The sequence below is a fragment of the Mustelus asterias genome, chromosome 26 (assembly GCF_964213995.1).
Source record: "Mustelus asterias chromosome 26, sMusAst1.hap1.1, whole genome shotgun sequence".
Classification (NCBI taxonomy): Eukaryota; Metazoa; Chordata; class Chondrichthyes; order Carcharhiniformes; family Triakidae; genus Mustelus; species Mustelus asterias.
The window spans coordinates 32,896,687-32,968,775 of NC_135826.1; the positions used below are offsets into that span (position 1 = coordinate 32,896,687).

Below are 72,089 nucleotides of genomic sequence, written 5' to 3' on the forward strand. Positions count from 1 at the left end.
AGGTTGATTGGCCATGCTAAATTGCTCCTTAGTGTTAGGGAAATGGCAGGATAAATATATGGGATTGCGGGAATAGGGCCTGGGTGAGACTGTTGTCGGTGCAGACTCGAAGGGTCGAATGGCCTCTTTCTGCTCTGTAGGGATTCAATGATAATCAAATTCACAAGCATGACATTACAAATAACATCATGAGTGAAATCCTGTTGTATGTTAGGCTATTGCTCAATGTGTTAAATCCATCAAAGAACAAGGGAAATTTCAGGTGGTGCCGACTGTTCCTATAGACAGAAGTTTGCGTTCTCTGACAGCTACTAACTCAAGCTAGTCTTCAATATCGATCTGCTTCCTCTGTGTTAATGTATTACAGACATTGTCTGTTAAGCCCCAACTTCAAAGGGATTAAAAATGACAGAAGTATAGCAACTCTTGGCCTGTTTCCAGAATGAGTAGCTTTGTTGGCATTTATATTTCATAGAAACATAAAACTTACAGCACAGAAGGAGGCCATTTAGCCCATTGTGTCTGCACCGGCTCCCAAAAGAACCACCCAGCTTGTCCCATTCTTGAGCTCTATCTCCGTAACCCTTTATATTCATCACTTTCAAATATGTATCCAGCTGTCTTTTGAAACCTCCGATGGAATCTGCCTCCCCCACTCTCCCAGGCAGCACGTTCCAAATCCCAACAACTCTCTGAGTAAAGAAGTTTCGCCCCATCCCAGTCCTGGCTGTCTTGCTGACCATCTTGAAATTGTGACCTCCAAGTCACTGACGTACCAACATTCTGGAAACAGAATATCCTTCTTTACCCTGTCAAAATTGTACATAATTTCAATAAGATCACCTCTTAATCTTCTCTGCTCCAAGGAGAATAAGCCCAATTTCTCTAATCTTTCCTTGTACCTAAAGTTCCTCATTCCTGGTATCATCCCAGTAAATCTCCTTTGTGCTCTCTCTAGGCAACACTCTGACTTGATTCTTCCCTTTGCACTTGTCTTTTTCGAGCGTGTACCTCAGAACCTTTGTCGTTCACAGCCAGCACGCTTCCAACCATTCAAAAAATAAGCTGCCAAAATGAGGTATGTTCATTTTGTCAAGTATTTCAATACCTCACTGACCCTAATTACATTGAATGAATGTTATAGCGGCAAATCATTTCTATCTATATGTCCGAGAGTTACTGTTACTCGTTCTGAGGATATGATTGCCACAGGCAGGGTTAGCATTTATTGCCACTAAAGCAGAAAATGCCAGAAAATCTCAGCAGGTCTGACAGCATCTATGGGGAGAGAATAGAGCCAACGTTCATCGAGTCTGGATGACCCTTCATCAGAGCTCTATTCTCTCTCCCACAGATGCTGTCAGACCTGCTGAGATTTTCCAGCGTTTTCTGATTTTGTTTCAGATTCCAGCATTTGCAACATTATGCTTTTACCTTAGCATTTATTGCTACTTGTTTAGTTCACGTTTTATTAATCACAAGTAGGCTTACATTAACACTGCAATGAGGTTATTGTGAAGATCCCCTAGTCGCCACACTCTGGCGCCTGTTCGGGTACACTGAGGGAGAATTTAGCACGGCCAATGTACCTATCCAGCACGTCTTTCAGACTGTGGGAGGAAACTGGAGCACCCGGAGGAAACCCACGCAGACATGGAGAAAATGTGCAAACTCCACACAGACAGTGACGCAAGCCGGGAATCGGACCCGGGACCCTGGCACTGTGGGACAGCAGTGCTAACCACTGTGCCGCTGTGCCGCCCCAGCAGTGGCGAGTAGCCTTCTTGGACTGCTGCAGTCCATGTGGTATTGGTGCACCCACAGTGCTGTTTTAGGAGGGGAGTTCAAGGATTTTGACCCAATCACAGTGAAGAAATAATAATATAGTTCCAAGGAAGGTCGGTGTGTGACTTGGAGGGAGATTCGCACACCATTGCATAGCACTTAAGAATTAAAGATCTATAACACTTGATATTTAATGATCTATGGTTCTCTCTCCAGTTAAAGAGGTAGAACATACACCTCAGAATCAAATGGTTGCGAGTTTAAGTCCTTTCCATAGCCTTGAACAAATAATCCAGGTTAATATATGAGCGTAGTATTGAGGGAGTGCTGCACCTTTGGAGATGCCATCACTTAGAGGTAAATATAAACTGAAGCCCGTCTGCCCTCTCAAGTGAGCACAAAAGATCAAAAGCAGCATGAGGAAGCTCTCTGATGTATATTGACCAGTATTTATTGCCCAACTATTGCCACTTAAAACAGGTGATCTCATTGCTATTTCTGGAATATTGGCGTATACTAATTGGTTGTTATATTTTTCTAAATTACAATGGAAACAAATATACAAATATAAACATATATTTAAGTGGTTGCATGATTGCTTTAAGAGCCAGTCACATGATTTGATGGTGATGACATTGAGGTTTTTCACAGGGCTTAGTTTCATTTTCTATTTCATATAGGCAACAGCTCCTATAATAAGCCTGTTGTTATTTTGAAGCTATGTATGCAAACTACATCTTTTTCTTCATGTTTAAAACTCACAATCCTTAACATAGTTTTTAAAAATTTGTTCATGGAGTGTGGGCGTTGCTGGCTGGACCAGCATTTCTAGCCCATCCTTGAGGGCATTTGAGAGTTAACCACATTGTTGTGGGCCAGACCAGGTAAGGAAGCAGATTTCCTTCCCTAAAGGACATTAGTGAACCAGATGGGCTTTTACAATAATTGACAATAATTGCATGGTCATTATTAGACATTTTTTTAAGTTCCAGATTTTTATTGAATTCAAATTTCATCATCTACTATGGTGGGATCCAAAACCAGGTCCCCAGAGCATTATCCTGGGTCTTTGGATTACTAGTCCAGTGACAATACCACTACGCCACTGCTTCCCCTGACATAACACAAAAATATAAGCAACCAGCAGGAGTGGGCCATTCAGCCCCTCGAGCCTCCTCCACCATCGAATAAGATCAACTTAATAAGTAACAAAACTTAATACGCTGTAAGTCTTTCTCAATGTCCTAAATATTATTATTGAATGCAAGTCCTTTCATTTTAAAACCATTGAGCAAACAAAAAGACCTTCTCAGTAAACCAGAATGCTTTATAAATAACCATGGACATAATGAAATAGGATGCATTCTGAACACCACCTGTTTGGGCTGATAGCAATTCATTCACACTGACATATCATCCCAATTTTAGTGTCACATGAAAGATTGCAAGTACTGGGTACAGAGTAAAATAAATGGTCTAGGTTTCCTTTTCCTTACTATCCAAATTACGTCCAATCTCATTACTTGGATGCATTGTTGCATCTATGCTGAAATGTAGATATAACAGAAGAGACAGAGTTGTTTTTCATTTCATCAGATAATCCCATTGAATCAGCAGTGAGTGTGACAGATTTGAGAATTGTGTTTGGCCATTCTCCTTTCAAAGGTTTTCTGGATCATTGTCCTCACCAGCTGGCAGAATACTGCTCCCATGACACAAAAATAGAATCATGGAATCCCTACGGTGCAGTAGCGATGTATTTACCCCGCTATTTACCCCGCTATTCCCCCCGACCCTATGGGGCAATTTACCATAGTCAATCAACCTAACCCGTACACTTTGGACTGTGGGAGGAAACCGGAGCACCCGGAGGAAATCCACACAGACATGAGGAGAACCTGCAAACTCCACACAGATAGTCACCCGAGCTCAGAATTGAACCAGGGTCCCTGGCGCTGTGAGGCAGCAGTTCTAACCACTGTGCTACAATGCCACCCCTAACCCTTCAACCTCACTAATTGCTCTGGGCATCACTCAGTGCCCTCCCCTCACACTCAGATACCCGACCTCTGCTCAGAATGGAAAAATATTGGTTGTCATATTGAACATAGTTGGTCATAAATATGGAAAATCTTTTTGAAGCTGGTTAAAGGAGCCAATTATGCTTTGTTGACAAAACCATTGTCAGTTTGTATGGAATCTTGAATCACGCCTAGTGTTCCATGTTATACGTCATTCAGTCTATGTCGTAGCTATGGTAACGACAATAGTGCTATACCATCAATGTTATAGCTATTAGCAATAATATAAACATTATGGACATTCCTCCCTCACAATTATTTCAACATTTGGCAGACACCTTTATCCAACGTATACCACATTTTTTCCTAACTTGTGCATTTGACAAATTCCAAAGTGAGAAATATAATTTTATTTTATTCATTCGTGGGACATGTCGTCACTGGCTGGCCAGCATTTATTGCCCTTGCAGGACAGTTGAGAGGCAACCACATTGCTGTTGCTCTGAAGTCACATGTAGGCCAGGCCAGGTAAGGACGTCAGATTTCCTTCCCTAAAGGGCATTAGTGAACCAGATGTGTTTTTCCTGACAACCATTTCATGGTCATCAGTAGTTTCTTAATTCCAGATCATTTTTATTGAATTCAAATTCCACCAGCTGTGGTGGGATTTGAACCCAGGTTCCTGGAACATTAGCAAAGTTTATGGATTAATAATCTAGCGATAATACCATTAGGCCATGGCCTCCCTCGATAGGATACTCTGGGATTTGTTTCATAAACCGGAGACTTTGGCATTGTTATTGTTTGCTTGGAGGCAGGGAACCTCACCTGGGTACTGCCCCTGGAAAACAGGGACTTAGGGTCACCTACTTCAAGATCAATTGGTTTGGATTCCTTCTGGTTGACAATTCTGCCGTGAGATTGTTTCTTCAGCTAGGAAGAGTGCACAGCTGGGGGAAGCCTGAAACTGTCGAGAGCCTTGTGCAGGGGAGAAGAGAAGCCAGACAGATAGTAATCAGAATATGAGTGGATAACGCTATGGATTTCAAGTGTGGAGCTAGGGCAGTAGTCTCATTCCTAACTTCCAGAACTGCAGGATTCAAATCGGGGAGGCCAGAGGAATAAGAAATAAGAAATGACTGACACTTTGGGGCAGTTTTGCAAATTGTAAACATATGTTGTCACTAAACACAGCCATAATTTTAGAGCAGTTGCCCTCCCCTCTATTTTTACAATATTGTTCTTTGCTAGTGGAACATGTGTTCACAGTTTCCAACAAATTGGTTTTAATTTAATTTTGCCAATAAGTCTGACATGCTCCAAAATATTCCAGGTCACGTTTTGTACTCAGTGACACTGCAGAGGTCACCTTCCATTTTTAATTTTTGTTTTTACAGAATTCCTATATGTTACAATTAGGTTACTTGACGCTAACTTCCTCTCCCACCCCGATTTTTGTGATATCTCCTTCAGCCGATGAGCACTTGGGTTACAGTTGAAGCAAATATGTATAGGTGATACTCGAAGATAGGAATGGTCCATTATGGAGAGGCACACACAAAGACAGGAAAAATATTGAGTAACTTGGAATTGGCCAAAAAGGGGTAAAAGCATTGATTTCAGTATATTGTAAGGCAAAGGCAAGGGCACCAGACTGGCATGGGTGGGCATGGAGAGGTGGGGGGGGGGGGGGGGTGTTGTGGCCGTAGGTGATGGGGGTGAAAAGGATGGGGGGATACATGACATGATAACATTCTTGTGGAGGGAGGAAAAGGAGAGAATGCATGCTGGAATATTATTTATCTGGATAATGGTTAACTTCCGTCTGTTCTTCTCCCTATATTTTAATTACTATAGGGCAGAAATTCTGTCCCTATACCTGCAAGTGGCAGGTAGCCAATTCATAGAATTCCTACAGTGCAGAAGAGGCCATTCAGCCCATCACGTCTACACCAACTCACAGATAGTATCTTACTCAGGCCCTCTGCCTCACCCCATCCCTATAACCCCACATATTTACCATGGCTAATATATATAACCTAGACATTTTTGGACACAAAGGGGCAATGTAGCACGGCCAATCCACCTAAACCTGCACATCTTTGGATTGTGGGAAGAAACTGGAGCACCCGGAAGAAACCCACGAAGAGGACATGCAAGCTCCACACAGTCAGCCAAGGCCAGAATCGAACCCAGATCCCTGACGCTGTGAGGCAGCAGTGCTAACCACTGTGTTACCGTGCCGCTGAATTGTGGTGTGCAAATGGCCTCTTAAAGCCTATTGTCAGTGGCTGAGTAGAAATTTCCAGTAGGTTTAAGGCTGCTCTGGAAATATGGGAGACTGGGCCATTTGCCAGGAGGAGACCTCCGAGTGACTGACTGGAAAGCCAGTGCCCCAGTGTTGAATGTTGAGGCCAGAGGCTGCCTATGGAGGGGTTTGCCCTCCTCTGATAGTGGCCTAGTTGCTGAGTTCATTAAAAAAAAAATTTAAGTTGCAGAAAGAATGCAGTAAGATGGAGGCACCTTTTCTCACTCTCTCTCTCTTTTCTGAACTGCAGGTTGTTGCTTCTGAGCTGGAGGGTCTCCTATTAAAGCCACCCTCTCGCCACTAATTGGACAATTCAGGGAAAATCAGCGTCAGGTGACTGTTTCTCACACAGGTTTGTGACCCCCATTTGACCTCCACTCAAAACCCCAAATCTTCCTCAGATTTGCTGCTCACTGAGTCATTTGGTCACTTTCTCCATGTTTAGGAGTGTAGTAGTGATGGTTACCATAAAGGTGAGACAGGGAGATCCTCCTGGGATTCATGGGGCGGCACGGTGGCACAGTGGTTAGCGCTGCTGCCTCACAGTGCCAGGGACCCAGGTTCAATTCCAACCTTGGGTCACTGTCTGTGTTGAATTTGCGCATTCTCCCCGTGTCTGCGTGGGTTTCCTTCGGGTGCTCCGGTTTCCTCACACCGTCTGAAAGGTTAGGTACATTGGCCATCCCTCAGTGTCAGGGAGATTAGCAGAGTAAATACATGGTGTTACGGTGATAGAACCTGGGTGGGATTGTTGTTGGTGCAGACTTGATGGGCTGAATGGCCTCTTTCTGCACTGTCAGGATTCTATGATTTTATAATTTGGAAATCATTTACTTAACCAGCATCTACATTTTATCAAGGTCTATTGTGTTAAAATGCATTTTAATACTGTTCTGCATCTGTTCTACACTTTGTCCTTTTCATGAATGTTGGTATAACTGTGTTCAGTATGGGAAGCTCCTTTATATTACATTCTGTGGGATTAATCATGGTTTCCCTGACATTTACTTTAACAAGGTCTTCACAATGATATACTGCCATTATTAATAAGCCATGAGCTGGTACTTTTTACTTTTCTTTGTCTTAATCACAGCTCATTTAAAACAATACAACAAATAACATCACAAATAGATTTATGGATTGAAGATAGAAAAAAAAACTGCAAAAAACATTCCTCTTTTTACTGTGCTTTGCAGTTTAATTTGCTAAATAACAACTCTGAGCAAAAAAATAGAGGTTGTGATTAGGGTTTTTCTGTCACTGTTGGAATTGAGAATTCTAATTGAGTTGGAGGGAAATTTTATGCTGTGTTTTTATGCTCTGGTTGGGCATTGTAGCATCTTCCAAACCTTGCCGAGAACATTATTTGTTTGAGCAACCATAATTAAAATCCTACTGTTGCGTGTGTGTCTGTGTGTGTGTATTTGTCTGAATGTACATGCATATGTATGTGTGTGTATGCATGTATGTGTGCCTCTGTTCATGCACATATGTGTGCATGTGCATGCATGTGTGTATATGTAGGTGTGTGTATATGTGTTTGTGTGCACATGAGTGTGTATGCGTGTCCACGTGCATCTATATCATCTTCTCACTGTTTTCTCTTGGTGGTTCATTAATCCAATACTATGGGCCTCTGTAACAACTGTGTGAGTATTCAAGGAGGAAGCATAGACTGCCCTCCGAGACTCCAACAGGACAGCATCTGCTGTAGATTTTGAGTTGTAGAATGTTCCAGAGGGGCATTCATCACAATAGCACATGTATGAGAAGTGGACTCATCCAACCTATCTACCATCTGCAGTCAGGGCCCACGCAGATGGTGATGATCACTAGGGCCCATGATCAAGACATACCCGAGCTGATTGGCTGAGTAGCCTGTCATTCTGGATGGTCAGTGCCCAATGCAGTCAATCTAGCACAAAGACCTTCCCCCTGTTGACAGGTTACTCAGACAATGGTTGCTGTTGTCCTAAACAGCAGCAACCATTTGGCCTAGCAGGCGCATTTTCTTGCCTGCCTCCTCGTGGATTTCTGTTTGGGTGTTGTTAGGTCCGTGTGCTGCTTTCTTCCCTGGCTGCAGCCTTGGGGGCTGCTGGAGCACAAGCTAAGTGCCTCTATGTTTACCTTACCTCCAGATGTCTTGTCTGAGTCCTGGAGTCCTCCCCAGTCCAATCTCTCGATGGTGTCAATGATGGTGTCTGTGGCCCCGTGCCCTTCTCTTCCCAGAGGACCTTGTGCCACAGGCACCATTGTTGGGGGACTGGACAGGGGGAGGACCTCAGGCCTTAAGAGCTCGGGAGGGAAAGAACTCTTGGCCAGCCAGGCCCCTACCCTTCCTCCAGGGAGTTGGCCACCATTCTGCACAGGACACAATCCAGCTCACAGGATGGACAACCTGGAAAGTCACAGGAGGGAAATCACAGCTGCTATAGAGTGAGTGTGAGCAAATTGGTGTGTGTGAAAGCGAGTGTGTGTGATAGTGAGTGCGTGTGTGTGAGCGCGTGTAAATGTGAGAGCAAGTGAGTATATATGTGAGCGTAAGTGTGTGTGAGAAAGTGAATGAGTGTGATAGTGAGTTTGTGTAATAGTGAGTGAGTGTATGTGAGAGTAAGTGTGTGTGTGAGAAAGTGAATGAGTGTGATAGTGAGTAAGTGTGTGTGAGTGCAAGTGAGTGTGAGAGCAAGTGAGTGTATGTGAGAACAAGTGAGTGTGTGAGAGAGTGAGTGAGTGTGACACAGAGTGTGTGTGAGAGCGAGGGTACTGTGATAGTAAGTGTGTGTAAGCATAAGTGAATGTGATTGTGAGTTCGTGTGAGTGAGTGTGTATGTGATCGTGAATGAATGTGAGTGTGAGAGTGAGTCTGAGTGTGAGAGCGAGTGAGTGTGAGAGTGAGTGAGTGTGTGAGCGAGTGAGTGTGAGAGCGAGTGAGTGTGTGTGAGTGTGTGTGTGTGTGTGAGAGCGAGTGAGTGTGAGAGCAAGTGTGTGTGAGAGCGAGTGAGTGTGAGAGTGAGTGAGTGTGTGTGAGAGCGAGTGAGTGTGTGTGTGTGTGTGTGAGAGCGAGTGAGTGTGTGAGAGTGAGTGAGTGTGAGAGCGAGTGAGTGTGTGAGTGTGTGTGTGAGTGTGTGTGTGAGAGCGAGTGAGTGTGAGAGCGAGTGAGTGTGAGAGTGAGTGTGTGTGAGTGTGTGTGAGAGCGAGTGAGTGTGTGTGTGTGAGTGTGTGTGAGTGTGAGAGCGAGTGAGTGTGAGAGTGAGTGAGTGTGAGAGCGGGTGAGTGAGTGAGTGAGTGTGTGTGAGTGTGTGTGAGAGCGAGTGAGTATGAGTGTGCGTGAGTGTGAGAGCGAGTGAGTGTGAGAGCGGGTGAGTGTGAGAGCAAGTGAGTGTGAGAGCGAGTGACTGTGAGAGCGGGTGAGTGTGAGAGCAAGTGAGTGTGAGAGTGAGTGAGTGTGAGAGCGGGTGAGTGTGAGAGCGAGTGAGTGTGAGTGAGTGTGAGAGCGAGTGAGTGTGAGAGCGGGTGAGTGTGAGAGCAAGTGAGTGTGAGAGTGAGTGAGTGTGAGAGCGGGTGAGTGTGAGAGCGAGTGAGTGTGAGAGCGAGTGAGTGTGAGAGCAGGTGAGTGTGAGAGCGAGTGAGTGTGAGAGCGAGTGAGTGTGAGAGCAGGTGAGTGTGAGAGCGAGTGAGTGTGAGAGCGGGTGAGTGTGTGTGACAGCAAGAATGAGCACATTTGGGCCTAGCCAGCGACACTCACATGAACAAATACATTAAAGAAGTCCGGATGTTACATGACTAGGTGGGAACCTGCAGGCAATGCTGCCTCCATTTGCTCGCTCCATTGCCTTTCAAGGCCGCAGAGATTGTGGATCTGAGAGTTAGTATCAAAGAAGCCTTGGTGAGTTGCTGCAATCCAACCTCAGGATAAGTTTGATATTAATGTCACTGATTACAGTATTTTGATTTTTAAAAAATTCTTCTGACTTGGCATGATTTTCTCACACATAACCAAGCAATCTTTCATCTCTGGAGTGTTATTGAATAATTTGCTACCAAATAAACCTGTTGGACTTTAACCTGGTGTTGTGAGACTTCTTACTGTGTTCACCCCAGTCTAACGCCGGCATCTCCACATCGTGTTATTGAATGCCCAGGAAGAAATTGTGTGTTTGGCTCCAAATGAACACTAGGGGGCAGTGATGTTCATTTCCTTACACTCAGGATCGAGTTAGTGTTAAAACTAAATTAATATCACTTCAAATTTCAGATGTATATAAATGGGTAGGAATTCATTTTGCTTTTTTTTTCAGTTTTCTACCATTATATCTGGTGCACAGGACAATGTTTGCCCTAAAATAGGATGTTGTGACAAAGGACTGAATTTTACTCTGCTATGCTAGTCAAGGGTTCACGACAGATGCAAAGGTGCGACAGCTCAGAATCATCAGAAAAAAAACGATTTTGCATTTATATAGCACCTGTCATGAAACCAGGATGTTCCAAAGTGCTTTACAGCCAAAGTTAAAGCATAGTCAGTGTTTTGTTGTGGGAAACCTGAGAGTCAATTTACACACAGCAAGGTCCCACACACAGAAACAGAGAAACTAGAAGTAAAAGTAGGCCATTTGGCCCTTTGAGCCTGCTCCACCATTCACTTTGATCATGGCTGATCATCAAATTCAATATCCTGATCTCCCCTTCCCCCCAATATCCCTTGATCCCCTTAGCCCCTCGAGTTATATCTAATTTCTTCTTGAAATTAGACAAAGTTTTGGCCTCAACTACATTCTGTGGTCATGAGTTCCACACATTCACCACCCTCTGGATAAAGAAATTTCTCCTCACTTCAGTTCTAAAAGGTTTACCCCTTACCCTCAAACTATGACCCTTGGTTCTGGACTCCCCCACCATTGGGAACACTCTTTCTGAATCTACCCTGTCTAATCCTGTTAGAATTTTATAAGTTTCTATGAGATTCCCTCTCACTCTTCTAAACTCCAGTAAATATAATTCCTAACCGACTTAGACTGTCCTCACATGTCACACCTGCCATCCCAGGAATTAGCCTGGTATTGCTGTACTCCCTCTATAGCAAGGACATCCTTCCTCAGATAAGGACACCAAAATTGCACACAATATTCCAGGTGTGGCCTCACCAACACCCTATACAATTGCAGTAAAATATCCCTATCCCTGTACTCAAATCCTCTTGCTAGGAAGACCATTTGTCTTCTTTACTGCCTGCTGTACCTATGCGCTTACTTTCAGTGACTGATGCACAAAGACACTAAGGTTTCACTGAGTATCCACCTCTCTCAATTTCCACCCATTCAAGTAATAATCTGTCTTCCTATTATTGCTATCAAAGTGGATAACCTCATATTTATTCATATTATACTGCATCTGCCATCCACGTACCCACACACTCAGCCTATCCAAATCAGGCTGAAACATCTCTGCATCCTCCTCACAACTCACCCTCCCACGAAACTTTGTATCATCTGAAAATTTGGAGATAATACATTCAGTTCCCTCTTCCAAATCATTAATATATAATGTGAACAGTTGGGGTCCTAGAACAGATCCCTGCGGAACCCCACTAGTCACTGACTGCCAAACAGAAAAAGATCCATTTATGCCAACTCTTTGCTTCCTATCTGCTAACCAGCTTTTTATCCATCTCAAACCATTACCTGCGATCCCATGTGCTTTAAATTTACACAGTAGCCTGTTACGTGAGACCTTGGTGAAAGCCTTCTGAAAGTCTAAATAAACCACATCCACTGGTTCTCCTCGATCAACTCATTTAGTTACATCCTCAAAGAATTCCAGTAGATTTGTCAAGCATTATTTCCTTTTTGTAAATCCCTGCTGACTTTGTCTGATTATGCCGCTGCCTTCCAAATGCTGAGTTATGAAATCCTTGATAATGGACTCTAGCAACTTCCCCAGTACCGACGTTAGGCTCACTGGTCTACAGTTCCCTGTTTTCTCTCTACCTCCCTTTCTGAATTACATTACATTAGCTACCCTCCAATCTGTAGGAACCAGTCCAGAGTCGAATTAATTTTGGAAAATAACCACCAATGGGTCCACTATTTCTAGGATCACTTCCTTAAGTATTCTGGAATGAAGATTATCAGGACCTGGCGATGTATCCACCTTCAATCCCATCAATTTCCCTAAAACCATTTCTCTACTAATGCTGATTTCCTTCAGCTCCTCACTAAAACATGTTTCTCTCAAAACTTCGGGTACATTATTCATGTCTTCCTTTGTGAAGACTGAAGCAAAGTATGAACTTAATTGCTCGGCCATTTCTTTATTCCCCGTTTCTGACTGTCAGGGGCCTATGTTTGTTTATGTTAATCTTTTTCTCTTTACATGCCTATAGAAACTTTTACAATCAGTTTTTATGTTCCTGCTACTTTATTTTCATACTCTATTTTTCCCTTCTTAATCAATCCCTTGGTCCTCCTTTGCTGAATTTTGAACTGCTCCCAATCCTCAATCCCGTTGCTTTTTCTTGCCAATTTGTATGTTTCTTCCTTGAATCTGATACTATCTCTAATTCCCCTTGTAACCCATGGTTTGGCCACAATTCCCTTACACACTCTTGCGCCAAACAGGAATAAACAACCTCTGGAGTTCACCTATTCATTCTTTAAATGCCTGCCATTGCCTTTCCACTGTCTTTCCTTTCAATAATGTTTCCCAGTCCATCATGACCAATTTATGCCCCATACAATCATAGTTACCTTTACTGAGATTCAGGACCCTGGTCTCAGAATAAACTACATTACCATCCACCTTGACAAAAAATTCTACCATATTATGGTCACTCGTCCCCAAGGGTTCTCTCACAACTAGATTGCCAACTAATCCTTTCTCATTCCACAACATCCAGTCCAAGATAGCTTGTTCCCGTGTTGGATATTAAGTAGATAACCTTTCTGAATGATGTTGGCCAAGACACCTGGGATAACTCACCTATTCTTCATCAAAATAACGTCATGGGAATTTTCACAGCATCTGATCCAGCAGACAGAGCCTCAGTCTCTTCTGAATGTAGAGCGGCACGGTGGCACAGTGGTTAATACTGCCGTCTCACAGCACCAGGGAGTCAGTTTCGTTATTGGAGTGAACTCGGGGTTGGGAAAATGATGATTTTGAAATCCACCCATTTTCCATGTCCCCCTCACCCTCCTACACCAATAATAAACCAGTCGGACAAGTAAAGCCTAGCCCTTACTCTTAGTGATGGTGACCATCAAACCAATGTCGATTACTGTAAAATCCCATCTGGTTCACTAATGTCTGTAAGAGTTTTAACAACACCAGGTTAAAGTCCAACAGGTTTATTTGGTGGCAAATGCCATTTGGTATTTGCTACCAAATAAACCTGTTGGACTTTAACCTGGTGTTGTTAAAACTCTTACTGTGTTTACCCCAGTCCAACGCCGGCATCTCCACATCATCACTAATGTCCTTTAGGGAAGGAAATCTGCCATCCTCACCTGGTCTGACCTATGTATGACTCCAGACCCATCTCCACATCATGACTCCAGACCCACAGCACTTAACTGCCCTCTTAAATGATGTGGCATGCCACTCAGTTCAAGGGCAAGTAGGGAATGGCAACAAATGCTGGCCTCGCCAGTGATTCCCAGGTCCCAAAAAAGAAATTTTAAAAAAGAAATTTCAAAACTTATAAATTATGCCTTAAACTCCATCTGTTAACTCCCTGGCAAAATTATACCATTAACCCTTTAAATGCTAAAAGGGCAATTTGAACATCCTTTTTCCTGCACAGACAGCAGATCATCGGAGTTAAAGTGGAAGTGATGAACTTATAGGGTGGGATATTCCGGCCGCGCTCACCCCAAGACTGGAAAATCCTGCCCAAAGTCAACGGATCTTTGCATGGTCCTGTCCCGCCTGCTACGATTCCCGTAGTGGGCGGGACGGGAAAATTCTGCCCAGTCTCATTCCTGTTCTGCCACTATTTCTCCTTGGGATCCCTGAGGGCCCACCAAAATCTGGCAGGAGCCTCATCAACCTATTTTAACTGCTTGTGCACCTGATGTACACAGGACCTTGATGCAATTTTTATTTCAAGCCTATTGGGTGGAGAGTGAACCATGGATACCATGCACAGTGAAACCCAATGTCACAGCAGAAGCGGCAGGGGAAATCTAGAGTTAAAATTAGTTTGTGGAGCTGGAAGAAACAGGAATGCTCTTGCGAGCTCCACAAATATGGATCACTCTGGGCTCCCCATCCAGTGGTTTCACCCATTCTACTCAATCCCCCCCACCAGGCCTTCCTTTTGGTTGAGCTATTGCCTGGGCTCCTTGATATTGCGTAGCAAGGCATGAGGGCACCCATTGGTGGCATGCAGCTTAAAAGAAACATGTCAAACCCTTGAAATCAGCTTGGTTCTCCCTCCTGAGGAATCAAACAACCAGTCATCTGATAGTTAAAATCCGCTTGTAAGCATCCCCTGCCATTTTCCAAATATTCTTGTTCCTTTATGCTCCTTTATACAAAGTGTTTCTTTTTCCTGACATACCAGTGGATTATAATGACATCCTTGGGTTTTTTATTGATAAACCAGAGGGTTGTAATTATATATCAGAGTTTGATTTTTAGGAGAGGTGATGACCTTGTGGTATTGTCATTGGACTATTAATCCAGAAACTCAGCTATTGTTCTGGGGACACGGGTTTGAATCCCGCCACGGCAGATGGTGGAATTTGAATTCAATAAAAAATAGATTGAATTAAGAATCTACTGATGACCATGAAACCATTGTCGATTGTCGGAAAAACCCATCTGGTTCACTAATGTCCTTTAGGGAAGGAAATCTGCCTTCCTTACCTGGCCTGGCCTACATGTGACTCCGGAGCTACAGCAATGTAGTTGACTCTGAACTGTCCTCAGGCAACTAGGGATGGGCAATAAATGCTGACCAGCCAGCGATGCCCATGTCCCATAAAAAACCCCAGAATATTGTAATAATATATGGAGGGAAATAAAACGAGTGAAGCCTTGGAGACCATGTTGAACTTCAAGAAAAGCTTTTATTCCACATGCATGAGGGAGAGATGAACTTGGGCCTGAAATCCCAGGTTGCCTGCGAGATTTCTGTGCCCATCGTTGATCCGTAGAGGCTATTATACTTTTCCGAGTCGCAAAGTTTTACATCATCATATTAATTCCTCGAGCTGGATAGAAGATGGTTCTTTTAATCTCATCATGCAACTGCATTGTTCAGTATATCCCTACTAATCATCTCTCTGGGCATTTCCCGTTTACCCGATTATAATGTAATGTCAAAGCGTTGTGTTTGCCCAACTGATCTACAATGATGTGTTAATCATTCTCTGCCCCCCTCCGCATCCCCCCCCCCCCAACCCCCCACCCCCCACCACCCCCAGCTAGGTGATTATGTTTTCAAGAAGACTATGATCTCCCAAGACTGTATGGAGCCCAGCTGTTTTAATGTTGGTTCTCCCATTGTCGTGATAACTTGGAACAATCTCCTGCGCATTACTATTGTTAGAAGTTGATAGCATGTGTTAATTGGCAGAGCAGACCTATAGCTGTCTGCGTTAACCCTTTCCTTCCCTCTGGTGAGGCCTACCTCTCTAGGCTTGCCCTATGTAACTCTGCATGTATTACACTGAAATGAAACAAAATATGAACGGACACATAAACTAAAATATAAAAGACATGATCCCTGATGTTGCCCTGCAACAATATACTGGGACATTTGACTGATTTTGGACTGACTGAATAAATTAAATTGTTTTTTGATTGCATGGTATCCCTTTGATGACTGAATTTCATGGTTGTAAGCCTATGGAAATGATAAATAAATAATTGTTAAAAACTTGCACATTTAACGTTTCTCCTCTGCTATGTTAAAAGCTGAGAAAATGCCAGCTGGAGGAAGGTATTGGAGATCAGATTTTCCTTTGGACTTACATCAACTCCCCTGTACAACTCCAACAGATGGGGAGGAAATTAGGGCACGGAGCCATTCTCTGACTTAATATGCTCTCTGATATTGAGGTAATATCAAACCAAAGCTGTTACAATGTTTGCTATCGGAGCTTTCTCATACAAAAAAGCGTTTTTTCAACAACAAAAAAAGAATCGTACATAAACTTGAATTGCGACTCTGAAATGTGCTCGCTGACTTTGCATTAAGCAATTTTGACTGGACACTGACTGCCAGAAGCAGAAGAAAGATGTCCCCATCAGTACAGTTGGCATAACGATTTTTAGGCAGGCTGGAAAATTGAATACACTTGAACAATCTGAATTCACCCAGCCGTGTCTGAGCAGGTTTGAGACCTTTGAGGGAACATTTGAATAAAGGCATCAAAAAGACATAAATGGCAGTGGTTAAATTGTGAAAAATAAAATCTTTACACTTTATTTGGGACGTCAAAATTTTAATTCCTTTTTTGGAAAGCAATTAGTGAGGAGAATGTAATAAAGGGACACCTAGTGGCCAGATCTTATAATTACAGTGGCAGAGGGCAATCAGGTTAGACCGCACTCTTCAATTCTAAATGGAATTTACAATAAAAATGTGACAGTTCAAAATCAGAGTTTTATAAGTAATAAGTTTGGATAGCCACAAGATTTTAATAATTTTTCATTCCTATTAAGGGACAAGTTTTTATCCTCCCATTGTTTACCATAAGTTTGAACAATTTAGCAGTAAAATGATAACATGCAATGGCTTAAAATTTTCAAAATTACTTCAATTTTCACTCTGCATCAAGTACCGCCTGAGCTCAAATTGGAACAAAATATCATAGATTCCCTACAGTGCAGAAAGAGGCCATTTGGCCCATCGAGCCTACAGTGACTATCTGGTAAAGTGGCGCAGTGGTTAGCACTGCTGTCTCACAGCGCCAGGGAGCCGGGTTCAATTACTGGCTTGGGTCACTGTGCGGAGTCTGCACATTATCCCCGTTCTGCGTGTGTTTCCTCTGGGTGCTCCAGTCTCCTCCCACAGTCTGAAAGACATGCTGGTTAGGTGCATTGGCCGTGCTAAATTCTCCTTCGGTGTACCCGAACCGACGCCGGAGTTTGGAGACTAGTGGATTTTCACAGTAACTTCATTGCAGTGTTAATGTAAGACTTCTAACACGAATAAATAAACTTAATTTAAACTTATCTGACAGAGCATCTTACCCAGGCCCTATCCCTGTAACCTAATGTATTTACCCCGCTAATCCACCTAAGCTACATATCTTTGGACACTAAGGGACAGTTTAGCATGGCCAATCCACCTAACCTGCACATCCTTGAGTGCGGGAGGAAACCGGAGCACCTGAAGAAAACCCATACAGAAACAGGGAGAACATGCAAACTCCACACAGACAGCCACCTGAGGTCGGAATCGAACTCGGGTCTCTGGTGCTGTGAGGCAGCAGTGCTAACCACTGTGCCACCGTGCTGCCCCAGTGGGCATCCAAGTTGGAAGAAACAATTTGGAGGTTGGGTTGATGAACCACTGACTGGACAAATTAAATAGTTGAAGTGTGATGTGTTTAAACAAGGAGTTTCCACTATAAATGTGAACATAGGAATTTAGAATGGAAACGTCTGACCCAAAACATGGTTAAAAATGTCCAACAGCAAGTAGTGTTCAATTGATAGACAGAAGATACAGGAGAAAGATTGACAATAACATAGATAATTAGACTAGCCTTGATCTTGTAAATTCGTTATATCTGCCAACTTAAAATGTTAACATTACAACTACACCTGAGATCAGGTGTAATGCCTGTTCTTGTCAGCTTGAATCAAGAAACTTGACACCATCCAGGATAAAGCAGCCCACTTGATTGGCACCACACCACATTTACAAACATCCACTCCCTCCACCACCGACGCTCAGTAGCAGCAGTGTGTCCTACCTACAAGACGAACTGCAGCAATTCATCAAAGATCCTTAGACAGCACCTTCCAAACCCACGACCACTTCCATTTAGAAGGACAAGGGCAGCAGATACATGGAAACACCGCCACCTGCAAGTTCTCCTCCAAGCCACTCACCATCCTGACTTGGAAATATATCGCCATTCCTTCACAGTCGCTGGGTCAAAATCCTGGAATTCCCTCCCTAACGGCATTGTGGATCAACCCACAGCACATGGACTGCAGCAATTGAAGAAGGCAGCTCGCCACCACCTTCTCACGGGCAACTAGGGATGGGCAATAAATGCTGGCCAGCCAGCAATGCCCATATCCCACAAAGTGAATAGAAAAAAACAAACTGAGATCAGGATCTCGGTCTTTTGGCCAATATTAAACATGAGATCTGGTGTAATGCTTGTTCTTGTCAGCTTGAATCTAAGGGGCCCGATTTTACCATCAAGTTGTGCCCATTTTTGAGCGTGAAAACTTGGTCAAGTTCGGTGTGAGGCGACTAGTGTGATCCACACCTGCCTCCGCGCCAGTTCCCCCTTTACCAAGGCCCGAAAATGGCTGCGATCAGGACTGCGCCCGACACGATGGCCATTTAAATGCATTTCATGTTCGCCTCTCCAGATTCGGCACGAAACAGACATGTTCTACAAAAGTCCGAGTCAGGCGCTTCAGTTAGTGAGGAGGTAAGTGCCGAGCGTCCGCTGCCACTCTGCCTCAGATCAGTGAGGGGGGAAAGGGGAGTCCGCTGCCATTCTGCCTGAGATCAGTGAGGGGGAAAAGGGGAGTCCGCTGCCACTCTGCCTCAGATCAGTGAGGGGGAAAAGGGGAGTCCGCTGCCATTCTGCCTGAGATCAGTGAGGGGGAAGGGGGGGTCTGCTGCCACTCTGCCTGAGATCGGTTGGGGGAAAGGGTGAAGGGGCTGCAATGGGGTGGGGGAACTAAGGGGGTCAGTAATGTTGTGGGGGTGGGGCAATGTCTGTGGGAGCCAGGGGAAGGCATTATCCTGACCGGGAGGGATGTGGCAGAGGAGCCGCATTCTATCTTTTTTTTCTGCGCACACGCAGTTGGAGACGCCGATCGGAGCTGCAGGGTTTCAGGTGCATTAAGCCCCGCCCACAGGCTTGCGCAGCGCGATTCAGGATCGCTGATATTTTTTCAGGCAGAGTGCGTATGGGGGCGCCTGAAAACGGGCCTAAAAGTCTGATCTGAAACACTCCCAGTTTCAAGTCCGCCCAGCACTTAGAATCAAAGTGGTAAAATAGGGCCCAAGATGTCTGTTTTGAGGGGATCATGAATTGGATTCAATATGAATTTGAATTGGTTTTTGGAGCAAGCAAGGAAATGGAGTAAGGGCTTGTCCTGTCCACTCTGTGCATTGGCTTTGTAACTCTGAGATAGGAATAACTTTATGAAAAAAAGGACACACACAGCAGAAGAGACAGGATAGAAATATTTCAAGATCTTGTAAGATTTTAAATGGTTTCCCAACATTTTTGCATACGTTGGGCAGGATTCTCTCAACTCATCCGTGGCTGGATCCTGTTGTAAGTAGAATGTAGAGTTTGGCGTTCCAGCCAAAACACCTTTCACCGTCAGCGAAATCGGAAAATCCCAGCCATGGGCGAGGATGGAAAATTTCGGCCTGTACACAGCCACCAGAAATAATGCGATGAAGCAGCTGTGTAATTACTTATTTTTCCAATAAATATGAGAAAAGCAGTTTTGAACACAACCAAGGCAGCAAACTATAAAAGCTGAACTGGAGAAATGCCATTAATTAGAAGGCATTTCTTCAACTCAATGGACTGCTGCTGGATGGCCCACTTGGCCATCTCAACTTCCTTAAGTTTTGCATATTAAAAACAGACAAAAGGCAAGACATTTCGGCTGGAATTTTACTGCCACGCCTGCCCTGGAACCCGGGCACGGCTCACAGAACGGAATTCTCTGTTGGCCTCGGGCGGGATTTTACGAGCCTCGTCTGAGCGAGGCTTTAAATACCAGCCTTCATTATTTATTTAGTTTCAAACAAATACTGAGTTAAGGCAAATGTTGGTCGGAATTTTACCAGCACGCCCGCCCCGGAAACGAGGTGGGCAAGGCTCGCAGCGTAGAATTCTCCATTGGTGTCGGGCAGGATTTTATGAGCCTCGCCCGAATGGAAATGACAAAGCTCAGAGAAGCTGAATGCAATGAAAGGTATGTAGCAGCACCACCTCTTGCTGATGGTCAAATCAGTTCAAGCAGTGGAAAGAAGATGTGATCCATTAAACGGGGTCTCATAGCCCTATTAGAGTGTAGTCTTCTGACCTGAACCAATCCTGTGTCCATTGCATTTACTGTCTCCATTCTAACCAGATCACGAGATCATAGGCTGGATACTGGGCAATAAAGGCCCTTCAGACTTGAGCTGTGACTGTCTGTCTGAAGGCAGTCAGAAGGCCTCGGGAGGCAATGGCCTAGTGGTATTATAGCTAGCTTATTAATCCAGAAACTCAGCTAATGTTTTGGGGATTTGGGTTTGAATCCCGCCACACCAGGTGGAATTTGAATTCAATAAAAATATCTGGAATTAAGAATCTACTGATGACCATTGTCGATCGTCGGAAAAACCCATCTGGTTCACTCATGTCCTTTAGGGAAGGAAATCTGCCATCCTTACCTGGTCTGGCCTACATGCGACTCCAGAGCCACAGCAATGTGGTTGACTCTCAACTGCCCTCAGGCAACTAGGGATGGGCAATAGATGCTGGCCAGCCAGCGACGCCGATGTCCAATGAATTAAAACAAAGAGAATGGTGGGCTCAACTGGGTGCAGCTGGTCTGCGCTGAAAGTCATGCCACCCCAGAAACATCACTGAACAGATGGATTGGATGTTCAGGCAACTGCCTTCAATTTCTCCAGGGCAGCATGGTAGCACAATGGTTAGCACCGCCGCTTCACAGCGCCAGGGACCCAGGTTCGATTCCCGGCTTGGGTCACTGTCTGTGTGGAGTTTGCACATTCTCCCCATGTCTGCGTGGGTTTCCTCCGGGTGCTTCAGTGTCCTCCCACATTCTTAAAGACTTGCCGGTTAGGTGCATTGACCAGAACAGGCGCCGGACTGTGACGACGAGGGGAATTTCACAGTAACTTCATTGCAGTGTTAATGTAAGCCTTACTTGTGACAAATAAATAAACTTTAATTAATGATCATCCAGATTTGTGGTTGTCTGGTGCATGTGTAATTCCACCATCTTAACACTTTATGGGCAGGAAGAGGTGTAGCTGGAGAAAGAGCAAGAGGTGGGAAGAGTATGAGTAACATTGAGCCTTCCTCTCCTGCCTCCCATTCCCAACATGAACAAACAGGTCGTGAATGTAGCTCAGTCCATCACTCTATCCAGCCTCCCACCCACTCTATCTACACTTCCTGTTGTCTCAGAAAAGCAGCCAGCATAAGCAAGGACCCCAGGCACCCCGGACATTCTCTCTTCCACCTTCTTCCATCGGGAAAAAGGTACAAAAGTCTGAGGACAGATACCAGCCCGTTCAAGAACAGCTTCTTCCCTGCTGCCATCAGACTTTTGAATGGACCTACCTCGTATTAAGTTGCCCTTTCTCTACAGCTATGACTGTTACACTACATTCTGCACTCTCTCCTTTCCTTCTCTATGTACGGTGTGCTTTGTCTGTCTGGCATGCAAAAAACAATAGTTTTCATTGTATACTAATACATGTGACAATAATAAATCAAATCAAATCAAAGTCAACAACAGTAGAAGCCTCCTTTCTTCTTCTAGCTTTTAATTACTTTTTTTTTAAAGCCTGATGAGAGGGTGATTCCGTGTCACTTTTTTGCACTTTACAACAGCCATAGAATCACACAACCGCAGAAAAGGCCCTTTGGCCCATTGAGTCTGCACCGACAATAACCATCACTAAAGGAGTGCTAATTCTATTTTACTGCACTTGTCCCATATCCTTGAGTGTTATAATGTTTCGCATGCTCATCCAAACATTTTTTAAAGGTTGTAAAGTTTCCAGCTTCCACTACCTTCTCAGGCAGTGCATTCCAGATTCTTTTCCAAGATCCTCTCTGAATTTCAAGCTTATGATTATCCATCCAGCTTTAAAATCCTGCCTAATGTCCTTAATTGGGGCTCCATGCCATTAATGGGAGTGCCCCCATAAAATTTCCAACTCAGTGACGACTTCTCCACTGTTTCAGACCTGGAACCTTTCCTGGCCTCAGAGTAAAATGTTGTCCTTTATTGCCTCTGAGTTATTTACTGATCCTGGTGCTTTAATGAATTCAAGTCCCAGCTGCTGAAGCTTGGGCAATGGAATATGGCTGAGCTTCCATTGAGGGCACTCCATGGCTGTGCTTGGTGACCTTGAGCAGAACAAGTCTTTGAGAGGCCAACTGAAGATGGCAGCATCTGGGGCAATTTGGTCTGGCTGGTTGTGTATCAATGGCAAGCAAGGCAATTGGCAGAGCAAGGGCACATACATGCTGTAGCCCTGAGATAGGACAATAGGTGTCTCGTCTACGGAGTCAATATCACAATCACCTCTGGCAACTCTGTAGGAGATGTTACACACAGTTTCTTCAAATGTGTGTCATGGTGGCACAGTGGTTAGCACTGCTGCCTCATAGCTCCGGGGACCCGGGTTTGATTCCTGGCTTGGTCACTCTCTATGCGGAGTCTGCCCGTTCTCCCCGTATCTGCATGAGTTTCCTCTGGGTGCTCCGAAAGACGTGCTGGTTAGGTGCATTGGCTATGCTAAATTCTCCCTCCGTGTACCCGAACAGGCGCCGGAGTGTGGTGACTAGTGGATTTTCACAGTAACTTCATTGCAGTGTTAATGTAAGCCTACTTGTGACACTAATAAATAAACTTTAAACTTTTAAAACACATGTTAGTCTCTTTTTCCCTTTCTTTATTTCACCCCACACACTCTGTGTGATGAACCACAATACTACTCTGCTGGGACTGCACCTCAGTTGTACTTTGGCATGGCATAATGAATAGAGTGCTGATGTGATTTGAAACTCTAGAAGCCTCTCTTAACATTGTCGCACAGAGCCAAAATGGAAACTCTCTGACATGTGGGCTCCTGGATCTTACCAAACATCTATGTGGAGTTCAATTCCTCTGCTCCACGTGCTACACATTAATGCCTGTGGATAACACCCAGGACTTGCCTGGGGAATCACTGATTGACTTCCCTGTAGGACTTGTAGAATACGAGCTCCCTGGGAATTGGTAATTAGCTCACCAGGTGGAGCTCATTTACCAAGCCCTGTACAAAGCAGGCCCCTGAGTGGGTCATTATTGTGTTGTCCCGGTTGGGACCTGTTTATGTTCACCACAGGCTTGTGGTTTTGCTTTACTTTATTTTGTGGCAATAAAGCACTGTTCCTTTAGAACTGACTCCTGGAGTTATTATAGTGCCCAGTGTCATGTCCAGTTAGACCTGTCTAATTTTGAACTTTCAGTGAATACTTTTTAAAAATTGGACACTCATAAGCTGTTAAATGGCTGCGTGTGACTTTTGGTGTCTGTATACTGATGGTATCAAGCCTCAGGTGAATGACTAATTAAATAAGGTGTCCAGCCTATTGCAGATACAAAGATATTACAATTTATAAAGCTGTATTTTCAAATGGACACAACAGCTTTAAAGATGGCTGGTAACATATCACATGGCCTTGGCAATATCAACTTCAGACAGATCTGAAAAGCAAGCAAGTACCTAATTGCAATGTGGAAAATCACAACCACTTGTGAAATTCAAAATCCCTTCATTAAGGAATGAATCGTCAACAGAACAAGATTATAACATATCAGATCAACCCCAAGATGGCTAACTGAAAAGAGAGAATGTGCAAGGTTATGGGGATCAGGCAGGGGAATGGGATAAGATAGAAGGTTCCTTCAGAGAGCCAGTGTAACCGAACAGGTGCCAGAGTGTGGCGACGAGGGGATTTTCACAATAACTTCATTACAGTGTTAATGTAACCCTACATTAATAAACTTTAAACTTAAAAACTTTAGTGGAGATGGAAAACATCACAATCTTTAAAAAGCACTTGGGTGAGCACTTGAAATGCCAGAACATTGATTATCATAGATTTAGTGTAGTTTTGTCTGTGCGGACTCGATGGGCTGAAGGGTGCCTTCTGTACTGTATGACTTTATGGCTGGGATTTTCCAGCCGCGGTCACCCCAAAACCGGAAACTCCCGCTCGAGGTCAACGGACCTTTGCATGGTCCTCCCCCTTGCCCGCTATGATTCCTGTGGCGTGTGGGACGGGTAAAATCACCCCTCTGACTCTCTATGACACCCCTTAAAGGGGAAGCACATTATGGTTGCAGACAAAGCTGAGATTGGTGTAAAATGGCTGCAAGAGTTCCAGAGAGAACAGGCAGACAGATTTTCTGATCCAGCTTTAGAGGTCCTGATGTAGTCAATGGATGAGAAACATGATCATATTCCCTCACAGGTCAGAAATCCCTCTTGGCAACACTTTGGTGCCAGTGTGAAGAGGCCACTGAAGAAGCCAATTCTGAAAGATGACCAATGGCCTCACCAGAGTTGTAAAGGAAAGAATCCTTCTTGTCACTTCAACTACTCTCTCTTCATACCTGCACCTCCTGTAAGCTAACTACGCACAATGCTCTCTTCTCCCTCTTCCTTTTACTTTCCTACTATTACCAAGAACCCCATTTCACTCGCTGCCCACACATGTGCACTGTAGGAATGGAAACATGCACGATGAATGAATCATAGCAGTGATCATAGAATCATAGAATCCCTACAGTGCAGAAGAAGGCCATCCAGCCCACCGTGTCTGCACTAACTCTCTGAAAGAGCATCTGAACCCCTTGCCCTATCTTTGTAACCCTGTGCATATATCATAGCAATCCACCTAACCTGCACATCTTTGGACTATGGGAAGAAACCAGAGCACCTGGAAGAAACCCATGCAGACACAGGGAGAATGTGCAAACTCCACACAGGCAGTCAGGATCGAATCTGGGTCTCTGGCGCTGTAAGGCAGCAGTGCTGACCATTGTGCCACTGTGCTACCCAAACAAACATGATAAGCGGTAACTCTGTGGAAATGTTAGGCAGGGTATCTCCACAGTTGAGCCTCTTTTTATCCCACCCTACTTGTTCTGTGGAATCCTGGATACAAACTTATTGCCCCAGCTACAAGCTGTAATTGTTTTTAGCAGCAATCTCCTTCTCTTGCTCTCCCATCACAATGAAAGGCAATCCTTTTTTTTCAGTTCAGGCTCTGAAAGTATTGGGACCTCTATGACCCTTGAGGAAGACCCTTCCTGGAGATGCAGCCTCACTCAAACTGATCATCGCTAGCACCAGCGCTGAGATTGACACCAGATGCACTTTAGAAAGTAAATTAGAGAGGTCTCCATATAATGACTGTGAGGTGTAATGGAGAGAATGCATGTATTTAAAGTTTTTAAAAAAGTTTAATTATTAGTGTCACAGGTAGGCTAACATTAACACTGCAGCAAAGCTACTGTGAAAATCCCCTAGTCCAGTGCCTGTTTGGGTACACTGAGGGAGAATTTAGCATGGCCAATGCACTTAACCAGCACGTCTTTCAGACTGTGGGAGGAAACCGGAGCACCCCGAGGAAACCCATGCAGACTTGGGGAGAATGTGCAGACTCCGCAGAGATAGTCACCCAAGCCGGGAATCGAACCCGGGTCCCTGAGGCTGTGAGGCGGCAGTGCTAACCACTGCGCCATTGTTCTGCCCACTACCCTCCAAGACAGTGCATTCCAGACTCCCACCCCCGCTGGGTGAAAATATTTTTCCAAAAATCCACTGTAAATTTCCTACCCCTCACCTTAAAATTATGCCCCTTCATTACTGACCCTTCAATGAAGGTGAAAAGCTGCTTCCTATCCACCCTGTCCATACTCACTGTACATCTCAATCAGGTGCCCTCTCAGCATTCTCTGCTCTAAAGAAAACATCCTGAGCCTATCCAACTTCTTTTATAGCTCAAAAATGCTCCATCCCAGGTAACAACCTGGTGAATCTCCTCTGCACCCTATCCAGTGCAATCATATCCTTCCTACAGTGAGGTGACCCGAACTGCACACAGTACTCCAGCTGAGGCCTAACTAAAGTTTTGTACAGCTCCTGCTCTTCTAATACACATCTTTTTAGCCTGTCTTGATGCTCTCTCCACTCATGTTGTTTTGTTTCTTAAAGACTTGATTAGTTGTAAGTATTCGCATTCCAACCATTATTCATGTAAATTGAGTTTGTGTCTTTATATGCTCTGTTTGTGAACAGAATTCCCACTCACCTGAAGAAGGGGCTTGCAGCTCCGAAAGCTTGTGTGGCTTTTGCTACCAAATAAACCTGTTGGACTTTAACCTGGTGTTGTTAAACTTCTTACTGTGTTTACCCCAGTCCAACGCCGGCATCTCCACATCATGACTTCTAATCCATGCCATGACTGATAACGGGTAAGTATCCCATATGCCTTTTTAACTACCCTATTAATCTGTCCTGCTGTCTTCAGGGATCTATGGACAAGCACTCCCAGGTACTGACTGTCTATAAGTACCATCAAAGAAGGATAATTTCCCACCTATGCCACGGTGAACAGAAGAGTAAGTAGTATGGGCAGTTCTGGCTCCATGCTGGACCAATGGCAATTAGATCCTAGCATACTTGACATGTGAGGTGGGATTTTCCTATCCCACCAGCCACTGGAATCATAGCAGACAGGACACAGACCATGCGAAGGTCCGTTTACCTAGGGAAGCATTTTCCAGGCTTGGGGTGAGCATGGCTGGAAGATCCTGTCCGTGGTCTCTCAGTGCCTGATTTCAACGTAATTGGATTTCTGGATCGAAATATGTTGGCAGCACTCTCAATGCTAATGTGAAAATGCTCATTGTCACGAAACAGAAACAATAATCACTGGATCAGATTCCTGCTTCTTGCGGTTCGAAAACTGGAATCGCAATGCTTCCTCCTCAATGCTCGTGCTGACCTCATGTATCCATACAATGGAGAAGAGCAAAGTCACCAAGAAACTTGCTGCTTGACACCAACAAAATGCATGAAAGGGCCTCAAACTTTATCTGTCTAAGTTTAGAATAATAAATATTTATGTTTAACTCTCAGCTGTTGTATAATCAAAGAACAAAGAGAACAAAGTAAAGTACAGCACAGGAACAGACCCTTTGGCCCTCCAAGCCTGCGCCGATCATGATGCCTGCCTAAATTAAAACCATATGCACTTACGGAGTCCGTATCCTTCCATTCCTATTCTATTCATGTATTCATCTAGTTGCCCCTTAAATGCTGTGATTGTACCTGCTCCCACCTTTCCCCCTGGGCAGCGCATTCCAAACATTCACCACCCTCTGTGTAAAAAGCTTGCCTCGCACATCTCCTCTAAACTTTGCCCCATGCACCTTAAACCTATGTCCCCTCGTACTTGACCTTTCTACCCTAGGAAAGAGGATCTGACTATCCACTCTGTCCATGCCACTCATAATCTTGTAAACTTCTATCAGGTCACCTCTCAACCTCCGTCGTTCCAGTGAGAACAAACCGAGTTTATTCAACCTCTCCTCATAGCTAATACCCTCCAGACCAGGCAACATCCTGGTAAACCTCTTCTGTACCCTCTCCAGGGCAGCCACATCCTTCTGGTAGTGTGGCAACCAGAATTGTACACAATATTCTAAATGAGGCCTAACTAAGGTTCTGTACAGCTGCAGCATGACCTGCCAATTTTTATACTCAATGCCCCGACCGATGTAGGCAAGCATGCTGTATGCCTTCTTGACTACCTTATCCACCTGTGTTGCCACTTTCAGTGATTGGTGGACCTGTACGCCCAGATCTCTCTGCCTGTCAATACTCCTAAGGGTTCTACTATTTACTGTATAATTCCTACATGCATTGGACCTTCCAAAATGCATTACCTAACTTGTCCGGATTAAACTCCATCTGTCATTTCCCTGCCCAGGTCTCCAACTGGTCTATATCTTGCTGTATCCTCTGACAATCCTCTTCACTATCTGCACCTCCACCAATTTTTGTGTCATCTGCGAACTTACTAATCAGACCAGCTACATTTTCCTCCAAATCATTTATATATACTATGAAAGGTCCCAGAACTAACCCCTGTGGAACACCACTAGTCATAGCCTTCGATTTAGAAAAGCAACCCTCTACTGCTGCCCTCTGTCTTCTATGGCCAAACCAGTTCTGTATCGAACTTGCCAGCTCTCCTCTGATCCTGTGTGACTTCACCTTTCGGACCAGTCTACCACAAGGTATCTTGTCAAAGACTTTACTGAAGTCCATGTATACAACATCCACTGCCTTTCCCTCATCTATCATCTTCGTCACTTCCTCGAAAAACTCGATCAAGTTATTGAGGCTAGACCTCCCCTTCACAAAACCATGCTGCCTATCACTAACAAGTCCATTTATTTCCAAATGTGAGTTACTTCTGTGCCTAAGAATGTTTTCCAATAATTTCCCTACCTCTGACGTAAGGCTCACTGGCCAATAATTTCCTGGATTATCCCTGCTATCCTTCTTAAACAATGGAACAACATTGGCTATCTTCCAGTCCTCTGGAACCTCACCTTAGCCAAACAGGATACAAAGATTTCTGTCAAGGCCCCAGCAATTTCTGTCCTTGCCTCCCTCAGTATTCTGGGTTAGGCCTTGGGACTTATCGACTTTAATGTTTTTTAAGACGCCCAATACCTCCTCCTTTTTGATATCGACATGACCCAGAATATCTACACACCCTACCCTAGGCTCCTCATCCATCAAGTCCCTCTCTTTGGTGAATACTGAGGCAAAGTATTCGTTTAGTATCTTGCCCATTTCCTCTGGTTCCATGCACAGATTCCTCCCACTATCCTTCAGTGGACCAACCCTTCCCCTGGCTACCCTCTTGCTCTTTACATACATATAAAATGCGGTAGGATTTTCCTTAATCCTATTTGCCAAAACCTTTTCATGAATCATGTCACTGTTCTGTATTCACGACAAATATTTCCACTAAATGTTGGGATGTATTCAGGAAAGGCAAAAGTTGCAATGAGCACTTTGTTTCGTATCAAAGATACTGATGATTTAAAAATGATAATATTTTATTAAGCGAGCCTAATTAATTTTTGGACATGGATGTTAATAGATCCGAAGAAATAATTTTGCAACAAGGTAAGTTTGTTATAAATGTTGGAAAGCACGCAATATTGTTGTAAGTAAAGTAGAAATGAACAGGTGAAAGTGCAACACTTCAGGGAATTCTGCAATTAACAAATAGATGTATATTCAGTGATCAATCCTCCGGGTTACCAATGCAAGTTGCAATAAAAACACACAGCAGGTCAGTCAGTATCCGTGGTGAGAAAAGTCACGTTAATGTTCTAGGGGTGGATTATTCTTATGCAATGAAACATAAGTGGGTGGCACGGTGGCATGATGGTTACAGCACTAGGGACCCAGGTTTGATTCCCGGCTTGGGTCACTGTCTGTGCGGAGTCTGCACGTTCTCCCCGTGTCTGCGTGGGTTCCTTCCAGGTGATCCGGTTTCCTCCCACAGTCCAAAGATGTGCGGGTTAGGTGGATTGGCCATGCTAAGTTGCCCCTTAGTGTCAGGGGGACTAACTAGGATAAATGTATGGGGTTATGGGGATAGGGCGCGGGTGGGATTATGGTCAGTGCAGACTCGATGGGCTGAATGGCCTCCTTCTGCACTGTAGAATCCTATGATTCTATGATTCTAAGTGGACAGACATATTTATTCAATCAGTAAAACAGTGAAATAAAACACCTAAGAACAGACAAACAGGAGGAATCCTAACTGGAATTGAGTAGCAGACCATCTCTGTCATGTCACACATGGAAGAAACCAATGATGTTTTCTGCTTTTTCCACTATTGGCGACAGGAACGGAAAATCTCATGAGAAATCCAAATCGCTTTTCACGCCGACATAAACGTGTGAAGCAATTGTCCCCTCCCCTCACCAGTGACGTAGCGCGTTTTCCAATGTTCAATGTCGGGAATATCATTTCCAATCATTAGCATATCATCAACAGGCTTCTGTGCCTGAATCATCCACCCTCCCATAAGAAGCCCATTCATTGTGGTGTGAAGGCAGACAAGCGTGAAACCTTACTGGTCTCCCAAGGTGAACACCTGGCGACCAGATCTCCCAGAGAAGCTAAGGTGAGGGCATCACTCGGGGGGGGGCGAGAGTCATACCCAAGCATTGCCTCCTGGTACTGTGGGGGCAATGCCTGGGCTGTGCTGGGGAAGTGCATGGTAGGGGGGGGTAGGGTTTCTGGTGAACCATTGTGTGCTGGGAGAAGGTGCCCAACGTGCATGATAAAGTGCAGTTATGGGATTGCCCAGTTTGTAGCTGGGACAATACGTTTGCATCCAGGATTCCACAGAAGGTATGGAACAAAGAACAACAAAGAACATCACAGCACAGGAACAGACCCGTCAGCCCACCAAGTCTGCGCCGATCACGTTGTCCTATCTCAACCAACCACCTGTATCCCTCTATTCCCCGCCTGTTCATGTGTCTATCCAGATAAGTCTTAAATGTCGCTAATGTGTCTGCCTCAACCACCTCATCTAGCAGTGCATTCCAGGCCCCCACCACCCTCTGTAAAAACCTTTCCCCGCACATCTCTACTGAACCTTTCCCTCCTTACCTTGAACTTGTTCCCCCTTGTTATGTGGCAACCAGTTGAGGTGACAAGGACTTGTTTGCAACCAAGGTCCTATAAAGTCATTTGACACAAAGGCACAATGGTGAGGTGTACAGTCGACAAATCAGATCCAAAGGTACAGTAGAGATGTGTGGGGAAAGTTTTTTACCAGAGGGTGGTGGGGGCCTGGAATGCACTGCCAAGTGAGGTGGTTGAGGCAGACACATTAGTGACATTTAAGACTTATCTGGATAGACACGTGAACAGGGGGGGAATAGAGGAATACAGGTGGTTGGTTGAGATAGGACAACATGCAGTCCAATTGCATTTAGGACAAGATCTCAAATGCAATCACAGGAAACATTCAAGAATGACAAACCCACAGATCACTGTAAGCAATTGAAGAGACCTTCAGACAAGGTTGCCATTACATTAACTGGGTATAGCAGCAGACCACCTTTATCTATCAGAAACTTTTAAATGCATCTCTTTTATATACCCCTGTGATGCTAACTAAACATGAACATATGTTGTAAATAGTTATACTTCTTTGGAAAGGAAAATCTCTTTAAAAAGAAAGGAGGATGTTGGAATATGCCTTTAATGGATTGCAGCATGACATCACTGGAAAGGAAGTGTGTCAGGTAATCCAGTTTTAGTTACACTTTTGCTTTTAGCAAAGCACACACACACAGCTCTGCACCTCTGATGTCTTCAAGATTCATACCTCTGTATAATATTCCCATGTGCCTAAATCTCAATAAATGAGCCCAGAACGTGTTTGCACAATTCTTTGTGAGTGATTGGTGCCTTTACATCATTGTGAAAACACAACACCTATCGCTTAAACAATGTGATTTCTGCTTTGGCCAGGAAAATATCCAGCTCTTGTTTGAAGGAGTTCAGCAAATTGGGTTAATAGTTAGCATCCTCTTCCATAAGCCTAGTATTTTCAGGGAAAGGAACCATTTCCTAATGGCTAACCTAGTTCTGACCTCTAGGGTGGCATGGTGGCACAGTGGTTAGCACTGCTGCCTAATAGCATCAGGCACCCAGGTTCCATCCGGCCTTGGGTCGCTGTCTGTGGGGAGTCTGCATGTACTCCCCGTGTCTGTGTGGGTTTTCTCCGGGTGTTCTGGTTTCCTCTCAGAGTCTGAAAGATGTGCTGGTTGGGTGCGTTGGCCATGCTAAATTCTGCCTCAGTGTACCTGAACAGACGCCGGAGTGTGACGACTAGGGAATTTTCACAGTATCTTCATTGCAGTGTTAATGTAAGCCTATTTGTGACACTAATAAAGAATAATAATAAAAATAAAGCTTGAGTCTTGAATGTTTGAGCTCATCTTAACAACTAAGGTCCTTTAAAATGGGGATTCATTTAGTCTAAGCATTATGGAATTAAAGGTTTATTAACCCACACAGAGGATCACAGCATATCATGGAAACTCATGCAGAAAAGAATAATCAGGTTGTGTGACAAGTTGTTTATTTTTCAAAAAAATGCTTTCCTGTTACATTTTATACATATATATATTCTTTTTTGAACAAGGTGTGAAATAAAACAAATTATTGCCATTCTAGTTGGAAGCACTATCTGTGTTTGAATAATGTTTGGTTCGAGTGATGCTCCGGGCTCCTTGTTACAACACTTATTCATACTACAAACAATTGACAGTCACATATATGTTATATAAAACTGGTTAATTAATTTTGGATATGTGTGTAACTCATCCAGTTGATACTCATATATTTCACAATGGCATTGTGGAAAACTGTCTTAATGGATTGCAATTTTAAATTGTTCTTCAGTGTTACCTGAAAGTAACTTTGAAGCTAATATAGCTGTTTCTTAAAATATATTTCACATATGTACAAGCTCACCTTAACATTTCTGTTATCTTAAGGGAAAAAATATAATTGTTCTTCTGATTCCTCATTTTTGGATCTTATTGTTTCTCTTTTGAATAAAAAATGTTGCTACCTTCTTTTCATTTTGTCATTATTTATCTTAGGCATCATCTGGCTACAGTACACCATGATAGTTGGCTGGTTTGCAGAGTTGGTGAGGTATCATGTGCACTGTAGCCAACTACACAAAATCCCAGGGGGGGAATTTTCTATCTGTCTATCAGAATTTACGCTTCCACAGACAACTTCACCAAGACAGTAAGATTTTTTCTCTCTACTTTAAACATGCTCCACCTTTGTACATTCCAAACAATAGTATTTGCCTTAAATGAATTAACTCCTTTGAAATATCTCTTATTTCCGATGGTAAATTATAACATTGCCAGAAGACAAGGCGATCGAGCTTTGAATTTATTTGCTTAGTAAAGCATATCATACTTTGTGTAAGTTGTTCATTACGATTATTATAAAAAGATCAGAAATACACATAGTTGCTGCAGTAATAGATTTTTTTGATGAATTGGGATTCGTTTTTGTTTAGCTTGAGTGGAATAATGCAGAAAACTACAGTAACATTTAACAGGTCATTACAAATGGCATAATATCTTTGCAAGGACATCTTCTATAAAGCACAATAAAAAACGTTCAGCAAAACAAAATTTTACAACAATCGCAGCAGGCATTTATTTTCCATGTTACATGTAAGCAAAAATGATTCTGATGTAAAAGATCAAGTCCAAACAGCACGTTTTTCATATGTATATATACATATATATAAAACATAAAGGTTCATAAATCAGTTCCTTTTGAAATTAAGATACAAAGCTGCTTCAACAAACTTGTATAAAGAAATAATGCACAGTCAACTCAGTTTTTGATAACTGTAAAATAATACAACATGGGCAAACCTGAGTAATTGTCTGTTTGACTGTCGACTGCAAATTTAGATGACAATCCAGGCAGCATCTGATTATATACTACTGCATGTGGAATGATTCATCCAACATAATCCCCTGAAACTTCTGAGATATGTTTCCAAACAACGCTTCCAATAATAAATAATGATTTAAATGGTCCACTTCTCACAGAAAACAATTATAGATTTTCATAGTCACATACAACTGATTGGCTGAGTTGTTTGGAACGGAGGTTAAATACTTGCTTGACACAACTTCATTAGATAATTGTGTCTTGGTAAATTGCAAAGTCGGCATGTTTGAAGTTTAAATACCATGTTAGCCATGGGGTCACAGATATAAAAAAAGTCATGGCAGGACAATTATGTTATGTAACAAAAAGAAAAAAATCTTCTTATTTGTCCATGTCAATGATGAAACACCTGAATGAAATGTATCGTGAAAAACTGGATTTTACTTCGCATGTTTTCTGGGCTTGAAATGGGCCCAGAATCCCCCAATTTTATTGACAGTCACACAGGAGGTTTGCGATGGTTGCCATATTGGTTAGGGGCCCCTTCATTTTTTTGGGGCTGAAAACAAATGTCATATTTGACGGCACGGTGGCACAATGGTTAGCACTGCTGCCTCACAGCACCAGGGACCTGGGTTCAATTCCAGCCTTGAATCACTGTCTGTGTGGAGTTTGGAAGTTCTCTCCAATGACTGCGTGGGTTTCCTCCGGGTGCTCCATTTTCCCCTTACACTCCAAAGATGAGTGGGTTAGGTTGGTTGGCCATGCTAAATTGCCCCTTAGTGTCAGAGGGATTAGTGGGGTAAATATGTGGGGTTACGGGGATAGGGCTCGGGTGGGATTGTTGTCAGTGCAGGCTCAATGGGTGGCACGGTGGCACAGTGGTTAGCACTGCTGCCTCACAGCACCAGGGACCCAGGTTCAATTCCTGGCTTGGGTCAGTGTCTGTGTGGAGTCTGCACGTTCTCCCCGTGAGTTTCCTCCGGGTGCTCCTGCTTCTTCCACAGTCCAAAAGACGTGCTGGTTAAGCGCATTGGCCATGCTAAATTCTCCCTCCGTGTACCCGAACAGGTGCCGGAGTGTGGCAACTGGGGGATTTTCACAGTAACTTCATTGCAATATTAATGTAAGCCTACTTGTGACACTAATAAATAAACTTAAATGGCCTCCTGTGCTGTAGGGATTCTATGATTTACTGTTTGTGCAAATATAGGGCCTAAGACAATTGTCAGACCTCTTTTCTAAATTGGGGTGAGCCTGACTGGAGCAGATGAACTGGAGACAGTTCTTACATGTCTTGAAGTGGCCAAGTGGTCAAAGGGACTGTGGAGGTGCTGCCACAAAGCTAGGTACGTACCTGAATGTAAAGCTGGAGGATCCCGAGTGAGTTTCTCTGGTCCTGTTGTGCATCTGTTTCAGTGCAGTGAGCCTCTTTGCCACTGTGTTCACACACGAACTTGGATATGAACCAATTTGTACCCCAATGTATCAAAAAGTTTTAGCAAGTAGGTAATGGTGCATTGCAATGAGCCGTACCAGTCAAAGGACTGGGTGACTATTTACAGCATGTGACTTTTAACACTTACCTGAACCATCAGTGAGGATTCATTCATACAGTATTGGTGATGCTTATTATTATAACATGATAAGCAGAAGTTTGTATGATTTCAATGATCAATCAGCTTATTGACTATGAAAATTTGTAATTAATGAACCCCTCAGTTTATACAGTGGATCCACAACATTGAGTCTTGACTCAAATCATTTTCATATTGAACTTCCTTGCACCCCCTTGCCCACCACTGACTGTTGGGCCATCCACCTTCCGAAATGAGTATTCAACTGAGAAATTGTTTTTGTGGTGTCCCCTTCCTCTGCTCCACACAAAAAGAAGCAGAAAACAGAACAGCACCACCCCTAGAAAGGTGATACATCCCATTGCTGTGGACACCAGGATGGTTTTCACATCAAGCGTGAACTTTAGGAACACCTGGGTGTCGTTGAACACGGTATCGTTGAACTCTGTTAAGTATGCTGTCCTGTTTGCATATAAGGCTCCATCTGAAGGGTGACCCTTTACGGTCAACACTGCAAAAGATGTGTCATTTCCTCCAGCGTTGCTAGCTATGCAGATGTGGGTTCCGCTGTCATGGACTTGCACGAATCGGATCTCCAAAGTGCCCCCAGGCAGGATAGTTATTCTGCCGTTACTTTTAGTTGTGATCATCCTCCTTTGAGGAGAGACCCACATGATGACCGGAGCTGGCTCACCATCAGCCCGGCAAGTGAAATAGACAGTCTGTCCTTCGCCGGCCGTCACCCGCTGCGGTTTCCTGTCCCGGATTTTGGGTTTCTGGCAGGTGAAATAGTTATGGAGGGCCGAGTCCTCAAAGTCTTTCAGCTCGCTGCCCTGGATGTCTGCGGGGGTGGCGCAGGCTGGCTGGTTGTCATCGAAACTGAGCGTCGTTCTCCTCTGCAACAGCCAGAGAAGGCGGCAGTCGCAGGACAGAGGGTTGTTATCCAAGCGCAGGACTGCCAGGTTGCTCACGGATTGCAACGTATTTTCTTCCAGCGTAACCAGGAAATTGTTGGAAATGTTTAACACTTTTAACTGCCTCAGTCCAAGGAAGGCATGCGGCTCTATCGTGGCTAGCATGGTGCTAACCATGTACAACTGCTGAAGTCGGATTAGATCACGAAATGAGCCAGATTCAATGGTGGTGATGGGATTATAGGACAGATTCAGCATTCTGAGATAGACCAAATTTCTGAAGGCTCCAGACGGTACGGAAGAAAGGTTTGTGCTAGTTATGGAAAGATATGTGAGGTTCAGGCCGTACAGTGTCATTGGGGCGATGGTCTCAAGGAGTGGCCAGTAGTCAATCTCCAGCTCCTTCAAGTTATACAGCTTACGAAAGTTCTGCTCCTCCAGAAAGCTGATGCCGAGATATCGCAGTCGAAGTGTGATCAGGTTTTGGAGGTAGGAGAGGGACTCTGCAGAAATCGAGGTCAGGTTGCATTTCTCGATGGTGAGCTGCTCGAGGCCTAGTAAGCCGCTGAAAGCCCGCTGGGAGATGTAAACAAGGTCGTTATCGCCAACTTCTAAGTGTTTCAAATTCCTCAGATCCTGGAACATATAATCGAGTAGGATCACGATTTTGTTTTCACTAAGATCCAGACGGGTTAAGTTGGTAAGCCTGGTGAACACGCCGGTTGGCACCAGTTTCAGCTGGTTACTGCGCAGCTGCAAGGTTCGCAGGTTGAACAAATTGCTGAAAGCTCCAGGTTCGACGTTCGTGATTACGTTCTCGCTGAGGTCGATTTCTTCCAAAAGGGGAAAAGTTGCCAGATCCCCCGAACTGATGCATCTCAGTCTATTTTTGCTCAGGTCGAGTATTTTTGTTTCGATGGGAATGCCTTCTGGAATCGCTGTCAGACGCTTCCTGTGGCACACCACTGATTTAATTTGAGCAGCGCATTCACATCGAGCAGGGCAGCTGATTGTTGATCTTGTAATTAAAACCATCAGGGTCAGACCCAGCAACGGCTGCCAGCATGATGACATTGTGTAAAACATGATGTTACAGATGCAGTCTATCATTCTCCCATGCACCTGCATTAGAAAACACACAGATATTAGAAAGATTCACACTGCATCTTAAACTTAGCTTGGTTACCATGGGCGAACCACTAAAGTTAATTTAGTACATACATGTTACATCTTACCCATTCAAGTTACGAGCTTCTTTCAATTGAAAGTTTTATCATATATCCAGAATGTGGGCCCCTTGCAGTCAGAAACAGAAGAATTCATGATGGGGAACAAAGAAATGGCCGACAAACTAAATTTGTACTTCGCTTCTGCCTTCACAAAGGAAGACATGAATAATGTACCGGAAGTTCTACCAAATGGATGTGGGTGGGATTGTAATTGGTGCAGGCTCAATAGGCCAAATGGCCTCCTGCACTGTAGGGAATCTATGGTTCTATGATCTATTTGCTATATTGTGGCTGATATTATCCTCCCAGGAGTATCATAGAAACAGAATCATAGAATCCCCTACAGTGCAGAGAAGTACACTTGGCCCAACAAGTCTGCAGCAACTCGCTGACAGAGTATCTTACGCAGACCCTCTCCCCTGCCCTATCCCCATAACCCGACATATTTCCCAAGGCTAATCCATCTAACCTACACATCTTCGGACACTAATTGGCAATTTAGCATGGCTAATTCACCTAACCTATACATCTTCGGACACTAATTGGCAATTTAGCACAGCCAATTCACCTAACCTACATATCTTCAGACACTAATTGGCAATTTAGCATGGCTAATTCACCTAACCTACACATCTTCGGACACTAATTGGCAATTTAGCATGGCCAATTCACCTAACCTACACATCTTTGGAGTGTGAGAGGAAACCAAAGCACCTGGAGACACGGGGAGAATGTGCAAACTCCACACAGACAGCGACCCAAGCCGGGAATCAAACTTGGGTCCCTGGAGCTATGAGGCAGCAGTGTTAACCACTGTGCCACCGTGTAGGGCAGAACTTTGGCCCAGCACAGTTTCCAGAGTCAGGGCTGCTAAGATTCGTATGGTGGGATGCTGGACATTGCCTAATTTTGTAATCCCAGCAGTTCTGCAGCAGAATGAGTACTGCAGAAACATAAAAACTTGACTGAGTGGTTAAAAACACAGGCAGGCCCTGAGAAAGGAGCAGTCAGCAATCTTAAGACTACATAAAAATATAAGTGGGAAGTGGCATGAGGCAGAAACGAACCTTGAGGGGATAGTTTTAAGCTGTAAAGTATATGCTTAACATTATACCCACCTTTCAGCTCTTTCAATGGCAGGGCCTGGATTGTTGGTCCCAGGTTGAGAGCATAGAGTCAGGACATTTCTTGGCTCTGCAAACCTGACTTGGGTCAAAATTTTCATTCTGGGGTGGGGGGGTTCCAGGTTCCTTCAAGTCGGGCTGGGCAACCCCAGAAGGAGTGTGGAGGATGCTGGATGTGGAGGCAGGCTGTGCAGAAGGCCTGCCTCAGTGCACCGGCACTAGAAAGATCTGAGAAACACAAAACAGCCCTCCAACCCTCACCCCTTACGGCCCCACACTCTCCCCATGCCTTCTCCATGTCAACTCATACCCCCCACCCCCACCCCCACACATCCTCATTGACCCTCACCCCTCCATGCCAATATACATCCCCTCATCAGCCCATTGCCCTTTACAGCCCCCATGTCAATTTTGTGGCAACTCATGCCAACTGATGTCCCCCACACACCACCCTTTGCCCTTACACCTACCATGCCATCTCATCCAGACTTCAGGACCTATGTTGATTAAATAAATTATAGTTCAGAGTGTCTATTGCAGACTTTATTTTTTAAAAACACTCTTATTCATCAAAACTCATTTACATAACTTCAACGACATTATTCCTTGTAACAACAAGTATTTTATTCACTGGCATAATCCTTTATGAAATTAAGCCCCGGAATTCATAGTCCAATTGTAAAGAGTCTCTAACCACTTGGAGCTGTCAATCAAATTTTGTAATGGCAGGCACCCGGCTGTGATGATGGATTATCATGGAATTGATGGATTATTGTGCATGCAGCAGTAACCCAGAAGTGGAAATCCTCAGGATTATGTCACGAGATAGAGTAAAAAAGCAAGCAAACATTTTGTTTTATCATTCCAGACTTTTTTTCCAAAGAGTTAAAGGTCAGCAGTTTTAAGTGCTTGACGGATTGACAGCTCCTTTTGACAGTTGATTTTCAAACTTTTGGAGTTGTTTTTGACAGATCCAATGAGTTTCACAATTCCGATCGTTGGAATTCTACTGCCCCGCCTGCCATGGAATCGGAGTGGGCGAGAGGCGGACAACGGAAATGTCTGTTGACCTCGGGCAGGAATTTCCGGTCTCACTTGAGCAAGGTTGTAAAATCCTGCCCAGTGAGTTTACCCACTCTTTACATACATTTCTGCCCACTTTTCACAATCCTAAAGGGAACCTGACCTCCCAGGACTATATCCAAAAGTCTACCTTAACTCCTCCAGAAATGTATCCTGGCTATCCGAATAAATCCATGAATTTCAAACCTATACCTCCTACTCCTACTGGTCAGATCTGCACACATCAGCTTCCAAACACTTCCCACACCAACATCACACGTAAGTAGAGCAGCTGCTGATTACTACAGGCAACTGCTTCCGCAAAATGCACACACACAAATCCTGACCCAAGACGATTCCCACCTTATTCAGCAATAACCTGCTCACTGAGGCTCAGTTTGGGTTCCGCCAGGGCCACTCAGCTCCAGACTTCATTCGAGCCATAGTAAAAGCATGGACAAAAGAGTTGAACTCCAGAGGTGAGGTGAATGTGACTGCCCTTGACATCAAGGCAGATTTGGACTGAGTATGGCACCAATGAGCCCTGGCAAAAATAGAGTCAATAGGAATTAGGGTGGAAACCCTCCACTTGTTGGAGTCATACTAATACAAAGGAAGATGGTTGTGGTGATTGGAGGTCAACCATCTCAGTTCCAGGGTGTCACTGCAGGAGTCCCTTAGGGTATGTCCTTGACTCAACCATCTTCAGCTGCTTCATCAATGATCTCCCTTCCATTATAAGGTCAGAAGTGGAGATGTTCAATGTTCAGCACCATTCCTCAGATACTGAAGCAGTTCATTTTCAAAATGCAGCAAGACCTGGACAATGTCCAGGCTTGGACTGACAAGTAACATTCGTACCACACAAATGCTAGGCAATGATCATCACCAACAAATGTGGATCTGACCATTGGCCCTTGAAATCCAAATGCATTACCATCGCTGAATCCCCCACTATCTGCATCCTTGAGGTTACCATTGACGAGAAACTTAGATACCACAGAATCCCTACAGTGTAGAAGAAGGCCCTTCAGCCCATCGAGTCTGCACTGACAACAATCCCACCTGGGCTCTATCCCCATAACCCCACATATTTACCCAGTTAATCCCTCTAACCTACGCATCCTGGGACACGAAGGGGCAATTTGGCATGGCCAATGCACCTAACCTGCACATCTTTGGACTGTGGGAGGAAACTGGAGCACCCAGAGGAAACCCACGCAGACATGGGAAGAACGTGTAAACTCCACACAGACAGTGACCCAAGCCAGGAATTGAAGCCAGGTACCTGGAGCTGTGAGGCAGCAGCACTAACTACTGTGTCACCATGCCGCCCCACTTAATTGGACTAGCCACATAAACACTGGGATTTTCTGGGCCCATTCGCTGTAGGTGTAAATGCTGGCACGGCTGGAAACTCTTGCGAGAGGGCTATAAAGGAATTTGCACTGGAATGAGATCCCCCCCAACCCCGCCGCAGTGTAATCAAGTTCATGCCCAGCGTGGGGGTGAACCTGAATACCATCAATTAAAATAGATTCAAATATGCCCAGACAGCATAACGCCTGACCTTCCAGATTATCTGTATGTTCCCCCCACCTGCGTGACATCATGCGGCAGGAATCATTACCGCCCTCCGACAGTTGAGATGACTATGCCAGGAGTGTGGAGGCTAGTGCAGCCCCTGGGTGGTCAGGAACAAGGCAGGACAGTGCCCTGACACTGCCAGGTTTGCACTGCCAGGGGGTGGGCCCTGGAGGTGCGGCCAGGGGGTGGTGCCTGGGGGCAGGGTGACGAATGGTATGGGGAGACTGCCAGCGAACATTGATGGTGGGTGTTGTGGCAGGGGGATGGGTGGGTGGGGGGCGGGGGGGGAGAAAATGCCGGTGATCATTGATGGGGGGGTCCTGTTGTTAGTTGGGGTGGGGTTTGGGGGGGGTGGGCGGGGTGCTGTAGATGCGGGGGGTTGGTGGGTGAATGGGCCCGTCTGTTAAAATTGAGATTGAGGTGCTCTGATCTCTGTAGGCCCCGTCCCTTAGGAATGATGGTGCCCCCGCTCCCCCACCACCCCCCCCCCCGCCCCGCCTGCTTTCTTTTGATAAAGTATCAGAAGATCTGGAGAGAAAACCAGTTTTCACTCAGAATCTGACACTGCCATTTTTTGGGGGAAAATTATGCCCGCTGTCTCTACAAGAGCAGGTCAAAGGCTAGAAAACCTGTGATGATAAACTCACCTCTTGACTCCCCAAAGCCTGTCCACCATCTACAAGGCACAAGTCAGGAGTGTGATGGAATATTCTCCAACTGATTGGATGAGTGCAGCTCCAACAATACTCAAGAAGCTTGACACCATCCAGGACAGAGTAGCCCCACTTCATTGGTACCCCTTCCACAAACATTCACTCCCTCCACCACCGACAAATGTGACAACCGTGTGAACCATCTACAAGATGCACTGCAGGAATTCACTGAGGCTCCTTAGGCAGCATCTTCCAAACCCATGACCACCACTACCACCTCGTAGGACAAGGGGCAGCTGATACCTGGGAACACCACCACCTGGCGGTTCCCTTCCAAGTCACTCATCATCCTGACTTGGAAATATATCACCATTCCTTCATTATCACTGGGTCAAAATCCTGGAACATCCTCCTTAACAGCACTGTGAGTGTACCTACACCACATAGACATCAGTGTTAGAATGTAACCAGTGACAACTTTGTATTGGATGTAATGTGACCAATGGGAACAAGATGTAAGGGTCAGCTGACCCAGTAGAACATGGAACCAATTACAGAGGGGATGTAATAGTCAGCTGACCAGCTGATTCACTATAAATAAGTAACTATGTAGAATTGTGGAGAGCTTGCAATGGCCTAGGCTGAGGTCCCGAGTTTGGAGTAATGATGTTTCGTTATTAAACCCTTTCTTTGATTCATAAGTTGGAGTAAGTTTTGTTGTATTTTCATTAGCTGCATTTTGAAGGGTTCCTTCTGAAGAAACAATCAGCAGTTCAAGAAGGCAGCTCAGCACTATATTCTCAAGGGCAATGAGGGATGCGCGATAAATGCTGGCCTAGCCAGCGATGCCCACAGTCTGTAAATTAATTAAAGGAAAGATAGATAGAGGGGTAGATGGTATTTTGGAGCATGATGACATCATTAGGTCCTGATGGTGACTTTAACTTTGGCCAGAGCAGAGATGTTCCCATCAGCTCCATTGTCCCCACCACCCCCACCTTCCCATTTCCCATCCCCACACCCAGCTGAGGACAGGGAAGCAGACCCCTAAATAAGTCTCTAAATTCCTCATTGTGAGGCCTTGAGGAGCATGACTATTTGTAAATAGCATTAGTTGGGTGGAGGTCATATGGGCATTTATAATGGAGAATTCTATAGCAAATGCACTTTATGCACTTCATCGGTTGATGAGGTCCACAAAATCAACATTATGACACTGAAGCTGGAATTTTTTTTATTCATTTGTGGGACCTGAGCATTTATTGCCCATCCCTAATTGCCCTTGGAGGGAAGTTGAGAATCAACCACATTGCTGTGGCTCTGGAGTCACGTGTAGGTCAGACCAGGGAAGGAAATCTGCCATCTTTACCAGGTAAAGATGGCAGATTTCCTTCCCTAAAGGACATTAGTGAATCAGATGGGTTTTCCAACAATCAACAATGGTTATAAGGTCATCAATACGGCACGGTAGCACAGTGGTTAGCACTGCTGCTTCACAGCTCCAGGGACCTGGGTTCGATTCCCGGCTCGGGTCACTGTCTGTGTGGAATTTGCACATTCTCCTCGTGTCTGTGTGGGTTTCCTCTGGGTGCTCCGGTTTCCTCCCACAGTCCAAAGATGTGCGAGTTAGGTTGATTGGCCATGATAAAATTGCCCCTTAGTTTCCTGAGATGCGTAGGTTAGAGGGATTAGTGGATGGGATATGGGGGTAGGGCGTGGGTGGGATTGTGGTTGGTGCAGACTCGATGGGCCGAATGGCCTGTTTCTGCACTGTAGGGTTCTATGATTCTATGAGTAGATTCTTAATTCCAGATTTTTTTTTATTGAACTCAAATTCCACCATTTGCTGTGGCAGGATTCGAACCCTGGTTCCCAGAACATTAGTTGAGTTTCTGGATTAAAAGTCTAGCGATAATACCACTAGGCCATGGACACTCTGCCAGTAGAAAGTGAAAAGCTTTAATCATGTAAAATTAGACGCATGTTACATACCGAGGTCTGATATTTATGTCTCCCGGGGACAGTGTGGCAGGTTGAGGGGCTGGCGGATACTTTACATGTGGTGAGGAAAACCTTGACTGTGGGCCCTTAGAAACCCCCTCCAACTGACATGCAGATTTCTCCTGTGGTGGTGGAGGCCCATGCCAAGTAAAAGTTGGCAGCCTGGTAACTGGATGTGCTGATTATCCCTTTAAGGGTAATTCAGTAGGTTAAGGGTCACCTGGCCTGAGGGACCAACTGGGACTCAAAGTAGGGAATCACCCCAGGGGATGGAGTCCTCTTCGGCAGGAGACATTTTGGGAGCTCGCTACTGCCATGTGGCTGCTGTACAATTCTTATTAATGAATCCACCCCCCCCCCCCGCACCCCCCGCTCCCCCCCCCCCCCACACCCTCCCCCCCACCTCAGTGTATGATGTAGTTTAGAAAACTGAGAGTATTGTGGAGTTTGTAATGTGAAAGGGCCAGATGCAATATCCTAAATGAATATTTCTCATCAGTATTTACTGTTGAGAAAAGCATGGATGTTAGGGAACTTGGGGAAATAAATAGTGATGTCTTGAGGAGTGTGCATATTACAGAGAAGGAGGTGCTGGAAGTCTTAAAGTTCATCAAGGTAGATAAATCCCCGGAACCTGATGAAGTATATCCCAGGATGTTGTGGGAGGCTAGGGAGGAAATTGCAGGTCCCCTAGCCGAGATATTTGAAACATTGATAGTCACGGGTGAGGTGCCTGAAGATTGGAGAGTGGCAAATGTTGTGCCTTTGTTTAAAAAGGGCTGCAGGGAAAAGCCTGGGAACTACAGGCCAGTGAGCCTCACATCTGTGGTGGATAAATTGTTGGAAGGTATTTTGAGAGACAGGATCTACAGGCATTTAGAGATGCAAGGACAGATTAGGGACAGTCAGCATGGCTTTGTGAGTGGAAAATCATGTCTCACAAATTTGATTGAGTTTTTTGAAGGGGTAACCAAGAAGGTAGATGAGGGCAGTGCAGTTGACGTTGTCTACATGGACTTTAGCAAGGCCTTTGACCAGATACCGCATGGTAGGTTGTTGCATAAAGTTAAATCTCACAGGATCCCAGGGTGAGGTATCTAAATGGATACAAAATTGGCTTGTTGACAGAAGCCAGAGGGTGGTTGTAGAGAGTTGTTTTTCAAACTGGAGGTCTGTGACCAGCGGTGTGCCTCAGGGATCAGTGCTGGGCCCACTGTTATTTGTTATTTATATTAATGATTTGGATGAGAATATAGGGGGCATGGTTAGTAAGTTTTCAGATGACACCATGATTGGTGGCATAGTGGACAGTGAAGAAAGTTATCTCCAATTGCAACGGGATCTTGATCAATTGGGCCAGTGGGCTGACGAATGGCAGATGGAGTTTAATTTAGACAAATGCGAGGTGATGCATTTTGGTAGGTTGAGCCAGGGCAGGACTTACTCAGTTAATGGTAGGGCACTGGGGAGAGTTACAGAACAAAGAAATCTAGGGGTATATGTTCATAGCTCCTTGAAAGTGGAGTCACAGGTGGACAGAGTGGTGAAGAAGGCATTCGACATGCTTGGTTCCATCGGTCAGAACATTGAATACAGGAGTTGAGACGTCTTGTTGAAGCTGTACAAGACATTGGTAAGGCCACACTTGGAATACTGTGTGCAATTCTGGTCACCCTATTATAGAAAGGATATTATTAAACTGGAAAGAGTGCAGGAAAGATTTACTAGGATGCTACCCGGACTTGATGGATTGAGTTATAAGGAGAGGCTGAATAGACTGGGACTTTTTTCTCTGGAGCGCAGGAGGCTGAGGGGTGATCTTATAGAGGTCTATAAAATAATGAGGGGCATAGACAAGGTAGATAGTCAATATCTTTTCCCAAAGATAGGGGAGTCTAAAACTAGAGAGCATAGGTTTAAGGTGAGAGGGGAGAGATACAAAAGTGTCCAGAGGAGCAATTTTTTCACACAGAGGGTGGTGAGTGTCTGGAACAAGCTGCCAGAGGTAGTAGTAGAGGCTTTTAAAAAGCATTTAGATAGTTACATGGGTACGATGGGTTTAGAGGGATATAGGCCAAATGCGGGCAATTGGGATTAGCTTAGGGGTTTTTAAAAAAAAGAGCGGCATGGACAAGTTGGGCCAAAGGGCCTGTTTCCATGCTGTAAACCTTTATGACTCTATAATTCCTGGTCCAAGTTAGCCAATGTGAGCCAGGATGGTACTTGGGTCATGGCACACGTTAATTGATTGTTCTGCCCTAGGATAGGAAGCATTAAAAATTTGTCACAGATTTTTATTTTCTTAAAATCCCTACAGTGCAGAAGGAGGCCATTGGGCCCATCTAGTCTGCACCGGCTCTCCACAGAGCATCTTGCCCAGGCCCTATTTCCGTAACTCCACGTATTTACCCCACTAATCCTCATAGCCTTTGGGACACTAAGGAGCAATTTACTAAGGCCAATCCACCTAACCTGCACATCTTTGGACTATTGCTAGGGATTTCTATCCCTACTGGAAGCTGGAGGATTGGTCTCGACAGTGAGGCGGTTCTGGATAGGGTTGTAAATTTTGCACAGATTGTAAGCATTGCACAGAATTCACAATGTTCTATAAAGTTAGGAATATTCTGTAAGATTCACTGTAGCCTTTTAAAATGAGTGTCAAACAAATGAAAAACCCATTGTTGAATTTCCTGTCCCCTCCACCACATAAACAATGGAAACTTCCCTCAGCTGAGACTTAGATCTAAAGAAAGGGCATTTAAGAGCCTTCAGTGGGCTTCTGGCAGCGATGAAGCTATAGCTTTGAATAAGTAACTCACATAAGATGGAGCAATGGATGGAAAGAAATGAATTACAAAAATATTGTAATCATGGAATTATTCAATGAGTCATGATGTACTCACATTGCAAGAGTAGATAGTGCTTGAGCTCTGGCAGAACATCACGATCTTGTATGCCGTCAGTCTCAGTCTACACAATCGAGCTGGAGTTTCCATTAGTTTGCATTGCAATTTTTTTGGCTTGAAATTGGCTAAAGCAATGCAATAGAACATGGACTTTTAAGTTTTTTTTTAATGAATTTACGGGATGTGGGCATCGCAGGCTGGGCCAGCATTAATTGCCCATCAGGGAGCGGCATGGTGGCACAGTGGTTAGCACTCCTGCCTCACAGCGCCAGGGACCCGGGTTCAATTCTGGCCTCAAGTCACTGTCTGTGTGGAGTTTGCACATTATCCCCGCACACATTTATCCTGCTAATCCCCTGACACTCGGGTAAATTTATCATGGCCAATCAACCTAACCTGCACATCATTAGACTGTGGGAGGAAACCGGAGCACCCAGAGGAAACCCACGCATTGTGTCAAAATGCCCGTGACACAAGACTTGTCTATAATGGTCAAAGGGTCATTTCAGGATTGCGAAGCTCATTTGCTGAAATGTGTCCAATTTATATTTGGATGGCTGGTGAAACTTACTGATCAGGAAAATAGAGCAGTATCATTAAATCGGGAAATGCGATTACTGCTCATAATGCGGGCAAACAAACTCCAACCAAATCCATCTCTGCTGCTTTAATTTAGGCATTATCAAAGTTAAAATAACCCGTTAACCCCAATAATATCAGAAAGGTTGTTTTAAGCATTTGGTTGTGAGTTGTAATTTCCAAGCTTCTGTGTCTTTGTAAACACTGAGAGGAAGGTCAAACCACCTGAATGATCATTCTTTAAATCAAGAATTCGTATTTTTAAATGGATTGTAAGTTAATTGCTTTAAAGTACAGCAAATGTGCTGGTGCAAACCTTTAGAAAATTGCACCCTGATACTGCTAACTAAAGTTGTAGAGCGAGATTTTCTCATACAAAAACGAAGTGCCTTACGGGCAGGAATATGGGAGTTTTTCCCACCCATTTTTTGGGCAAGCTCAGAGTCCATCAGAGTACATCAGGAGATTTATGCAGTGGGGGGGTAGGGCCTCATCCTGCTCGAGAGGCCGGCATCAGACTGCAGAGGGGGCTAGTGCGCATGCACGATCTCCTAGTATAACGGGAGATCAGTTGGCAAACACTTCCCCCGATTTCCCCCGACATCGCCAGCCTCCGGATTTCCCTCCGATCCCCAATGGCTTGCCTCTGAGCACCAGCCTTATCAGCAGCTCCCACCCCACCATGCTAAGCTCCCCTACTTCTGCTGTCCTTCCTCCCCCCAGCCTCTGTCTGGCTCCACCTTGTCTAGTCCCATCCCTTCAGGCTTTGTCCCCTTGGCACTGCCCAGTGTCTGCTAGGAGCTGCCAGTGTGCCAGGCTGGCGGTGCCAGAGTGCCAGGCTGGCACTGCCTAAGGGGCTCCCCCCTGCCCTGACCTCCCAGGAGTTCTCAATGGCCTCTGGTCCCACCAGCGAGGCCGTCATGTCTGGTTCCCATTGGTGGGGACCATACGCGATCCTTGGTGGTGTGGAACTCCACTAGTGGGGCAGAAACTTTGCAAGCCCGGATAATGAGTCCCGGGCTCGCTCAATAGATGCTAATAAGTATTAGCATCGTATAATCAGCCTTGCACCGTACCACAGTGTGAGGCTGATTACATCCAAAAAATGGATGGGAAAATTGCGACCAGCCGGACGCTAGTTGTGAATCCCATTTTCTCCCCCCCCCCCCGCTTAAATTTCCCAGCCCACTGCCCTGCTGGCAGTGGGCCAGAAAAATTGCACCCGTAAAGTCTGGTTACCAGGGTAAGGCACAAGAGAAGAACCAAATTCTAAAATATTTAGTCGCTAATCAGCTTAAACATTTGTATCAAAATCTCAAAGATACTTACCATTTTATTTTTAAAAGCAGCAAAATGCATTCAGGTACTACGCTTACAATCAATGCAAAACTGGGGACAAAGAGGTCACTGAATCATGGAATGTTGCAGGACAGAATAAGACACATTTGGCATATCATGCTGGCATCCTGAGAAAGTTTCCCAAACAGTCTCATTCCCTTTCTTCTCTTGGATTTTTAAAAATTTGTATGTTTCAGTTCTGGGCAGCGTCCTTCAGGGAAGCTGTCAAGGCCTTGGGGAGGGTACAGAGAAAATTTACTAATTTTTACAATTCTTTCATGGGATGTGAGCGTTGCTGGAAAGGCCAGCATTTATTACCCATCCCCAGTTGCCCTTGAGAAGGTACCAGGAATGGCACCAGGAATGAATTATTTCAGTGGCGTGGAGAGACTAGAGCAGCTTCTCCTTAGAGCAGAGAAGGCTAAAGGGAGATGCAAAAGCGGTGTTCAAAATTGTGATGGATTTTCAAAGATTAATTGATAATTTAATAGATCAGTTGGTAACACAGTCACTTGTGAAATGAACCAACTGTGTGGGTTCAATCCCCGTACTGGTTGTGATAATTCATCGAGGGCTCTCTCCCTATCTTTTCCCATGCTTGATGCAGAATGGTACCCTCAAGCTATATAACCACTTGTCTCTTTAATAGCGAGAGCCACCTATGGTTCCTCATGGACTATGGCTAATTATCTTACTGTTGACTCCAAGTCATAAAGTTTAAGTTCGACTCCAAGACTTGGAGCACAAGTATCAAGGCTGACACTCCAATTCTGTACTGCTAGACTGTCCGAGCTATCGTCTTTCTGATGTTAAACCAAGGTATCAATGAGTCCTCTCAGTTTGGTGTAAAAGATCCCTTGGAACCATTTCTCAGACAAGTAAGGGAGATACCCCGTGTGTTGGTCAATATTTTCCCTTCAATCAATATCACTATAACATATTATCTTGTCATTATTCCATTGTTGTTCATGGGAGCTTATCCTTTAAAAATACCTGGATGAGCACTTGGTACATCATAACATTCACGGCCATGGGCCAAGTGCTGGCAGATGGGATTAGGTGGGAGTTCAGGTGTTTCTAATGTGTTGGTGTGGACTCGATGGGCCGAAAGGCCTCTTCTGCACTGTGTGATTCAATGATTCTAATGTGCAAATTGGTTACCTTGTTTCTTACATTTCACTCATGACTAAACTTCATGAGAATGTCACAAATGCAAGTTTTTATAAGATTGTGATGTTTTGGACCCTATATTTTTAATTTAGGGTAAAATGAAGGACTGAAGGGGGTCATGTGACCTGTTCTGAATGTAGTCTGATAACAAAACTGGGTGGCTCGGTTGTTAAAGATTAAAGGGGTCCCAGGTTGTTTTACTGGGAAGGAGGTGTAAGGCATTCACACCTGGACACGATGACTGGAACAGCTGTGCTGATGATAAATAGGCTACTAGCCTCCCAAATCCCATGGAGCTATTAGGAATGTCAGGTTTTGTAAACAGTTATACTTTACACTATCAATTTAATTTCAAGATAGAATGAAGTTGGGACTCTACAGAACAGCTAATTAGCATTTGTACCTGGATACAAGGCCCCTGTGATTCACCTGGCCACAGAGATGGGTTTTAAATGGGGAAGATGGTAGGAAACCAGGACCAGTTTTCCTCAAAATATCACTGAATTTCACAGACAGATTTAGTCTGCCTCAATCTGAGAGAGAGAGAGAGAGAGCAAGTAGAGAGATAGAGGTAAAAAGTCTCTATGACTCACTGTGCAAGTGTGCAGGTGGGAGCTCATATTTTGGATTGTCGAGACAGTGGGGTAAACTTTCCAGTCCCATCTGCCTTGGGAACTGCCATGGGCAGGATGGAAAATTTGACCGACCATTCAAAGGTCAATTTACCGGGGTGAGCCCGACCGGAGAATCCTGCCCTGTGTTTGTGAGTATTCAAATGAGACTGAAAGATTTGCCTAACTTTGGTTAGAGGGAGGCAACTCCAGGGTAACCCCCACTGTGACAGCCAGCCCAGGGGCTTTGTAGTGTGTTTCCGACTCTCCCTTTTACAAGCTTCTTGGAAGGAAATGCAGCTGTATTGTGTCACCTACGCCGTATGCTCTACTGAGCATGGTGCTATATATGCCATTATTTGCTATCTCACAGAAAAATAAATGTCTTTCTAACAGAAAGTTGATATATAAAGTTTAACCTTTCCTTTCTGGTTTGGAGGACTGCTATTTTTCCTCAACCCCAACCTACGTAGATTTAGTTTTGACCATGACAGTTGAATATTTTTTCCCTAAGGAGTTTCGCAAGGCTGCACAAGTGATGGAGCTCGACAATTTACCCTGAACATTAAACGGTCGCAAGAAAAAATGGATAAGCTATTTTTAGTTCAGCAGCTGTCAGAATGATGTAAATTCACCGCAGGAAAACACCTGGGGAAACATGAATTTTATTTTCTCCATCAGTATTAACTTTAAATGAAGTCAACAGAACGGCGAGAGAATGTTAAGATTGTGGAAGCGCTGTGTCGCTGTGAAGCTCAATAACTCTCCCTAAAGCAGGAATTACAATCTGTGCATGTGGTCTTGAAATTTAATATGACAGCTGTGTCTAATTCTGAATCTACTTCATAAAAAGAAAATGAAATGTGACTTACTGCCACATTATGTTATCCCGTAAAACCTTCTGGGCCCAATTTTTTTTTGTCAATAGAAGTGGCAATTGATACAGATCAATAGTTAGAAAGAAAGGTACTTGAAAAAATGCACATTAAAGAAAATATAGCTCAAATTAGGCCACCGGAAAATGGATTTTCTAAATGATTTTTCGCCAGTTTCTCCAGATTTCTGGGATACTCATATTCATTGTTCTGTAATAATCCTGAGGGGTTAGGCTAACATACAACAAAGTAACCAATCTATGTTTAATTTTTCATTTGGAATATGCAATCTGATTTGAATTCTAAAGAAAAGTTGATATTTGTCTGCCCAAATTCAGCTTTACTTTGCCTTCTCATCTTTGGCCCTGGTTTCTTCAGGTATAGACTGTTGAGAATTTAGCCTTTTCCCAATTGCATTTCCTCAGGTCCAGTCCAAGATTATGCTCATAGTTTAGCCCATGTTGCCTGTGAATTGAACTGGACAAAGTAATCTTGGAGGTAATGTGCCTCGGATAAACTTACCGACCATAGAACATGATGGCCGGAATTCTCCAGTTTGGCACACCCCACTACCACTGCAAGCGAGAACAGAAAATTTGGTGCTCAGCCAAATCTGCACTCACTGCAGCGGGACTGGAGAATCCCAGCTGCGGGTGAGGTCAGAGAACTCCGGCCAATAACTCATGTCATCTGAATCTTTTTTACTGCTGGAAAAATCTACATTTTGAAAGCTCTGAGTTGAGGAGGGGACGGGGGGAAGCCTGCTTTCCGGGAACGGGCCAATAACCTTGGAAGTCCCAGGCTAAATTTAACAGCAGATCCTGATTATCATTTTCAAATTCTAATTCCATTCTGGCAGCTGGTCCGATTGATAGGCCGTGGTCAGCGGGAAAGCCAAGGGTAAAAATTCATGACCAGAGGTATTGGGAATAATTTCCATCTATTGGAGAGGTCAGGATTATGAGGCTGTTGGCAGGGAAGAGGATTAACCAGATGTTAGGAGGAAGGAGGGAATGGGGGAAATCATGGAGTGGAAGAGGGTTTTGGCCAACTTACAGCAGATGATTCTCTTGAGCACTACCTCCGGGCTCGCAAGCAGTACCATGAAAGGCCCAATCGCCTGATCCAGTTGTTCCCTTCTCCCTTTAGCTCCTGAGCTTCAACAGGACTAGACGGGGCAGATGCAAGAAGGATGCTCCCAATGGTGTCCAGAAGCAGGAGTTACAATCAGAGGGTACAGTGTAGACCGTTTAGAATTGAGATGAGAAAAAGTTTCTTCACCCAGAGAGTGGTCAGCCTGTGGAATTCACAGAAAGTAGAGGCCAAAACATTGAATGTTTTCAAGAAGCAGTTAGATATAGCACTTGGGGCGAAGGGGATCAAATGGTATGGGGCGGAAGCTGGGTTCAGTCTATTGATTTGGATGATCATAATGAATGGTGGAGCAGGCGCAAAGTGCTGAATGGCCTCCTCCTTCACCTAGTTTCTATGTTTCTGTGAGATTCCTGACTAAATCTCCCAGAATTTCCAAAAGGAACTGCGCAAGAAAATAGTGCTGATTGGCTGGCAAGACAACTCTATTTTGGTCGAGGCATTGCCACCGTGGAAGCATCATCACCACAAGCCCTTCAGCAATGGAAGGAAAACATGCACCACCAGCATTCATAGGATAACTAGGGTGAGTATAAAATGCAGCCTTGGCAATGTGGTCCCAACCCTAAGAGCCAAATGAAGAAGGGTTAAATCCTGACATGTGGGTGAGGTTCATTTGTGAAATTTGTATTTCCAAAGTGGTTGTGATGGCTACACCATTAGCGGACTGGAACTAAGTATAAATCTACTCAGCGGCCTTTGTATCTGCTGCCTGCTTTGAAATATGAACCAAGATAAAGCGGTCAAAAATTAGTCTTCTATGATGAAATATAGCTGTTGGTTGCTAGCAGATTGCACAGAGGCCAGCTAATGATCTTACTTCCCTGGATTAATGACACTCATTTAATGCTCCAACGATTAACATTGACACTGCCGGGAAGTGTTAGATGCCGTGGAGGTAACTAGCATTTAGTAATATTGTGAAATGGGTGAAGTCGAATTGATGACTCACTGTTTGTAAAGCGAAGCTTTTTCATCGTTAGCCATTTTTACACCATTGTTCCCTGGTGCATTCCCTATGGCAATGTTTCGACCAGTGTCGATTTGCCAAAATGCAGCGAAAAAAATGAAAAATTGTAAATAAAGTAAAGCTGAAGATGTCTATGATGTTTTCCCTGCAGTAGGAAGTGCGCATTGTGCATGCATTGACTGCTGTTATTTTCATCTGGGTGTTTCTGCAATTTAGTTCCTGATCACAGTCCACAGTCCACAGAGGCGATGGCCTAGTGGTATTATTGCAAGACTATTAATCCAGAAACTCAGCTAATGTTCTAGGCACCTGGGTTCGAATCCCGCCACGGTAGATGGTGGTATTTTAATTCAATGAACAATATCTGAAACTAAGAATCTGCCGATGACCATGAAACCATTGTCGATTGTTGGAAAAAACCATCTGGTTCACAATGTCCTTTAGGGAAGGAAATCTGCCGTCCTTACCTGGTCTGGCCTACGTATGACTCCAGAGCCACTGCAATGTGGTTGACTCTCAACTGCCCTTAGGCAACTTGGGATTGACAATAAATTCTGGCCCAACCAGCTACACCCATGTCCATGAATGAGTAATAAAAAAACCTCTATTCTTAAGTAAAGTACTGTAAGTATGACAAAATTTACATTGTTCTAGTTTTATTGTTTCATGAAACAATTTTTCCAACAAATTCCACTTTACATTTACTAAGAACATATTTTTTATTGTCTTTGACTCTTTACACAAGAGAGACTTGAGGAAAGGTGGAATCTATCTAATTGGCTCCCATTGTAATATCCATGTTTGTGCTTTTGCCATTTGCGAGGTTTCACCCCTGTGAACGGCAGGACTTTACTGTAAAAACCAGAAGGATAGACACAAATCTCAATAGGTGAGAGTGAGCCTATATTTCTGTGGCTACTTTTGGAATATGGGGTGGAATCTTGAACCCAGACTCTTTGTGCGCGTCATGCTCTCAAAGTCTGGAGAGATTTGAAAAATGTGGATGGAAATCTTGCCAAAAAATGTTGTTTCTGGTGAGAAAACTGATGTGTTTCTCTCCAGAGAAACAGACCACTGTTCTCTTCAGATCTTATAACAAATGGGGCAGCACGGTAGCATAGTGGTTAGCACTGCTGCTTCACAGCTCCAGGGACCTGGGTTCAATTCCCAGCTCGGGTCACTGTCTGTGCGGAGTTTGCACATTCTCCCTGTGTCTGCATGGGTTTCCTTTGGGTGCTCTGGTTTCCTCCCACAGTGCAAAGATGTGTGAGTTAGGTTGATTGGCTATACTAAATAGACCTTAGTGCCAGGGGATTAGAGGGTAAATATATGGGAATAGGGTCTGTGTGAAATTGTGGTCAGTGCAGACTCGATGGGCTGAATGGCCTCCTTCTGCACTGTAGGGATTCTATGATTCTATGAAGAGCAGGGAAGTTATCCGAATGTCCTGGTCATAAGTTATCCCTTAATAAACATCAGAAAAACAGATTATCCAGTCATTATCACCTTTGTATTTGTGGGAGTTTAATATGTGCAAATTAGTTGTCATTTTCCTACACATTACCACAGTGGTCAAACTTCAACAGTATTTAATTGGCTGTCAAGAACTTTGGTCCAGTGGATGTGAAAGGTGTGATATAAATTGTGACTTTCTTTTTAATCGTGTTTTGTTAACAGGCTATATCCAAAATTGAGATGGTGTTCTTTGCTTGTTTTCTGCGGTTATACTCTTTGTCAATGAGGGATGTAGGTTATTACTTGCATGATTAACAAGTTAAAATTATATACCCCAAACTTATATACAAAAGTTACAAAGTCATCAGAGAAGAATGATATTATGTTGATTTTCATTGGTACTGAGGCTTGGCTGAGGGCCCAGCAATCCATTACTCTTTCTGAAACACCTGGCCCCAAAGAAAACATGACTTGATTGACAACTCTGATCTCTGGTGATAACTTTACACAAAGTTAAGGAGTTTCAGTGTCTGCTATTGATATTTTCAAGGATCTGGATGACACTTTTATTGCCATGCAGCAAAATTACTTTTTAACATATTAGAAAGTAATGGATTACTGACTTTTAAAAACGTTTTGTACATCACCTACTGTCACCATGGGATCCATTGTTCTAGTAAGAAGTCTCACCACACCAGGTTAAAGTCCAACAGGTTTATTTGGTAGCACAAGCCACTAGCTTTCGGAGTGCTGCTCCTTCATCAGGTGAGTGGGATTTCAGTTCACAAACAGGGCATATAAAGACACAGACTCTGTTTTCTGTTTGCCCTGTTTGTGGACTGAAATCCCACTCGCTTGATGAAGGAGCAGCGCTCCAAAAGCTCGTGGCTTGTGCTACCAAATAAACCTGTTGGACTTTAGCCTGGTGTTGTGAGACTTCTTACTGTGTTTACCCCAGTCCAACACCGGCATCTCTACTTCATTGTTCTATACAGTGTATGGTGAGTGGGTCAATGGGCGTGCCATAACTAGGCAGAGGGGACATGAGGGGTAATGGGGGGTGGGTGGAGTGTCATAACTTGGTATAGGGGACATGAAGATCATGAGGGATAGGTGGAGTGCCGTTGTTTGGCATAGGGGGCATGAGGGGCCATGAGGGGTTGATGAAGCACCTTAGCTTGGCATCGAGGGCAATGACAGGCCATGATAGGTGGGTGGAGTGACATTGATTTGCATAAGGGCATGAGGGGGCATGGAGAATGGATGGAGTGCTATAACGTGGAATGGGGAACATGAGGGTTATGGAGGTGGGTGGTGTGTGATAGCTTGGCATAGGGTACATTGGGCCAATGGGATGGGTGGAAGGACAAAGCTTGGCATGGAGTCATGAGGGGCTATAGGGACTAGATGAAGAGCCATAGCTTGGCATCAGGGACATGAGGAGCCAGGGGGGTGCCTTACCTTGGCATGGGAGGTGCTTGAGGAAGACCTTTTGAACTCAAATTTTAAAAGGTCCACACATGCTGACTCGGGTTCATCACTCCACAGAGAGGCAGTGAATAACAATTCTTTAAAGACTTGGCACAATTCCATGAAAATTATGGTGGAGTAGAACATGCCTATCCCCGCAAAGGGACTGGCCATGTCAGGAGTGCAAGATGTGTGCTTTTGAGCCGAACCAGCCCACACCTTTTAAATGCACTCCCAAAAATCAGGCAGCCCGGGAATGGGGTTGGGAATCCTGGAATCAGGAATCGCTTTCCATTTTTAAAGGGCTCCCAAGTCACCCCAAAAATCCAAGCCAATGGCTGGAGTTAAAGCCATAGCCTGAATCAGTAAGCAATTGAAGAACCACTAATATTACCAAGTGCAATCACTGGACAAAACAATTATCGCTTTAATGGGAATGTAATAAAGCATGTATTTTCTGAGGGATTTACAGATAATTGACAATTCTCTCGCTGGAACTTTCTAAATAATTTAATCTTACTATTGCAGGCTGATGAAGCTCCAGCAGTTAATGCATGACCTCCTTCTCCGAGTAACAAGATCAAAACAACGGGTAGGAATCCACAATATCTTTGTAAGTTATTTAATTCAATTGATGTGGATAATGAAAAGAAGTAATTGACTCATTAACATTTTAAAAGAATGATGTTCTTACATCATTAACCTTATGCTGAGTGTTAGACAGGTGCAGTATACCAAAGACTGTGATAGTCTCGGTGTGATTCAGCATGGCCTGAACACAATTTGTTCTCCTCGTCCTGAGAAATCGGGAACAACAGCCAAAAAGTCCAAAGGCCTGAAGATTCGGCTGCAGAAATAACATAAGCAACAGGGCAGCAAGGTGGCACAGAGTTTAGCATTGCTGCCGCACAGCGCCAGGGACCCGGATTCAATTTTGGCCTTAGGCGATTGTAGAATTTGCACATTCTCCCCGTGTCTGCATGGGTTTCCTCTGGGTGCACCGGTTTCCTCCCACACTCCAACGACGTTCAGGTTAGGTGAATTGGCCGTGCTGAATTGCCTCTAAGTGTCCCAAGATGTGTTACCCCTGCTGTTTCTGATGTCGACTGATCAGAAACTCTGATCAAAGGAGGGTCGTGGCATGAGATCCTTTCTGCAGGTAAAGTCCTGTCAGTTATGTTACGATATGCCCATCACTGATCTCACTGAGGTACGCCAGCATGGTGGAGGGGAGGGTGATTGGGGTGGAACATCTGTGATATTCCTCTCCTGGAGCTGTCAGCAACACATAGTGAAGTTAGCTGGCCTGGAGAGTTTGCTGTATGTTCCATGCCCAAACCGCAGAGAGTGACACTAGCCTGTTCCCATGTCAGGAGGCACTTTCCCCAGGGGGCAATCCCAGGGTACTGCCTGGCATACTTGCCTATGCAACCCCAATGGGTTCCCTTTGCCTGGCTCCCGTTTTGAAAAAGCAGTTGAACATCTCGCCGAATGTACATCATGGCGGCAAGGGGGAATTCCAAACATGGAGGACCGATACGGGTCGGTGGGGGGGAAGCCCGCTAATTGTATTTAAACATATTTAAATGAGGTTTCTAACCTTCCTCGGGGGGGGGGGGAGCCTCGTTCCATCACTGGCACGGGGAGGGGAGGATCAATTAATAAGGTAGTTTTCCAAGTCTGGCGATATTTTGCATCCACATTTTTGCCACAAATGCAAAATTGTGGCACATGTCACTGCACTTTGGGACAGGATCTACAACAAGACAATGGACAGAAAATGTTTACCAACTGTTCCAACTGTTGGGCAGCACGGTAGCACGGTGGTTAGCACTGCTGCTTCACAGCTCCAGGGACCTGGGTTCGATTCCCGGCTTGGGTCACTGTCTGTGTGGAGTTTGCACATTCTCCTCGTGTCTGCGTGGGTTTCCTCCGGGTGCTCCGGTTTCCTCCCACAGTCCAAAGATGTGCGGGTTAGGTTGATTGCCCATGCTAAAAAAAAATTGCCCTTAGTGTCCTGAGATGCGTAGGTTAGAGGGATTAGTGGGTAAATCTGTAGGGGATATGGGGGTAGGGCCTGGGTGGGATTGTGGTCGGTGCAGACTCAATGGGCCGAATGGCCTCTTTCTGTACTGTAGGGTTTCTATGATTCTATGTTCCTCTGGCACAGGTAGGGCCATTGTTCTTTCAGATCCTGCCATTCTATAATCAGTCTTAGCTTATAAATGTTTCAGATGCAAAATGGGCCATTGTCGCTCAGTGCTTTCGTTTCTCCATGAGCGTAAATGAAATAAACTGCCAATCCCAAGATTATGATCACGCAAAGTGAAAACTAACTAGTTTAAGTTTATTTAGTCGTGTCACAAGTAGGCTTACATTAACACTGCAATGAAGTTACTGTGAAAATCCCCTAGTCGCCACACTCCGGCGCCTGTTTGGGTACACTGAGGGGGAATTTAGCATGGCCAATGCACCTAACCAGTACATCTTTCGGTATTCAAAAAAAAATGCTAGAGTTTTAAGAATCCATGCAGTTCAATGCCTATACCAGTTTGCAGCAACTGCCTTGAGGTCCTAGTCTTTTGCTAATAATAACAGACACAATTATGTGAACTTTGATATCAGAGATTTAATGATCCAAAAAATATAAATTTTGTCTTTAATCTGCTCAGCAAGAGAATAGGAACAAATGTGATTTGAAATTTATTATAGGAAGAGATTAACCGCTTCAGCAGTTGAACAACGACAATTATTCTTCAATATTTTTCTAAATTGTTTTCCATGCCGAAGGCCATTTATGCATGTAAAAAGGTTTGATGGGCAATAAACAATTCTACCTCAATCGTTAAGCCAAACAAATATATCATAACTGATCTTAAAAGGACAACTATGGCAAGGGTTTTAATGAAATAATTTTAGCGATTTCATTTCTATTATCCTTAAGCACTGTAATGATAGCATTCAACACCAATCGGTTTCTGTTCCACTTTTTATAGCAGATACGAAATGTTAGCATATTTATGTACTGTAGTACAAATGTCACAATATAATTAATAATCATGGTACATAATCTTCCAGGTACGTTTCAAAATCTTAATATCACATTCTGAAAATCAAATGCTGTTTTTGTGATTTACGATGAAAAAATTGGGAAAAACTAGACAGTGCAATTATCTCAGATTAGCTGAATTTGATGCTTTGCTGTATAATAAGATAATTTAATACTCTAGGATGTAAGAAATAATGGAGCAGCTCCAGTATAAAGCAAATGATGGCTTCATTTTGGAGTTCTGTTCACGAGTGCAATTGTTTCTTCAGAACAAAGGTCTCATATATTACCGTTAGGGAGTCACGGTGGCACAGTGGTTAGCACTGCTGCCTCAGCGACAGGGACCTGGGTTCGATTCCCGGCTTTGGTCATTGTCTATGCAGAGTCTACATGTTCTCCCCATGTCTGCGTGGGTTTCCTTCAGTTTCCTACCACAGTCTAAAGGCGTGCTGGTTAGGTGCATTGGACATGCTAAATTCTCTCTCAATACCTGATCAGGCGACTAGGGGATTTTCATAATAATTTCATTGCAGTGTTAATTAAGCCTGCTTGTGACAATAATAAACTTGTTCTGATTTATTCATCCTTGGTGTGTGATCATCACTGGCGTAGCCAGCTAATATTGTTCATCCCTAATTCCCCTTACTAAGTGGCTTGATAGGCCATTTCAGGAGACAGTTAAGAGGCAACCACACTGCTGTGGGCTGGGAGTCACATTAGATCAGACCAGATAAGGGCAACAGGTTTCCTCACCTGAAGGGCCTTAGCAAACCACAATTCAGTAGTTTCCTGGTCACTGTTAGCGCAGTAAGAAGTCTCACAACACCAGGTTAAAGTCCAACAGGTTTATTTGGTAGCACAAACCACTAGCTTTCGGAGTGTTGCCCCTTCATCAGGTGAGTGGGGGTTCTTTTCACAAAGAGGGCATATAAAGACACAAACTCAATTTACAAAATAATGGTTGGAATGCGAGTCTTTACAGGTAATCAAGTCTTAAAGGTACAGACAATGTGAGTGGAGAGAGGGTTAAGCACAGGTTAAAGAGATGTGTATTGTCTCCAGCCAGGACAGCTAACTGTAAAGACTCGCATTCCAACCATTATTTTGTAAATTGAGTTTGTGTCTTTATATGCCCTGTTTGTGAACTGAAATCCCACTCACCTGATGAAGGAGCAGCGCTCCAAAAGCTAGTGGCTTTTGCTACCAAATAAAGCTGTTGCACTTTAACCTGGTGTTGTGAGACTTCTTACTGTACTAATAACCCACAGACCAGTGATAATGTTCTGGGGACCTGGGTTTAAATCACACCATGATAGATGGCGAAATGTAAGTTGAATCTGGAGTACAAAGAAAGTCTAATGATGACCATGAAGCCATTGTTCATTGTTTTAAATCATCTGGTTCATTATTGTCCTTAGCAATCTGCCATCCATACCTGGTCTGGCCCACATCTGACACCAGACCAGAGCAATATTTCAGCATTCATATTAAAAGTTAATCAGTAGACCCCTATTAATTTATGAACATACATAATAGGAGCAGAAATGGGCTAATTGGCCCCTTGAGCCTTCTCTGCCATTTAATAAGACCATAGCTGATCTGTGGGTGGTGGTCAGATAGCTCCACTCAGATCGATTGGGGGGGAGGAGGGTTAGATGGCTCCATTCAGATCAGTGGGGTGAGGGGGAGAGTGGGGTGTGGGGGGGGGGGAAAACCACTGCTGCTCTGCCTCTGCTGAGGGGAAAGGGGGATCTGCTGCCACTCTGTGTGTGATCGGTGGGGGGGTGGGGATTGGGGCCAAGGGGCCGCGATTGGTCTGGGTCATGGGGGGGGGGGGGTTAAGGTGGTCATTAATGTTGTGGGGCTGGGGCAATGTCTGTGGGGGTCATTATCTGGCCCAGGAGCGATGTGGCAGGGGAGCGTTTTTCTATCTTTTTTTACCGCGCATGCGCAGTTGGAGGCACCGATCGGAGTTGTAGGATATTACGCATATTAAACCCCGCCCACAGGCTTGTGCAGCTGCTATTTTTTCAGGCAGAATGCGTTTGGGAGCGCCTGAGAATAAGTCTAAAAGTCGGATCTGAAACACTCTCAGTTTCAAGTTTCCCATCAATAAGCCCAGCACTTAGAATGAAAATGGTAAAATAAGGCACAATATTCAAGATGTGGACTCACCAACATCTTGTATAACTGAAGAATAAATCCTTACTTTTATGTTCAATTTGTCTCATAATAAAGAATAGCATTCCACTTGTCTTCTTGATTACATGTTGTACCTGCATACTAATTTTTTGTGACTTAGGCACCAGAACATCCAGATCCCTCTGTACCTTAGAATTTTGCAGCCGTTCTCCTTTTAAGTAATACTCTGCTTTTTTATTCTTTCCGTGAACAACTTCACATTCTTCTGCACTATACACCAAATGCCAGTTTTTTGCCTACTCACTCAACCTTTTTATATCCATCTGCAAACTCCTTATGTCTTCTTCACAACATCATTTCTTATCTATTCTTTATGCCGTCTGCAGATTTGGCATTATGCCTTCATTCCCTTCATTGAAGTAATTGATGTACATTGTAAAAGGTTGAGGCTCCAGCACAGACCACTGTGGGACTCCACTCATTACATCCAACTGATCAAAGACCCATTTATGCATACTTGCTGCTTCCTGCCATCTAGCCAATCTTCTATCCATGCTAATATGTTACCCTCTACACCATGATCTGTGGCAGTAAGTTTTGCTGTGGCACCTTATAAAAAGCCTTCTTGAAATCCAGGTACAGTGAATCTACAGATTCCCCTTTATCCACAGCACATGTTACTCCTTCAAAGAACTCTAACAAATTGGCTAAACATAATTCCCCTTTCACAAAATCATGCTGGCACTTCTTTGCATTTTCCTAAGTGCCCAGCAATAGCATCTTGAATGATCAATTCTAGTGCTCTCCCCACAACAGCCATTGAGCTAACTGGCCTATAGTTGCCTAAATTTGTTCAGTAACCTTCCTCCATTGTTTCTAAAAAAAAACTAGGATCTACTGAGTGAGGCTTCACTCTGGGATCTGATTTGCACAGTATTAACAACATTTGCGATTGTAACAGAATATTTTAAAGGCTTTTTGATTCTCAAGTAAAACAAATATGTCAGGGGACACTTAGTGAGTGACAACATCAAAAATGTTTTGGAATAAACATGTAAAAAACCTCTAATTACTATGAAGTCGAAGGTATCATTTATCTGCTGCTGTGTGTTGGGAAACAAAAGTAGTTTTAAGGGATTTATATTTCTGTTGGTATACATTAGAAATAAGGTATTGTTTTAAGTGTGTTTAATTTAATATTTCTGTGCCTGGAAGGTAACATCTATAGATAGATTCATGCTGGGCAAAGGTGTTTGTATGTGTGAGGGTTGGTTAAGCTCCAATTGTGTTTCTATTGTGCTTAGAGAGGGCTATGGTATGAATAATAAATAGGCCAGCAAAGGTATGCAGGGGTTGCTCAGCAACTGGAGGTTCTTAAATGTTTTTAAGGTTTAGGCTGAAATTTTACCGGCACGCCCGCTCCGATTCTGGGGACGGGCGAGGTTTGGAGAACTGCATTCTCCTTGGTCTCGGGATCGTATGAAACTCGGGCGGATGTGCCAGTAAAATTCTGCCCTTAGTTTTAGCTAGATATATTGCAGTTGGAGACAGGACATTGGAGAGTGAACCTCTTCCACACTGCCAGGAGAAGCTGGACAGCCCAAATGAGTTGCAAAGATGGAAGCTTCATAAGCAACAAGGTACAATCCAGGGAATTGGGGCAGAAAGAATGTTTAAGACAACTCAAGTTAAGTGAACAGAGAGCAAGGTATCATTCAGAAGAATTCAATGAAGGGTAAACAGAGCATTCCGAGTTAAAGAGAAAATTGCAGTAACTAGATTTAAAGTGGGACAGCAGTCTTCAGAGATGAACGAAATGCCTGGTGCCATTTTAACAGAGTCTGGGAATTAAGAGTTAAAGCAATTTTGTCAGGTAGTCAAGACAAAGAAATCCTACAGAGGTTGGTTTAAATCCTGGGCTGGATTCACTGTTAAAAATGGAGAGGAAGCTCTGTTTTAAAGAGTTATTTGGAAAAAGTGGACTGGATTTCACTTCTGGAAAGCATTATTGTGAACAAAGATTTTAAAGCGTGATTTTTGGAAGTGGAACTTCCCAAAAACTTGCTTCCTTTCTTTTCCTTTTTTCAGTGAGTAACTCCTAATTCCCAAATTGACTTTCATGGTGAGGAACAAATTGGGAATTCTTCCCTCTAGCTAAAGCCAGGTGACCCTTCCAAACTTGTTTAAATGCTCATAACCTCAGTTTTTCCAGTCTGTGCACGAGCTCTCACCTGCATTTTAGCATGCTGAACCATATAGCAAAAGCATGGTTAATGGTTCCAGCGATAGTGGATGTAAGGTTGAGTTAGAGGCAGGTGATGTTAAATTTGCCAGGGATTTCCTGGAATATTTTGGTGTACCCACGGCAGTGTCGGTGTATCATTAATCACAATTGTTAAGGGAATTGCTAGTTAAACATGTGACACTGATTGTCCTATGAATAGAGACAGCTGGAACACTTTGTGGGGAGAACTTCTTGTGGGTTAGTAGGACTGAGGCAGTGTCTTATAATAAACCAGCTTCAACCTAAAGACCACACTGGCTTCCAGAGACCAGGAAAACGCCCTAGAAGCCTGGGTCTACACTCGGAAGACTCCTAGAGTCCAGGAAAACGCTGCGGGAGCTGGGACCTTCACTCTGCTGGTCTCCAATGACCAGATATGCATCCCTGAGGCTGGACCCCCCCCCCCCCCCCACCCCCCGCCCCCCCCACCACCCACAACCCCTCTGACACAGAGAGCTGTGACCTTCTGCAGGCTCCAAGCACTCCCTCCACTCCACCCTTCTACAATCGCCCCACACTCCTGAAAATTAACTCCTACAGCCTAACAATCACTATTCCTGCTTTTAAAAATTTATTTGCAGTTCCAGAGATTCTCCAACCTCTGAAGGAAGACCCCCAACCTGGCAGTGACCCCAGCGGACCTCAACACGCTTACCTGACCACCAGCTCACCCGCAACCCCAGGGACATCATCCATTTACCGGTCTTCGACCTGTCCATGCCAGAGCGCGATCTGGATATCCACTGATCGGCGAAGCCAAACCGCAGCCCGACAGCAACCCGGGACACCCGACCGCGCGGACCCATCTACCGACGCAGGAACCACAAGCGAAGCAACAAATCCTCCATCCACACACCGACCAGAGCGAAGAACCTCATTGGACACAACTATACCCTTAACACCGCAAACTACTCTCACCATCTCCCAGGCTCGAAAAGAAGCAGTCACTTCAGGCAGCATGGAAAACGTGCAGGCCTGCAGGTAGAGTGAAACAACGCAGTCCCAAGGCCCCTCCCTCCCCAGCTTACTCCCAGCAAATGTCCAATCTCTGCTAAACAGGCTAGACGAACTTAGAGCCAGACTCACTTTCCAAAGAGAACTTAGGGACTGCTGTGTACTGTTTCACGGAGATGTGGCTCACTCCTGCTTCACCGACTGCGCCCTACAACCAGAGAACTTCTCAATCTGTCAAATGGACCGTAAAGCAGCCTCGGGCAAGGCTAGGAGAGGTGGGGTCTGCTTCATAATCAACATTGGTGCCTAGATGTAGCAACACTGGCAACTTTCTACTCATGATGTGGAGATGCCGGCGTTGGACTGGGGTAAACACAGTAAGAAGTTTAACAACACCAGGTTAAAGTCCAACAGGTTTATTTGGTAGCAAAAGCCACACAGTGTGGCTTTTGCTACCAAATAAACCTGTTGGACTTTAACCTGGTGTTGTTAAACTTCTTACTGAACTTTCTACTCCCCAGATCTAGAATACCTGACGCTAAAATGCCGCCCCTACTACCTTCCACGGGAGTTCACCTCCGTTATCCTGATGGCAGTTTACATCCCACCCCATGCAGACGTGAAGATCGCGCTGGACAAAATAAACACAATTACGAATAGCCTTGAGACAAAACATCCCGAGGCCTTGTTCATAGTGGCTGGAGACTTCAATCAGGCCAAGCTCAAGAGCGTACTACCAAGTTACCACCAACACGTCTCCTGTTCCACCAGAGGCCCAAACATCCTAGACCACTGCTACACAAATATCAAGCATGCAAACCACTCTATCGCCCGCCCACATTTTAGCAAATCAGACCACAAGGCTGTGCTCCTGCTCCCAGCTTACTTGCAAAAACTGAAGCAGGAGAATCCATTAAAGAAAGTTGTGCAATGTTGGTCTGAGGAATTGGATGATCTCCTACGGAACTGCTTGGAGTCAGTGGACTGGTCAGTATTTAAAAACTCTGCGATCAGCGTAAACAAGTACATCACTACAGTAACTGACTTCATTAGTAGGTGTGTAGAAGACTGTGTGCCAAAGAAGCAAATCCGCGTGTTCCCCAGCCGAAAACTATGGATGAACAGGAATGTCCACTGCTTGCTGAAGTCCAGGTCTGAGGCATTCAAGTCAGGCGACACTGACCTATACAAGAAAGCCAGATACGATCTAAGGAAGATCCATCAAAGATGCCAAAAGACAATACCAGACCAAGCTAGAGTCCCAGGCTAGCCACACTAACCCCCGCCGACTATGGCAAGGTCTGTAAGACATAACAGGCTACAGGATGAAGGCATGTAAAATTGCCGGCTCCAACACACACCCTCCTGATGAGTTCAATGGATTCTATGCCTGTTTTGAGCAAGAGGTCAGCGAGCATGCTCTCCACTCTGGAAGCCCTGGCTGGATGAACCTATATCTGGGGTCACCATTGCAGATGCCAGAGCAGCTTTCTCGAAGGTCAACCCACGGAAAGCGGCTGACCTAGATGGGGTACCTGGACAAACACTCAGATCCTGCACAGGTCAGCTGGCGGGGGTATTCACAGACACCTTCAACCTCTCTTTACAACAATCTGAGGTTGCTATCTGCTTTAAGAAGACGACCATCATCCTGGTACCTAAGAAAAACCAAGCAGCGTGTCTTAATGGCTATCGGCCGGTGACTCTGACATCCATCATTATGAAGTGCTTCGAAAGGCTAGTCATGGCACAAATCAATTCTAGCCTTCCGGACTACCTGGATCCACTATAGTTTGCCTACTGCCGCAACAGGTCCACGGCAGACGCCATCTCCCTGGCCCTGCACTCAACCCTGGAACAAATAGATAACAAAGACACCTATGTTAGACTCCTATACAGCTCCGCCTTCAACACCATTATTCCCACTAAACTCATCTCCAAACTCCATGGCCTGGGCCTTGGCTCCCCCCTCTGCAACTAGATCCTGAACTTTCTAACTCACAGACCGTAATCAGTAAGGATAGGCAACAACACCTTCTCCACGGTCATCCTCAACACCAGTGCTCCACAAGGCTCCCTACTATACTCCTTATACACCTACGACTGTGTGGCCAAATTCCCCTCCAATTCAATTTTCAAGTTTGCTGACGATACCACCTTAGTGGGTCGGATCTCAAACAATGACGAGACAGAGTACAGGAATGAGATAGAGGAACTGGTGCGGCAACAATAATCTCTCCCTCAATATCAACAAAACAAAGGAGATAGTCATCGACTTCAGGAAGCGTACTGGAGAACATGCCCCTGATTACATCAATGGGGACGAAGTAGAAAGGGTCGAGAGCTTCAAATCTTTGGGGCCAGATTACCAGCAAACTTTCCTGGTCCCCCCATGCTGACACTATAGTTAGGAAAGCTCACCAACGCCTCTACTTTCTCAGAAGACTAAGGAAATTTGGCATGTCAGCTACAACTCTCTCCAACTTTTACAGATGCACCATAGAAAACATTCTTTCTGGTTGTATCACAGCTTGGTATGGCTTCTGCTCTGCCCAAGACCGCAATAAACTACAAAAGGTGAATGTAGCCCAATCCACAACGCAAACCAGCCTCCCATCCATTGACTCTGTCTACACTTCCCGCTGCCTCGGCAAAGCAGCCAGCATAATTAAGGACCCCACGCACCCCGGACATTCTCCCTTCCACCTTCTTCCGTCGGGAAGAAGTTACAAAAGTCTGAGGTCACATACCAACCGACTCAAGAACAGCTTCTTCCCTGCTGCCATCAGACTTTTGAATGGACCTAACTCACATTAAGTTTATCTTTCTCTACACCCTAGCTATGACTGTAACACTACACTTTGCACTCTCTCGTTTCCTTCTCTATGAACAGTATGCTTTGTCTGTATAGCGCGCAAGAAACAATACTTTTCACTGTATGCTAATACATGTGACAATAATGAATCAATTCAATTCAAATCAGATTGGATTGATTCTTCCACCACAGCCATTTGTTGTAAAAGGCAGAAGAGCAGCAGTGTGATTTTTGAGGAAATTCAAATGTAATTGATTTTCCTGGTTCTTACTGTGAAATGTTTGTCTTAGCAAATTTCTTCAAGCACTTGCTCTGCTTTGAAAATATGATTGCTAAACCCCTTTACTGTTTATTTGTAGAGCTTCATTTCATGTGACTTTACTTCATTCATGCCAGCAATGAATTGGTGTAGATTTACATTAGATTTACACCAAATTTTTTAAAATACTTTTCCAATTCAATCAAATCAAATCCAATTCAGAGTCTCAACAAGTTGAGACATTTCAGATCCAAGACAGGGCGAGTGACCAAAATCACCCTGTCCTGAGCCTGATCTACATGAGCCAAGCTGATTGGAGAAGGGGGAGGTTCCTCCTCCAAGACTTGAGCTCATTTGCATCTTAGCCAAAAGGCCGAGATGCCGCTTTTAAAAATTGCTTCATATGAAACATATGAAGCTTCAGTGTAACCTAATGACCTCAACCGGGTGCAGCATCCTCTCCATACTACACTTGATCTTAGCCAAAAGGCCGAGAATGCTTTAGGTGCGGCACAGCCCTCAGCCCTGCTGGATCACTTGATATCAGTCTAACTGAGATTACTGGAGGTTGATAATGATCTTCTTACTGATCTGTTTTCTCATAATGTGATCTATACTGTATTTGACCAAAGGACATACCTTCACTTGTTCAGGATTCCAATGGGATTACCCTTCCATAACTTAATATGGAGAGAAAGCGGAGAATGAGAGAATCCTTGCCTTAGGCAAAAGGACATGAAAATGAGGTGCCACAACAGATGACAGCAAACCAGGCGTGATTACCACTTATTGGATGGCTGCATTTCTGTTAAGCTTATCAGTTTCTATGCTCCATTGTAGGCAAGAGAACTCCACAGTAATTCCCTTTGACACGTTTACCGCAGAAACCACCAGTGTAAATTTCTGCGTAATTTCGGTGTAAATGCAATCCAGGAAATTCCAGGACATTGGAATAATCTACAAAAACGTCAATTGTTGGTTCACTATCATCCTTGCATCTTAATAGATGCATTCACAGCGACAAGTCATGGCTCTAATTACATTCACTTGGCAAATGTTTGTATTTAACCTGACCTGTAACACAAAACAGTTCAGTTTGAAATGTACGTGCGATGCACGGCATCGAATTAATTTGAAATAAACACAGCTTTTCAAATTAATGCTGATTGCAATTGGTTTGCAATCAGTCACACAGCCGTATAGACAGATGAGACTAGCCAGCGCACCAGATTACTCCTCGCTCACTATAATCTGGAGATCTCTGCGAATCTTTGATCTGCAAGCTTTGAGTATGATGGAAGAACATGGGGTGGCAAGAATTAGTGGAGTCAATCCAAATTACAAGCTATGTTTCAATGCCAGCTCATGGCAAATCATCGTGTGCAAATGAGGTCGGTGGCATTGGATCAAGGCAATTTAGATCCCATTAAATGAATTGATTTCTATTCCCCATAAAAATGGGATTTGCGACTGCTCCATTTGCTGCCTTTCTTTTGAGTAATGTGCGTCATTACAGTGTGAGCTTTTGGGCACCAAGGAAATCGAATGGAAAATCAGCGAGCTCTCTGATGATGCGCTGTCAGCATTTGATTAATAGGTATCAGGATCGAGACGATTTACAACAATGAAATTACCACCTGCACGGTGTGTTTGTATTTGCACCTGGCATATTCTGAAAGAAATTCTGCTTTTTCAGGCAGCTTTCCAGAGCACTTGAGAAATATTTTATACCGTACGCGGGGGGCAGCCATGCTGCTTCACTCTGTACAGAGTTGTTAAAATAAAATGATGAGGCTCCACACCACTGACCCCTGCATGCCAACTCCCCGCTATCCTCCCTGTGGAATCATTTAGCACTGCTGTAGCTCAATTGTCCAGCAATGGTTAGCGTTGCTGCCTTATAGCGCCAGGGAGCCGGGTTCAATTTCCAGCTTGGGTCCGTGCAGAGTCTGCATGTTCTTCCCGTATCTGCATGGGTTTCCTCCGGGTGCTCCGCTTTCCTCCCACAGTCCGAAATATGTGCTGGTTAGGTGCACTGGCCATGATAAATTCTCCCTCAGTGTACCCGAACAGGCGCTGGAGTGTGGCGACTAGGGGATTTTCATTACAGTGTTAATGTAAGCCTACTTGCGACATTAATGAATAAATTTGATTTGCTTGTTTAGAAGAAAAGAATACCATGACTGGGAACATTGCATTCATACAAAGTTCTTAATTTGCCAAAGGAATGTATGAAAATGTAACCAATAATAGAATACTAGGGTATCAAATATGATTGCATGAAATGTTCATGGCCATTTCACTGTTTAAATAAAGTTTGAACAGTAATAAATGTTTCTGAATGATGTGTATTTCATGCTGACTCCGGAGATTTCAAAAAGTGGAAAGCTGAACATGTGTGTGGAAGTCCCGTCCTCACTGTCAGTTGGAGTAAAGTACAGACACCCGCTACTTGAGTGCATCGATTGATGCACCGTCTGATGTAGCTGAGAAAGAAGGGTTGGTATCATAGTTGAGCCCATTATGAATGCTTGGCTGAGCTATAAAAGCTCAAAAACTGTTGTAAAAGTGAAAATTGAATCACGTATGCTTCCTTCAGATCCTAATCGAGTGGAGAAAGGGGATTGCTCACAGGGCATGAGGGTGACTTCCTACGGTTCATCACTTGCCACTGATGGGTCCCTCCATTGGGCACAGAATGCCTGAGGAGGGGGGACATCCCAATTAAGCCATAGCCATGTTCATCACGGTTTGTACAGCGGTTTGTCCACATGATGTGGTCCCCAACAGCTGCTAGTAGATTACCAATGGCAGTAGAATGAAGTCATTAAGTGGCCACTTAAGGATATAATTTGCTTTCTGGGTGAGAAGGTCATTCTTGGGCCTTCCTGCCCCAGACAGTTGAGAAGGCGATGGGTGCCCACATTGCTCTTTCCCACCCTATTCTGCACACTACCTATTAGACAACTCCCAAGGGAAGTATTAAATTCCATCCGTTAGTTCTGTTTCTCTGTCCACAGCTACCGTCAGATCTGAATATTTCTAGCATCTTCTGTTTCCATTTCAGATTTCCAACATCAACAGTATTTTGCTTTTGTGTTTAGTATTCAGGGGAGGTGAGGGCTTAGTGGTATTATCACTAGGCTATTCATCCAGAAACAAATATTCTGGGCTCCCAGGTTCGAATCCCGCCATGGCAGATGGTGGAATTTAAATTCAATACAAAATATCTGGAATTAAGAATCTACTGGTGACCATGGACCATTGTTGAAAAACCCATCTGGTTCACTAATGTCCTTTAGGGAAAGAAATCTACTGTCTTTACCTGGTCTGGCCTACGTGTGACTCCAGAGCCACAGCAATGTGGTTGACTCTCAACTGCCCTCTGAAATGGCCTAGCAAGCTACTCAGTTCAAGGGCAACTAGGCATGGGCAATAAATGCTGGCCAACCAATGACACCCATGTCCCACGAATAAATTTTTAAAAAATCAGGGGAATTAGATTTGGAGAGGGTGTGTATAAATAATTCAGTCCCTATTTCAAGCCATGCATTTTGTTATTTCTATGCAATACTTCGACTTAATGCTTTTATTTATAGTTTGGCAGCAAATCCTACAGCAAATTGGAAAGCAGAGCTGGATGGACTGTAAGAGTTTCTCTGTGGCACAAGCAAAGGAACTAGAAATGCAAAACTGAGATATTGAAGTGTCACTGTTGGCAGGGGGCTGCAATGACAGCGAGACAAGTTTAAGTTTACGTAGACAGTTTCTATTAAAAATGTGGATATAAGAATTTATAAAGGGAGTGGGGGAAGTTGTCACGAAAGTGTGACAAAAAATGACAACAGGAATGTTTCACAGACAGAGAACATGTGTAGGTGTAAGACTTTTAAATTGTTATAATAGATCAATAACATTTCTTCATACTATAATCGTGCTCTCTTATTGGGCCAGTGATCATCTATTTTGGATGCACTCAGATTATAATGGGCAAATTGTGTCTTCTTCTCAAAACCTCTCCCTATTATTAAGGCTTATCAGTTCCATCCTAAGAAACTGTTCTATTTAAAGCAAAACGGAAAGATATTTTCACATGATTGTAAAGGGCATATCAAATCTTTGTGGAGTGTTTCTTGATGTTTCGTTTATTTTTGCAATCCTATCTGGGGTTTTCCTCACACTTTTATTTCTGTAAGATTTAAATTTAATTGTAAACAAATTTGGTCAGTCATTTTAGGCTGTAAAAGACCATTTGAAACTTCCAGTGTTCTGATTAGA

The 72,089-nt window shown here is 44.2% G+C and overlaps 1 protein-coding gene across 1 annotated transcript; it reads right to left on the reverse strand.

The window, feature by feature from the left end:
* Nucleotides 1-35,388: 35,388 nt before the first annotated feature.
* On the reverse strand, nucleotides 35,389-37,251 carry LOC144479745 (leucine-rich repeat and immunoglobulin-like domain-containing nogo receptor-interacting protein 2). Its single transcript, XM_078198778.1, has one exon. The coding sequence runs from the start codon at nucleotides 37,249-37,251 to the stop codon at nucleotides 35,389-35,391; it is 1,863 nt and encodes a 620-aa protein (XP_078054904.1).
* Between the last annotated feature and the right edge of the window lie 34,838 nt (nucleotides 37,252-72,089).

What these genes read in the sequence shown, in the direction of transcription:
- LOC144479745 (XM_078198778.1), bottom strand. Translation starts at nt 37,251, where the DNA reads ATGCAGGTGCATGGGAGAATGATAGACTGCATCTGTAACATCATGTTT.